This window comes from Musca autumnalis, unplaced genomic scaffold, assembly GCF_047663935.1.
Source record: "Musca autumnalis isolate F117 unplaced genomic scaffold, ASM4766393v1 scaffold_1, whole genome shotgun sequence".
Classification (NCBI taxonomy): domain Eukaryota; kingdom Metazoa; phylum Arthropoda; class Insecta; order Diptera; family Muscidae; genus Musca; species Musca autumnalis.
This window is the reverse complement of record NW_027411644.1, coordinates 1624615-1696703: the sequence shown is the minus strand read 5'-3', so window position 1 is coordinate 1696703 and position 72089 is coordinate 1624615. Positions and strand designations below refer to the sequence as shown.

The 72089-nt window shown below is 35.9% G+C and overlaps 1 protein-coding gene across 1 annotated transcript; it reads right to left on the bottom strand.

The window, feature by feature from the left end:
* Positions 1-38358: 38358 nt before the first annotated feature.
* On the bottom strand, positions 38359-61298 carry p (WD40 repeat domain-containing protein pink). Its single transcript, XM_073990934.1, has 4 exons — positions 61037-61298; positions 60621-60977; positions 40572-40718; positions 38359-40487 (listed from the first exon to the last, which is right to left on the bottom strand). The coding sequence occupies exons 1-4, from the start codon at positions 61115-61117 to the stop codon at positions 38529-38531; spliced, it is 2544 nt and encodes an 847-aa protein (XP_073847035.1). The 5' UTR covers positions 61118-61298; the 3' UTR covers positions 38359-38528.
* Positions 61299-72089: the final 10791 nt, after the last annotated feature.

Sequence of the window (72089 nt, the reverse complement as noted above, 5' to 3'; positions counted from 1 at the left end):
CTCTGAGTATATATTAAATAGGAGTGGAGATAAAATACATCCTTGTCTGACTCCTCTCGATATTGAAATCTCATCTGTCAGACTTCCATTGACATTTATCTGTGCAGTTTGCTGCCAGTATAAGTTTCTAATGCACCGGATTTCTTTATCATCAATTCCGATAGACACAAGTATTTCCATTAACTTATCGTGTTGCAATGTGTCAAATGCTTTCTCATAATCTATGAAGCACAAGAAAATGTCCTTTTGAACATCTAGGCATTTTTTTTTTAGGAATCGCTATAAACGTTGATTTTAGCCAGTCTTGTGGGTAAAAGCCTGTATTGTATATGTGGTTCATCAAACTTGTCAAGAGATCAATGTTATTTTCGTCAATCATTTTTAGCAATTCAGCGGGAATTTCGTCTGGTCCCGTTGCTTTCCTATTTTTCAGTGATGTTATAGCACTTTCAACCTCCATCTTCGTAATACTTGATCCAGTCAACGGCTCTGGTGTTTGGTCATTAAAACATGTTCTGTTATTATCAGTAAATAGATGTTGGATATACTCCTTCCAAATTACTTTCTTCTCTGATTCTTCAAACACTGCTTCATTTTTGTTGTTGTAAAGAATTGGCGAAATTGTTCTGCGATATATTCCTGCTGCGATATATTCCCTTTCAGTTTTTTGTGCAAATTAAAATCGTCGTGCAAGCTTTGCAATTTTTCTATTTCCTGGCATTAGTTATTTAAATGTTTATTTTTTGCAGCTCGAATCTGTATTTGAATTTCTCGGTTCAATTCCCAATACTTTTCATAGTTCGAGTTTTTATATTGCCTTCTTTCGTTTAATAATTCCTGAATTTCAGTTGTCATCCAGTCTTTTGTTTTTGGTTTTACGAAATTTCCCAGCGTATTTTTTCCGATGTTATGTATAGTATTTTTGATTTTATCCCATATATTTTCCACATTTTCCCTATGGATGTCACTTAGTTCCGAATTAATAAGACTTTTTACATGTACTTTAGTGGCTGGATCGTCAAGTTTGCCAATGTCAAGTTTTCGATGTTGTTTTTTCTTCAGCGGAGCCCTAATTTTGATGTATATATTGGCCATAAGGAGATTGTGGTCAGATGGTACGTCTGCTCCTGGATATGTAGATACTTTCGATACTGAAGTGGAGTAACGTTTGTTAACCAGAATGAAATCGATTTGGTTTCTTATTATGTTTCCAATGCTATCCTGGGGGATTTCCAGGTGTAGAGTCTTCTAGCTGGTAGACAGAACATCGTGTTTGTTATCTTCATCTGGTATTCTTGGCAGAACTGTATGAGTCTGTCACCTTTCTCATTTCTTTCTCCCAATCCATATTGTCCAGTAACTCCTGTTACTGCCTCTTTTCCTACTTTAGCGTTAAAGTCGCCTTGGATGATGGTTATTTCATGTTGTTTTGTCAGGTGTAGTAATTCTTCGATTTCACTGTAGAACGCCTCTATTTCTTCATTGTTTTTTTTTTCGACGTTGGAGCATAAACTTGATTAACATTGATGTTGAGAGGTTTCGCTTCAATTTTTATTATCATTGTTCTATCGGATTTTGGTACAAATCCTAAAACATTTTTAGCTATGCGGTCTGTTACAATTATTCCAACCCCATTCCTATGCGTTTTGTTGAGATTGCCAGAGTAAAACATTTTCGAGTTTTGCGATATAAATTCTCCGCAATCTGGCCACCACGTTTCGCTTATACCAAGTATATCAATGTGAAGTCGTTTAGAGTATTAGCTTAGGTAGGTTTAGGATGCGTGACTGCCGTGCCGGCAGCCACTCCACTCGGAGACCTTGAGGTCCATTGTGATCATCCAGACTATTGTTGTTGTTGGTGATTGATGGTGCGGTTGTTGGTGATTGATGGTATGGTTGTTGTGATGTAGTTAAGTTTCTGTGTTGTGATGATTAGATGTATCCGGTTATTGTGTTTGAATATATGGTGATTGTGTGCATGATGATGATGATGTTTATAGAGGAAAATTGAGGAAAATATAGATATATATATGTATATACATGTAAATATAGATATACTACATACGGATGCAAATTAAGTCTGCACTGACCTGCCCCAGAGCCACTTAAGGCTCTTGCAGAAAGCTACCAGAATTTTTGGGTTGACAGAAGAGAAGTAGGAAAGAGATTCAATCACATGTACACCAAAAAATAAATGCCTTTTGACAGTTAGTCTAGGACATTTACATAGAAGGTGCTCAATTGTCTCCGTTTCCTCCTCATCCTCACATAGCCTACAGTACTCAATGCTGTTGCCATCCCACTTGCATGTCATAGATCTAATGCCACAGTGGCCAGTTATGACTCCTGTGGCGGTCCTGATCTCCGACTTGCAAAGTGAGAGAAGGGACGCAGTTCTACGCCTCGAGATTGCCGGCCAGATTGACTTTGATACCTTACAGCCAGGTACGTCCTGAAATATCCTTTCGGTTTTCTCTGCGTAGAACTGGCCAAGCTTGCGAGGAAGTAACAAAGCGGTGGTTTAACGTAGTCCTCCACCACGAGGTTAGAGGACTGGGAGCCACGTCTTGCTAGTTCGTCAACAATCTCGTTTCCCTCAACATTACAGTGCCCTGGTACCCAGCATAGCCTAACGCGTAAATTACATGTTTTTAATAAGGACCTACAGTTTTGAACAATCCTAGATTTAATAGTATACGACCTTAGCGCCTTAAGGGCGGCCTGACTATCTACGTAGATCGTAACTGCCCTACCTGTTTCGTCCGTCAGTCCTACTATTAATTCTAAGGCCTTCAATACTGCAAAGACCTCCGCTTGAAAAACACTGCAATTCGTATTAAGCTTATAAGAGCGTGTAACGTTCAGCTCCTCGCAGTACACCCCCGCACCAGTACCTTCGACCATCTTAGAGCCATCAGTAAAGATGGAGAGGCTATCGGGTAGTGGCCTGCCATGCTACCATTCACTTCTGTCTGGGATATAGACCTCCGCTGCGTCAAAGTCCAGCGAAGGCGAGATGTAGTCTGTTACAGACCCCCGTCACGTAATTCGATCTGACTGCTAAGATGTAAAATACTAGCATGTCCAGACCCTGAAGAACGCCATAGATTAAGCTCCTTGAGCCTCAAGGCACTACGGGATGCTAGATACTGAACAGAAACATCCAGAGGCTGGATGTTCAGTATTGCACTCAGTGCTGCTTGAGGGGTGCTCTTCATTGCTCCCGTAATAAGTACTGAAGCAGATCTTTGCACACTAGCTAATCTAGATAGATTTGACTTACTATTCAGGGCCTGCCACCAAACAAGACACCCATAGGTCAAAATGGGGCATACCACTGTCGAGAACAACCAATGTACGACATTTGGTCTCAGACCCCAACTCTTACCTATCCAGTTCTTGCAAGAATAGAGTGCAATTAGACCCCTTTTAGCGCGCTCCTGTGTGTTCCTTTTCCATCTAAGCTGATGGTCAAGAATAACACCCAGGTATTTCGCCTCTGTAGAGAGAGTCAACTGCACTCCATCCAGTGGTGGTGGTACGAAATCGCTGATATTCCTTTTCCTAGTAAAGAGCACCAGCTCTGTCTTAGCCGGATTCACACCCAGACCATTGTTGTGAGCCCAGCGTGAGAGTTTAGCAAGTGCCCTTTGCATTAAATCAGATAATGTGGTTAAGAATTTCCCGCTAATCAGGATTACCACATCATCCGCATAGGCAACTACCTTTGTTCCTAGATTTTCGAATTCCATGAGTATCCCATTTATCACCAGTAGCCAGAGCAAGGGGGATAAGACTCCCCCTTGAGGTGTGCCCCTGGTGACAGATCTCCTAATGGAGCTCTCCCCAATATTAGAATTGATAAGTCTGCTTCTAAGCATGCTATCAATCCATTCTATCAAGATAGAGGGGACACCCAGAGATTCTAGAGCGAGATGAATGGATTCGAGCTTCACGTTATTAAAAGCACCCTCTATGTCCAGAAAGGCAGCCAGGGTGAAGTTCGAATCCCCCATATTCTTCTCTATATAACCTACGACACAATGTAGCGCTGTTTCTGTTGATTTACCTTTAATATAAGCATGTTGCGAATTGCTTATAAGGTCACTGCTGAAGAAAGTTCTAATTTCTAAGTCCAACAACCTTTCCAAAGTCTTTAAGAGAAAGGAGGAAAGACTAATCGGCCTATAGTCTTTAGGCAGCGAGTGACTTGGTTTCCCAGCTTTGGGAATATAGGTCACTGTCACCTCTTTAAAAATCTTCTGAAGGATGGTTATCAGCACAGCCGGTGCATTCTGAAGCATCGCTGGAATGACACCATCAGGTCCAGGCGACTTATATGGCTGAAAAGTACTTATCGCCCATGAGATTTTGGGATAGCTTATTAATCTGTTGACAAGAGCCACCTCCTCGGGCGTGCGGTTCCTGCTTTCATACACACCCGGTGCACTCGAGCTGGCATCCTCACTCCCAGGGAAGTGTGTTCCTCTCAGCAGATCTAAAGTCTCCAGAGCGGAGTTAGTCCAGGTACCGTCATCCCGTTTGATGCTCCCGAAGGGTTTTGGGTCCTTCGAGATCACCTTACGGAATCTTGCCGCTGCATTAACCCCTTCTATCGACTCACTGAAGCTTTTCCACGAGTCCCTTTTAGCTTTCCTGATTTCACTCTTATACCGATTGAAACTCTCTTTATAGAGGTTCCAGTCGGTATCAGACTTTGTTCTGTTAGCTTTATTATATGCTTTCCTACAACTTTTCCTAAGCTTAGCCAGCTCCTTATTCCACCAAACTGGTTCTCCTACCAGGATAAGTTAATGGGCAGGACTTCTCATAGCAACACAGGAGGACACGCGTGAGATCTTCAACTTGGCCATCTATTTCCTCCGTTGTACGTGGTTCGGGGAACTCGCACAACCTCGGGGAAACAAGGGAGTTGTAGATTTCCCAGCTTGTTCTCCTTGGATTCCTATGAGGTGGTTGCCTTTTACCTCCATAATGCACTCGAAAGTGTATCGCCCTGTGATCTGAAAAAGAACACTCATTCGATACTCTCCAGTCCATTATGGAAGTATCTTCCATATTTGTAAGAGTGATGTCTAAGACCTCCTCCCTTACCCTATTATGAAAGGTGGCAGTGTCACCCCTGTTGCATACTCTCAGATTATTAACTAAAATAAAATCGAATATGGACTCACCCCTCGTATTGGTATCTCTGCTTCCCCAGTGAAAGTGGTGAGCATTTGCATCACAGCCCATCACCAATCTGCAACTGCCCGCCGTCTCCTCCACAAGTTTGCGCACCAATTTGCTAGGTGGGTCGGGTGCCTCATACGGCATATAGACTGAGGCCAAGACTAAAGCCCTACCGGTAACCTCGTCTAGTCTCACCACAGTCGTATCACCATCACTATAATTGTAGAGTTGAATAAGATTTAAACTTTTTCTAGCTACAATACAAGTTCTTACTTTATCTCCATTATTCGCGTGAAATAGTGAAAAGTGCTTATTGTTTAGCCCAGAAACCCTATTTTTATATAAATAGGGTTCCTGGACCACAGCAGAGTCTGTGAGGGAGAGCAGGAGTTCAGCAGCTGCGGCCTTACAGTGGTGCAGATTAATCTGCAACACCTTGAGACCATGATGCTGAACAACCTTACTGTGACCCCGAGAACCGGAACCGAAGTCCACCGGAACCGAAGTACAGCACTCCCCCACAGTCTCTGATGTACTCAGCACTCTCACTCTCTATGGTGAAACGCATCACCATGCCGTCTCTCTCCCTGAAGCGCTTCAAAAGCCTCGAGCCGTCTACCGAAAGACCTCTGTTTTGCTTCCGCAACATCTTAACCACTCCCTCTGCTTCAGAGTCTGGAGGCGGCACCCACGTAGTGGCCACGATCCTCCTGGGAATCTCCTCAACAGGGACAGCAGCTAGCTTACAGCCTTCCCAGAGGTTACCAGAATCCCCTATTAGTTGGACGAGGAAGTCTCTTGACTCCTCATCCTGACAATAGAGAATTCTGATTCCCCTTTGGATGACTGCTCTGCCGAAGCCGGTCTTACTGGCGTCAACCTCATCAGAGGTGATAGCCTCTCTCAACAGGCGTTCCACTGCAATCCAGTGCGAATCGCTGATCCTCCAATCCAGATCAGCCTTGTCAATTATCGCCACCCGGAGATTCTCCGGGGCGATCACGCCTTCCCGGTTGACTGACATCGGGGCCTTGTCCTTGGAAGACCGTGGGTATGACTTACCTGGGTCGGCTTTTCTAGCCTTCCCAGGTTGAGCCCCCTCAGACCTCCCCTGACCGGTCGTCCCCTGTGAGAGAGTTCCCATGTGGTTGCTCGGACGACGATCCACCACCCTCTTAGCAACAGGGTGCGGATCCTCAGCAGATCGGACCCTCTTGACGCATTCCTGCGCAGATGTCTTCGAGTATCCGCTCTGTTTTGAGGTCGACGGTCCGTCATCCGCTACAACCCCACTGACCACTCCCACTGCCAGCACCTCTCTTTACATCAGAGAGTATTAGCTAGTTTTCCAGCTTCGTAAAGACTGCGTACATTCCATGTACCGATGTTAAGTTTTGATAATATGTATAAGTTTCAAAAATTACTTCCTTATATCAAAAACTATATCCCAACCGCTATTTAGTATTTTTCATATACATATGTTCGAATTTCCAAAATTTCCTCTCTCTCCACTCCACATTGGGCCCAATGGCAGGTTTCTGAGGCAAAAAGTATAGTTTTGAAGTCATATATTTGTATAAATTAGTAACGGGATTAGATTCTTAACACTTTGAGCCACTTAGAAACAAAATCATTTCAACCTGGCAACGCTTCGTGGTCACATACCGAGCTGTCAAAGATATTGCATGTTACTTTGTAAAATTTTATAAAAATTTATCCAACGAAGAACAAATTTGTTTCGCTCGGCAATTAAAAACCGCTGATTTAATAAACAGTTTTTTTAATGGATAAAACGTGTAAAGGTATATAAATTAATATTCTGATTAAGAAATAAAAGAAGTTAGATTTGGTAAGGAATATTTGAAGTAGACTTGTGGTGTATTTTTTGTGTAGTTCGTATTGTAGTTTAAATAGTTTTTGGAATAAAACTCGCGGTATTGCGACGTATTGTCGAAACTATATATATCTGATAGAAGGTAATAGTGAGTACTATATGTGTAAAAAAATTTCATGTCCGTATGGATCCGAATACTTATAGAAAATTACTTACAGATAGCGTGACACTTAAAAATGTGGATATTTTAATTTATTAGATTGGGTTGGGACTGGACGATGCTCAATATGACACAAGTCGCCAAATTTTATAGTAATCTTATCCGAGTTACACCAAGCATTGAAATCTTCAATATTCTAGATCTTTAAATTTAATAACTGGTACTACAAACACCTACTAAATTTCAAGATCTTAACCTGTAATTATAATGTTTTCAAATAACGGACGCGATCGCGGTTTTCTACTTCCAAAACATAAATTAATGATAGAGGTCACAATTACTATTGTTTTGTATACCAATGCGTCTAATAATCTCTGAGATTTCGCGTTTGGCTAAAACTTGTTGTGGGGGAGGTCCCCCACCCCCTCCATTTTTCGGTATAAAAAGTACCTTACGATCTATTCTCAGACCTTATGAATCTACAAACAAAATTTTATCAAATTCGGTCCAGCCATTTCAGAAGATTTATATTTCGAACATCATTGTATACCTGAAAAGGTTTCTATATATATGTAGATATATATCTGAACCGATCAGAGCCAAATTTTCAGGACCTGATTCTAACCTGAACAGGATTTACCATATCAAATTTTAAGGCGATCGGATGCAAATTGTGACCTTTGTGGGGCTTAAATATAAAATCGGATTAAATCGGATGAAACATATACATGAAAACTATATTTATATCTGAACCGATTCTTACCAAATTTTGCAGAAGTACTTTTATGCCCATTAAAAACATTGGAACGAAATTTGGTAGCTCTAGCTGCTTCCAGTGACTTGTTGCCTCAAAAACCTGTCATTGGGCCCAATGTGCACTCTAAACGCCAACTGCTGCACTAATACCGAATTTCACAATTTCAGCTCTACCCCTATACACATTAACAATTTTAACCAAATTCTGTGGCATTTAGTAATTTGCGTAAACTTATTGTACGTATATCCACAACCACATCCATATCTCAAACCTACACACCGACAACGGCTATAATACCAAATTTCCGAATTCCATCTCTATTCATAATACCATTAATACTTTTCGTGTGAAAGCACGAATTTCAATAACTATCCCCAACAGCAATTGCGAATTTAAAGATACCACCTCTATCCGTTCACCCAAATCTAAAATGTACCCAAATTTAGTAGTACTTCGTACTTTTCGTAAAAATATGTACGAACTTCCAAAATTGTCTCATTCCAAATATCAGGATTCCAGCTCTCTTCGTTCACCCAAATCCAAATTATACCATATTTTGTACCATTTATTACTTTTCGTACCCATAAGTACGAATTTCCAAAATTTTCTCAATCCTACACTCCAACAGTAACCTTAACTCAAAATTTCAGGATTCCAGCTGTATCCGTTCATCCAAATATTAATTGTATAAAATTTAGTACCATTTAGTACTTTCCGTAACTATAATTACGAATTTCCATAACTACCACAATCCTACACTTCATAAGTAATCTTAATTCCAAACTTCAGGATTCCAGCTCTATCTGTTCCCCAAATCCAAATTGTAAGTATGAATTTCGAAAACTACCCCATATCGCAATCCTATGCTCCGTCAGTAATCTTAATTTCAAATTTCAGGTTTCTAGCTCTATCCGTTCCCCCAAATCCAAATTGTACCAAATTTAGTACCACTTAGTACTTTTCGTAAACATAAGTACTAAAACTACCCCATATATCAATAGTGTACTTCAACAGTTATCTTAATTCCAAATATCAAGTTTCCAGCTCTATCCGTTCACCTAAATCCAAGTTGTACAAAAGTTAGTACCATTTAGAACTTGTTGCACACATAAGTACGAATTTCGAAAACTACCCCCATATCTCAATCCTATACTCGGTACGTAATATTAATTCCAAATTTCAGGTTTCCAGCTCTATCCTTTCACCCAAATCCAAATTGTACTAAATTTAGTGCCATTTAGTACACATGAGCACGAGTTTCACAAACCATTTCCTTTTATAAACACCACTTCCCAACCTTGATTTCCATACCAAATTCCAAGTTTCTAGCTAAATCCTTTCAAAATATACAATTGGTACTAAATTTAGTACTTTTCGGACACTTAGAGGTTGAATTTCCAAAAACCCTTTGGTACATCTTTCTAACTCTCCATCAGTTACCCTCATTCCAAAATTTCAGAATTCTAGCTCTTCCCGTTTGACTAATACAAAGGGTACCATATTTAGTACCTTTTAGTACTTTTCGTACCCTTCTAGGTCGAATTTCCAAAAACCCAGCCTTATCTCACCCCTACACACCGACTGCAACCCACAGTCAAAATTTCAGCTTTCTAGCTTCAGCGGTTTCGTCTGGGCGATGATTTACATGTCACTCACTCACTTATCACTAAGCTCTTTTATATATATATAGATATCTTTGCTGATATCACCTGAATTCTACTTTTGGATCACCTTACTAAATGAAACTTATTTATAATTAAGGTTTTTTTTGTTCTACAGCAATGTGTCTTTATTGATAAAACGTGCAGGACATGCATGTTCAATACATCATTGACTGATAACTAAGAGCACAACTTTTATTTAAGCCTTTGACAAGATATTCCAATCGAGTCCGGCGATTCGGAACGTCTTCGATAAGGTCTTTCCGCAAAAGGTTTTGTTGTAAAGCATACGGTATTGGTTTGGATAATAGATATTCCTCTAACGGTAATGGTAACATCTCTTTTACTGTTGCTGGTCCTTTATGGAATTTTTCTATAGATGATCGTTGACCAAAGCATTCGTTTATGTTATTAAGACGAAACTCTCTCAGGGCCATAAAATCGGAACTGAGTCCTTGTGTAATATCCGGAGTAATCGATGATACGTTGTCGTCAATAGTTTTTTCACACGCACTGGAGTTGCTTATGTTTGACTGATTGCTATTAAAAGTCGGTCTAACCATCACAGAATTAGCGGACTGATTCTCTATTAAGCGTTCATAGTTACATCGTTGGTCTGTAAATTGTAATCCCTTCTTGTGCGGGTACGGACATGTTTGGACTTTCATGGCAACAGGTTGTAACGATACATAGTTACTTGAATCAATATCTGTAGATTGAGTTGTAACCGAATTCCGCCTATCAAAGTTTTTTAAATTTGTTCGAGAATGGCCAAAACCCCGGCATGTTGAGTTCTTTCTTAACTTTTGCTTTACAAATGCCTTGTTATGAGATGTGCGACAGTCGAATTCAGTATTCACAAACATAGTTTTTTGCAAAGCCGTTTTTGTAGCCACCGACATTTGATCTGATTGGTGGTAGAATATTTACTAAAAATACAAACTCTTTAAACCCCACTTCCTATAGCATTTAGCCATTGTAAATGTAATATCTATGCATTATTATAACAACGCAATTTGTTAATAATTCGTCACTATAGCAACATTACAGGTGTCCGCACTACATGTCAGGTGTTCAATTGTACGATTATTTTGTGTTTACCGACAAAAATCGGTAAAATTGAAAAGCAAAATACTATAGCTTAGCAACTACATTATTCTGATCGCTAACTTACCGAAAAAATCGTTAAAACAAAATTATATACATTTTATTTTTACCGATTTTTAAATTGGTACCGATTGGTTATAAAATTGCACTGCTCATGTAGAGTTCTTTCAAAGACATGGAACAAATAAGACTAAACAAGATGCATGATACAAAAACTGTTTATGATAAAATGTAAGTCCCGGTCCACACTAGAGTGATTTCATTGAAAAAATTGCATGAAATTATGCGTCTCTAGATCGACTTCCATAGTAGAGTAAAATCATAAAATTGCTGTAGTGGGGAATTCGATTTAAGAACGCCTAATTTCATGAAATTTTCAAATGAAATTCACGCTAGTGTGGACCAGGACTAAAGAAACTTTACCCTTAACAGAAACAAAGCAGGTTGCTAGTAATTTAAAATCGCATTCAAGGAGGAAATTTTCATGTGATAGTAATAGAAACGAAATTTATGAATACAAGAATATATTCCAGAATAATTCCATGTCTATTGGATCGTTTGAATCGGTTAAATACAGTGAGTCACAGTTAAAAGTATCCACTTGATTTTCTTTATTTAAAAATTCGATTGCTAGTAGTTAATTAACCCTTTGTGACCCAATGTTGCCTGTGGGCAATTTTGCATGTTTGTGCATACGTATTTCCCACACCGTTTGAGATACATAGTTTAAAATTCATTATAATTTTAGAGTACAATTCTAAATTTTTCTTTGCATATACATATATCTATTATATAAAACTCAAATGACGTTCGTACGTGAATCAAAAACTCGACTAATTTACAACCGATTTGTTTCGCGTTTGTCTTAAAATGTTCGTATTTATCCAAGGAAGGATCTGACGTATTTTATTTTAGAGATATCGAGAAGAATCCGCTCAAATTTGCAAAAATATATTTTAAAGAAAGCTAATTGTTTCCTCACATTTCGTTGCAGGCTTTTGCTGCCGACTTGCTTATTTCCACCTTTTTAAATTTTTTAGCGCGAAAAATCCGCTAAAATTTGCGAAAATATATTTTGAAGAAAGTTAGTTGTTTCCTCACATTTTTTTGGAGGCTTTTGTTGTCGACTTGCTTATTTCCACCTTTTTCAAATTTTTAGCGAAAAGTGACGGTAAGTCAAAAAAATTTATCATTGATGAAGCCAAAGTTTGCACTGTTATAATTGCATCAAACGAAGTGTTTTTAATCAACTCTCAAAAATGTGGCTAAAAAGTTAATTTTCGCGGAAGCTATGACCGCGTAAATGAATAAAAACACGTAAATGGTAAAAACGCGTTGAAGCAAACGAGTTTTTTTTTTTACGTTGTTATTCGATTGACGGTTAAACCGTTTAAATAACGGATATCTGTCCAAAGTAAAATTAGAAGAATAAAAATGAAGATTACAAATCTAATGGATCACATTTCAAAATTTCCATTGCATCCCCCTTACGCATAATTTGATATGTATATTGACCATGTTGCCCAGACAGCATCAGAGTAATCCACTGCCATAGGCCAAAATTTAGTGCGATATTTTTTTTCGAAAAACCCTATTTTTGGGGTACAGTATTTACAATATCCGTTTGATTGTGCTGGGACCACAAGATATTTTAGTTTTTTGACGGTCCGGATCATATAAATCATAAATCGTGAAAATCCATCCACTAGAACGGCGAAAACAGCAACTGCAAAAATCGAAAAATGTGCACAAAATGTTTTTGGAAATATCGCGGATTTAGTCGCTTTTTCTGTGGATCATTTCCTTTCCAATGAAAAAACTGACACATCACTCGCGTTTTTGCGAAAACAGCGGTTTAAAAAATTTAGTGGCATGGGCGCTGTACAGTGTTGCCGAATTTGACGATTTATCGTCATTTTGACGATTTCTTGGCCTAAAATTGAAAAATGACGATTTGACGATTTTATGGTCCTTAATGACGATTTTTCACGTAATCCCGAATTGCATGAAATAAAACATGATAACTATATTTTGACCAGAATTTCACGAAAGTCTTTAAGGAAAGCAATATTCCAAACTCGGTTTCATGAGCTATTTCAATGTTTTTAAACAATTTCGAGACGGAATGGCTTTATTTAGGCACATAAATATCTGGAATAGAGGTATTTTCATAGTTTTTGCCTCATCTTGGATTTACATCAGCTGAACATTTTCATGTAGGATTGTTAATGAATGAAAATCTTCCTTTAAAATTTTTCGAGATATAATACTTCCGACCCATGTCCTCTTTAATGAGAGTTTTTGTCGATTTTCGACTGCCCATCAACCAAATGTACGTGTACCGACAAACATGGACGGTTACACTGTCAAGCAAGCGAGGTTTGAGGGAACAATTTCTTGATACTTTGAACGCGTTTTTTTCGAAATGGCATTTTTGAAGTCGGTGCCAACGATAGCTCAAAACCGAATTGACCGATCTTTACATGTTTTGGTGAGCTTATTTAATAAATAAAAGGCTGCACTTAAGCGAGACAGTTTAAAAAAAAATTTTCAGATTTTTTGACAAAAAAAAAACAGTCAATTTTTTTGTTAAAATCAAAATGTTGACTTTGACAGTTAAATATTTTTTTTATAAAAAAGTTTGTTTAAAATTCTGTTTTGCCTTAATAGCCTAGACAGACGGCAGTCTTAATTTGCATTAACAGCCTTAATTCAAATTAATTTGAACATTATCCCCATTCTTAATGCACAAAATCAAAGGAAATTTAAACTGAATTTAGCAATTTCAATATGGCAATGCTGTTGAAAATCAATTGTCTTTTGTCAAATTTCCATGTTTAAGAAAATTAAAAGGGAAAGCAAATCAGCAATTTTCGCGTTTCTTCAAAATAAGTAGTGGTCTTTCGCGAGTAGAATAGCAGCTAATCGTTTTTCACGCCTTCTAGCAAATCTCTTTTTCAAATTTTTATTTTCACAAAAAATGTCATTACCCACCATACCAATTCTATCGAAAATTATATCTTCCTCAAATGTTTTTTAAAGTTTTGCAATATTTTTACAATATTAAAAAGACTCAAAAATATCGCGAATAAATTAAATTTATTTTTGCTTCATCGTGGTGAAAAGATCAAAGGTAGAAAGTGTATTTGTTTCGCATATTTTGGCGAACTTTTGTAAAGCTTTATGAAATGGTCTGCTGGGTACAAACAAACAACACAAACAGCTGTTTCATAAATGCAGATACTATCGTCTGTCAGGGTGAAAAATTAATTCAAATTAGGACATTTTTAATGCAAATTAACTCTGCCGTCTGTCTAGGGTATAAGGTAAGGTTAATAGGTTCTTAAAATGCTTACAGACATGTGCGATAATCGACCCATTCGTTTTCGAGTGATCGTTGGCATCGCAAAACGCTTTTATAACAAGTAAGAACGGCGTTAAGTTCGGCCGGGCCGAACTTGTTATACCCTCCACCACAAGTTGTATTGAAGTAAAATGGAATAATTAGTTTCCTTTCGTGTATGAAGAAGACTTAATACTAAATTTCAGCAATTTCGGTAAAACAATGTGAGGCACCATTCTATGGGGGCTATTTCAAAACGTCGATCTATACCGACAAATTTCTGACGGAAAGTTTTTAGGCTCAAAGAAGACTAAATGCCAAATTTCCTATATTTCGGTAAGAGAATGTGGCAAAAACTTAAAAAATACCGAAAATCAAGAAGTACGCTTCTATGGGGATATAGGAAGACGTGTGGACCTATGCTGATAATACTCTTCTGGAATATTTTATAACTCTTGGAAGACGAAATAGCTAATTTCAGCCATTTCGGTTGGATATTGACGTCAAAATCTTCAGTATTACGAAAATCGGGAGGTACCGTTCTATGGGGCTATATCGAAACGTGGACATATATCGACGAATTTTAGTCAGAAATGGGGCAATATGAAAGCGTAGACCTGTACAGACATATTTCTGACGAACTGTTTTATATCACATTGAAGACTAAATACTAAATTTCAGCCATTTTGGTGGAATATTGAAGACACAACCTTCAAAACACGAAAAATCGGGAGGTACCTTTCCATGGGGGCTATATGAAGGCGTGGGCCTATACCGACAAATTTAAAGGGGAAGTTTGAGTATTTCAGCCATTTCGGTGGAATATTGAGGCCACAACGTTCAAAATACAGAAAATCGGGAGGTACCGTTCTATGGGGGCTATATGAAGGCATGGACTGATACCGACAAAGTTCTGGGGGAAAGTTTTATACCACCAATGTAGACTAAGTACCAAATTTCAGCGATTTCGGTAATAAAGCTAAAACCTTCAATATACCGAAAATCGGGAGGTACCGTTCTATGGGAGCTATAGTTCTGGGGGAAAGTTTTATACCCCTAAAGAAGACTACGTACCAAGCTAAAACCATAAAAAAATAGAGAATATCGGGAGGTACCGTTCTATGGGGGCTATATGAAGGCATGGACCGATACCGACAAAGTTCTGGGGGGAAGTTTTATACCACCAACGTAGACTAAGAACCAAATTTCAGCCATTTCGGTGTGATAATGAATCTAAAACCTTCAAAATACCGAAAATCGGGAGGTACCGTTCTATGGGGGCTATATGAAGGTGTAAACCGATACCGACAAAATTCTAGGGGAAAGTTTTATACCCCTAAAGAAGACTACGTACCAAATTTCAGCCATTTTGGTAGGATAATGAAGCCAAAACCTTCAAAATACCGAAAATCGGGAGGTACCGTTCTATGGGGGCTATATGAAGGTGTGGACCGATACCGACAAAATTTTGGGGGAACGTTTTATATCCCTAAAGAAGACTACGTACCAATTTCAGCCATTTTGGGATAATGAAGCTAAAACCCTAAAAATACCGAAAATCGGGAGGTACCGTTCTATGGGGGATATATGAAGGTGTGGACCGATACCGACAAAATTCTGGGGGAAAGTTTTATACCCCTAAAAAAGACTACGTACCAAATTTCAGTCATTTTGGTATGATAATGAAGCTAAAACCTTAAAAATACCGAAAATCGGGCGGTACCGTTCTATGGGGGCTATATGAAGGTGTGGACCGATATATCCCGTTTTCAATACCAACCATCCTGCAAGTAATAAAAACTTCTGAACCAAATTTTGACTCTCTATCTTTAAAATTGCGACCTGTATCTTGATTTCAACAGACAGACGGACGGACTGACGGACGGACAGACGGACATGGTCAAATCGACATAGAATTTTACGCTGATCAATAATATATATACTTTATAGGGTCTCCGACGAATATTTCGATGTGTTACAAACGGAATGACAAATTTTATTATACCCTCCATATGGTGGAGGGTATAAAAAGGGTTTCGCAGATAGCCATTTACCACAAGACTTTGCAATATTTTTCAACAACAAAAATACCAAAAGTAGTATAAGATGCGGTCTTTCTTTCTTGATGAACGAACTTTAAAAAAAAATGGTATTTTCTTTGAAAACAATTCAAGAAAATGAGTTTTTGTGGTCTGCCCAACTAGGGACAACCCTTTAAATGAGATTGGGTTATATTTATTGCTGTGGGTTGTATATTTTATGTTGTCGGTCTCATTGACAAACCTATCGGCTAAAAAATTGCATTAAACGGTAACCAAACCTAGTTTTGGATCATGATGACGATTTTTTGACGATTTTCCAAATTTTGTTTTTTTGACGAATTCCGACCAAAAACTGTCGGCAACGCTGGCGCTGTATCCGATTTATCCCAAAAATAGTGTTTGATGCTACATCCACGGTTCTTGATGGATTTTTATCGAAATTGATTTTAGTATTTTTTCTTGGATGATAGTGACATCGGATGCGCATAAAATGTGTATGCACTTTGTGCAAATTATAAGCGTTATACAGTTTTTTTTTTGCACACTAAACTGTAGACGGTGCTACATCTTAGCGGCCAAAGTAAATTCTGGCAAATGTGTACAAATTAAAAGGGAAGAATCCGGTGTATTGGAAAACCACATGCGCATCAAGCTATTTTGAGGATTTCGCGATTCACACGCATTTCAAAATGAACATTACCCAATACAGTTTTATTTCAAGATCAAACCGCATTTAAATGAACCCAAAATATATCTGAACTCGATCTTCCTTTAGATGTTAGCGTGTATTCAAGAAGTGAATATAATAAAAAATGTGATTTTTTGCGTAAAATTTTATAAAATAGAAGAATAACTCCGACCTATTTTTACTACATTTTCTTCAACTAACTCACAAAATAAATTTTAATAAATATTTTCTCTTACAAAAATTTTATAAATTTCCTCAATATATTTTTTTGTTTTTGCTATAATATGCAAACCACTAAACGGATTTGTATAGTTTTCATTTGAATCTTTGCGATGTTTAGATGTACATATTTTTATATATTTTTCGGATGCATAAACAGCTTGAATTTTATTAAAACAAGTTGCAAACTACCAATTGTTTTGAATTATTTCCTAATATTTGGGAAAGCAAATACATTCCGATGTTAATTTTGTAACCGTTAGTAACGACAAAACATCTTTTATGCCGTTGTACTCATATTCCGGTACCACGAGCCTGAAAATTCAAAATTACCGCAATCAATGCTATATAGGTGATCAAGAATACCCACAGCGCAGTGATTGATGCTCGACTCCAAAAATACCGCTTTCGGGTGGTGTCGTTCTATCGGTGCTATGCCGAAACATTTTCGGCAAGAAATGTTTGTACCTCGACCGAAGACCAAGATAAAAATTGCACACGCTTTTATTGTACAATGTGCCTAACACCAACAAAATATCGAAAATATGTAGGTATTGTTTTACGGACACTATGGGTCTATACCAACAATTTTCTAAACATAGTGGTAAACATCTAATTTCCGAAACTTAAAAATACCGAAAATATGGTATTGTTCTATGGGGTCTATTTTAAAACAACGACCGATAAAATCATCTTCAATAACAAAATCACCTCTTCTTCTTTATCTGCCAATTTGAATTCGGATGTTCCCGATTATACAATTACAATTTCGTGGTACTATAATTAACTTAACTAATTGTTAAAGTTATTTAAATACATTTTTATTCAATTATCGAAAGCCGTCGGTTTCTGGCAGCTTTCAAAAGACTTCATTCCTCTTGCAGATCCAGCCAAAGTCTTAGGAACTGTATAATTTTATTAAAAATTTCATTAAAAATGTTGAGAGCTTTGTCTACTTTTCTACAGACGGGCGGGCGGACTGAGGCACATCGAATTGGCCTTTTTTTGCACACCAACACGCTATGAATGTCCAATTTCAAATTAAGTTTTTAAGTGTGAAGGTATTGGGACTATATATTAATTATATTGAAATCGGTCGAGATTTGTAAATTGTGTGCAGAATTTGGACTAAAAAATGTTCGAAAAAATATTTTGAAAACCGTTCAGATTTAAGGTCACCCTTTTGTTAAAAAATATCACATGAGTAGAGATAAGGAAAAATAATAAAATATTGAACCTCTGATTCATTATTTAAGGAAGTGTCTTTGAAGTCAGTAGAAGTCATCATTATAGTATGCGTGTACTTTTAGTTGGGGAAAATCAAGGCTAATATTATTAAATATCATATGTCTGAGAGGCTTCTAGGTGGGATGGGCGAAGGGGAAACAGTTACCTATATTTACTTAAGACATGTCCTTTTCCTCATTTTTATTATTATTGGATTATAAATTGTCAATGCAAGTGGGAGTTATCCTAATAGTAATTTAAGGTGTCACAACAGCTTGATATATGCCCTTAGAAAAACGTGACGATATGACATTTCCAAATGTGGGTGACATTAGGTGTAGTTAGGTTTTAGCAGGAGTCTTACTACCTGTACCATACAGAAATACCATAACATAAGCTCCATACGCGGCACTGAATGTGTAGAGAAAGCCTTCAAAAGTATTTTAAAGAATAATTTCAATATAAGTATAGCATTCCATTATATGTTATCTTGATCGGGGTAGCGAAGCGCACCGGGTTCAGCTAGTATATATATATATAATTGTTCCACAAACATCCCAGATGGGACAAGGGAGACTTCTCTCATATCAATGAGTGCACGCCGATTCATATTGGGACCTACTTTTTATTGCCGAGTCCGAACGGCGTGTCTTACGACACCACTTGTAGAGAAGTTTTTCATGGCTGAAATACTCAGGAAATGTCGCCAGCATTACTGAGGGGGGATTTTGCCACCGTTGAAAATTTGATGTTGCTTGGCCTGGGATTCGAACCGCAGACCTTCTGAGTGCAAGGCGGACGTGCTAACCATTGCACCACGGTGCCCCCCCACCGTCTTTGCATCAATAGTTATAAATAATCACATCGAAAAAATAGTTTTTGAAAGTCGTAATGTTGGCAGAGTAGAACTGAATTTTTAGGTAAGTTATGAAATCTGTAGGCCTATTCTGTAACTTTTTAACAACTTTACTCATTGTTTATTTTACAACAATTTCATTTGTTTGTTTTGTAGTTGTTACAAAAACAAAAGAAATTTTAACAACTTTTGAATCGATAAAAGTTACAGAATTCCTATACTGGGTACCTATTCAGTAACATTTTAACAACTTCACTCATTGTTTATTTTACAATAATTTCATTTGTTTGTTTTGTAGTTGTTACAAAAACAAAAGAAATTTTAACAACTTTTTAATCGATAAAAGTTACAGAATAGGCCCACTGGTAATATTTTCCAAAGACTCCACAATAATGATTTGTTTGTCTCAAAAATTATCTCATCTGTTATAGAAAATTAAAAAAAAAAACATAAATAAATGTTTCATATGCATAAAAAATTGTGAAAAAAATATCTTGGATCACAGACAGAGCGAATAAATTTTTTTTAGATTGCATTTCGACATTTAAATCCGGGTTTTGCCTTGCGATTTTCCATAATTATTGCAGTGACGTGAATTTCTGAGTCCTTCTCAAATATTTGATACGTGTTCATTTTCACACGTATAAATGAGAAATGTCCCACAATAAGCTTAGACAGGCTTAAATTCTCATTTATTTTAAGAAAGGATCACTAAGATTAGCTGTTTCATCCAAAATTTTCCATTACTGTTAATTTCTTGAACAATATTGCTTAGTTTTGCAGAAAATTTAGTATATTTTTTAATCAATTCAATTTTTAAAATATTTTCAACTGTTTGTTTTGTTTTATTGAAGATTCAATCGTATGATTGCTTAAGTCTGTAGTGCGATTCTCTAACTCATTTTTTGAGTTACCGACAAAAATCGGTGAAATTAAAACGCAAAATTATGAATTAAAAGTTCATAGAAGAGTTGACAACACTCATGCTATCGGTAGAACTTTACGACTGCTTTTTATTCGTCGCTAACTTACCGAAAAACATTGTTAATTACCGAAATTATAAGCATTGTAATTTTACCGACATTTGTCGGTAACTCAAAAAATGAGTTAGAGAATCGCACTACTGGAGTATTCCACAATTGGCTTAACTTCATCACTAACCTCTTTGCAGAGAGTAATGTTTACAGAACGCACTGACAGCTTGCAAATAACGCAACCAAAAGTTCCCGAAAAAACTTCACTGAAATACATAATCAACGGCATTGACGACATATTTGTTTGTATCCACCAAAAGACTTATATGCCATTTAGATATGACACCATTAGCCGGATTTAGCGCATTATCAGGTTTTATTTGCTAAATCCAGCCAAAATCTACCAGATTTCCCATACAAAAATAAATCCTCCTATTGAGTGGATTTGTTTTAAATCTGGCATAAATCCTCGTATACAACTCTGTTTTTTGCAACATGTTGCTAGAAAATACAAAAAGTTGCAAGCTGCCACAAGAAACAAGGTAGATGCATCAGTGAGTTGCTACACTAAAAATAATTTAAAATGTAAAAATTTGTAAACAAGGCGGAAAAATTAAATTTGCTTTGATGTACAAAGTTGATTTTAATCAACCAAGACTAATATTTATGATGTCTAAACGATAAAATAATTCGTTTATTTATTTTAGATGGGCAAACTGCGATAAAATAATTCTTTATTTGCTCTTTAGTTAGCATTAGTAGCATAATGTGCTAACATTTTCAGTAATACATTTGTAATTTGACGTATGTTTTTTGAGACGAATTCAATTTACAAAAAATTTTTTTGACGTTTCACATTCGTTCAGATGAGCTGATGCATCTACCTTGGTAATTGTGCTATGAACAAAAATCAGCTGACTGCCATTTAAATCCTCCAAAATGTATATCTAAATGCAATGAGATTTGTACTGGATTTATTAAATCCAGTCGAGGATTTATGGCTAGTCTAAATGAGCTATTAGCTCTGTAATATGCAGTTTCTTAACATAAAAATCAATTTTGATACTAATGAATTGGTGTGAGCCTCGAAAGTCAATCCAGTATCTACAAAAACTCCAAGGCATTTTATAGATTCAACGAACTTAATTTGTGTGTTGTTATATCTAACAACAATATCAGACCTAGCAGCTATATCAAACGCCATAGATTTAGTTTTATTAACATTAATTGTCAATCTATTTAAGGACATCCAACTAGTCATACTTAAATTAGCATGATCAGTAACATGACTGCCTTCCCTGATGGGAGTATCACACTTATACAACATCTGAATGTCATCAGCGAATTTTTTGATGAACAATTGAAGATTTTGATTGCAGATTAAAGATGGATTGCATGATTTTCTACACACTTATCAAGCTAACACTTACTGAAAGAGTTCATTTAGCTTGGCAATCACACCTTGTTTACTAAGATTATTCAAATTCATTATTGGTGAGTATTTTAGGTTATCATCATTTAATTAAATTTCTAAAGTTTACATCACAACAAGAAAACTAGCAGTCGCTATTATAACTCATTGGTACCAAAGACAATAAAGCTAGAAAGACCAGACAAAATGCATGATACAACAAATATTTGTGGAACAAAGTATAGAAACACTACACCTACCAAAAACAATACAGGTTACTTTTAAATTAAAATCGCAATCAAGGGGTAAAATTTCAAGTAATAGTATCAGAAACGAAATTTATGGGTTCAATGATCTCTTCCAGTTGAATTCCTTGTACAATAGGATTGTAAATAACCTCTAAATTGAGCATAAAATTGCAGCTCTATTACAAATCATAACATTACAGTCATATGGTTAACTAACATTATGTTAAATATAAATGTGCTAGCAAATGCCGCTACTTCGTATGCGACTATGGAAACAATATTTCACCATGGAAAATTTATCTTACCCTATCACAACAATAACGCACATTCAAAATTCAAGGTTCTAGCTTTAGCGGTTTCCCCAAGAACCCGAATAGTTTCGAAATATGTTCGGTATTGAAAATGACTCACTGAGTATAGCGAAAAATATGGGCTAAAAATTAATATCCAAAAGACTAAGTTCATGGTGATTACTAGAAAGAATTCGCAGACGGACACATCTTTAAAAATACATAACTCTACTATTGAAAGAGTAAAATGTTTTAAATACTTAGGCGTTTTAATTAATGAGGAATGGGACAACAGCAAAGAAATTAAATGCAGAATAGAGATGGCAAAGGACGCGTTTTCCAAATATAAAAAAGTGTTAACAAGCCATAACATAAACATTGAAACGAAGACAAGATTCGTTAAAAATTATATTTGGTCAGTATTGCTATATGCAGTTGAAATTTGGACCATTAAAGCTGTAGACATTAAAAGACTCGAGGCATTTGAGATATGGGTTTACAGAAGAATACTAAAAATACCCTGGACAGCTCACATATCGAACGAAGAGGTTCTCAGAAGAATGAACCGCACCCGAGAACTTACAACGCATATTAAAAAGCAAAAGAGTGCATACCTAGGACACATTATGAGGAATCCCAAATATAAACAACTCCAATTAATTCTCCTAGCAAATATAGAAGGTAGAAATTCCAGAGGTAGAAAAGAAACAACCTGGCTCAAGAACATACAGCAATGGACCGGATATCATAACGCAGACCACCTTATCAACACATCACGACATAGAGAACTCTTTAGTCAAATCATAAATAACATTTAATGAAAATAGAAACTATGTAATTGTATGATCGCTAATATTCGAAAATCGAATAAGCAAATAAAGAAGAAGAAGATTGAAAATGACCATAGAAATCCACGGTTTCTATATCCACATAGGGTATTTTAAAAATATATTATATCTATATTGTCCAACTTTTCGTTACCCTGAGGTATAAAGTTCCAATACCACCTCCATAACTCGGCCCATTTCAAAAACCGCCTTATCTAAACAAAAAGGATCTATATCATCTAACAGATGTGGCCCACAGACATCCAGGGATACAGCTATTTCTCGGCGGGATGTATACATTCAGCAACTCTATCTCGGCAGCTCCACACCTGACTGCTACCCCCATACATTCCATGTACGGGTCATTAGAGACAGGCTCAAGCGAGATAGGTCTGTATTGGACAGACAGGTGCAATAGGAAAGCCAATCCCCCACCTCCACTTCAATCCGGTACGAAAGAACCCGCTGCCGTGAAATAGCTGTATTCCTGATTATAGGCCTGACATTAGCCCGCTCTTGCAAGGTCATAATCGTCTGGTCCTGGGGGATTTTAATGCGCATCATGAGATGTGGCATTCGGCCCTCGGAAACGACCAGAGAGGTACAGCGCTGGCTGTAAAACAAAAAGGATCTATATCATCTAACAGATGTGGCCCACAGACATCCAGGGATACAGCTATTTCTCGGCGAGATGTATACATTCAGCAACTCTATCTCGGCAGCTCCACACCTGACTGCTACCCCCATACATTCCATGTACGGGTCATTAGAGACAGGCTCAAGCGAGATAGGTCTGTATTGGACAGACAGGTGCAATAGGAAAGCCAATCCCCCACCTCCACTTCAATCCGGTACGAAAGAACCCGCTGCCGTGAAATAGCTGTATTCCTGATTATAGGCCTGACATTAGCCCGCTCTTGCAAGGTCATAATCGTCTGGTCCTGGGGGATTTTAATGCGCATCATGAGATGTGACTGTGCTGGCTGAGCAGATTGATAGCTCTACGTTTTGCACGGTCAATGAGGACGCCCCTACCAGAATTAGAGGAGAGTGTCACAGTTCGCCTGACATAACCATCGTGTCACCTGGTCTGACAAATGACGTTACCTGGCAACCCGTTATTTCCCTTGGATCAGACCATCTCCCCATAATTGTCTCCATTAGCAGAACACCCGACTTCATCACCTCTGAACGCCGCACGTTCGTCAATCATAAAAAAGCTGATTGGCCGAGTTTCAGAGAGTTCACCAATCACCGCTTCAGAGAATTGCCCAATCCTTCTGATGTTCGGGTAGCGGAAAGGACGTTCCGGGACATCAGCACTGCTGCAGCCGCTCGCCATATCCCTGCTGGTCGAATACCCGAAGTAAGACCAAATTTCCCAGCAGAGGCGACGGGATTAGCAAATGAGCGTGATGAGCTTCGTCGTGTCAACCCCAATGACCCCAGAGTCAGGGAGCTGACACTGGAAGTTAACAGGCTGGTCGGCGAGCATAAGCGGAACAAATTGTTAAATCATCTGAAGAGCTGCAACATTGGAGCCGGTATAGGTGAATTGTGGGCAACGGTTAAGTCACTCTCGAACCCTGGAAGAAGGGAAGATAGGACCTCAGTCACGTTTGGCGACGTTACGTTGACTGACCCGAAGAGGTGCGCAAGTAATTTCAATCGACAGTTTGTCGAGCATCCTGTGAGTGACAGGGCGAAGAGAAGAGTATTACGTCGCATCAGATCTCTTCCTGCCGAGGATGAACCACCACAATTTACAATGGATGATGTAGCCATTGCCATCAGGAACGCTAAATCATCCAATGCATTGGGCCCTGATGGAATCTCCATGGTAATGTTGAAGCAGCTGGATGAGCCGGGAGTCGAGTATCTCACCAAAGTCTTCAACTTGTCGCTAGCCACCCTCGTTGTTCCCGAAGTCTGGAAAATGGGCATGGTGGTCCCACTACGGAAGCCAGGCAAGGATGCCAGCAAAAGTGAATCGTACAGACCGATTTCGCTTTTGTCGCCCGTAGCAAAGACACTTGAGGCCTTGCTGATCCCCAGTATCAGAAATAGCTATCAAGTTGCCGATCATCAACATGGATTCCGTAAGCAGCACAGCACGACAACAGCGCTGCACGCCATTACCACATATATCTGTAAATGACTCAACTAGAGACGGCCGTGCGATAGAACAGTGATGGTGGCGCTTGACTTATCAAAAGCCTTTGATACAGTCAGGCACTCCACGCTGTTTGAGGACATTGAGTAGACAACCCTCCGGCCAAGCTTGAAACGTTGGATAGTCAACTATATGTGTGGACGCCAGTCGTACGTGGAATTCAGGAATAAGAAGTCCAAACCCCGTAGAGTGAAACAGGGAGTTCCCCAAGGTGGGGTGATATCTCCGGAACTGTTTAATCTCTACCTCTCCTGTATTCCACCCCCTCCAGACGGCATTGAGATCGTGACGTATGCGAATGATTGCACGATCCTGGCGTCGGGTACCTATCCTGATGAAATCTAAAATTTAACCGATCTTACCACCTTTTACCATTCGAGGAATATGCAGATTTCCCCCACAAAATCTACAGCCACTCTGTTCACCACATGGACAGCGCAGTTTGGACGTGAGTTGAATGTCGTGGTCGACGGTAGCAGAATTCCGACCACAAACTGCCCCAAAATTTTAGGGGTTACATTCGACACTACATTCACGTCGTGCGCACACGCCACAGCTATCTGCGACAAGTTGAAAAGTAGGAACAAGGTCCTCAAGTCCCTGGCCGGCAGCACTTGGGGTGCAGATAAAGAAACCTTGTTGGCCACGTATAACGCGATAGTGGTGTAAGCTATAGTGTGGTAAGCTATGCGGCTCCAGTCTGGTCCCCGAGATTGTGTGATAGGAATTGGAAAAAGATTCAAACCTGTCAGAATGCTGCCCTGAGAACTGCAACAGGGTGTCTCCTCAAGTCTTCAGTGGACCATCTACATAATGAGATGCTTTCGTTGCAGTACTTGCTTGGGTGTTACCGTGAGAGCCAGAGCTAGGCCCGACACATTCAGGCACATCATGAAGGATATCCCCGCTCTAGAGAGGAAGGTCCAACAATAAAGGAGATAACCCCTCGATCAACAGGCATATCAAACAGGTTTAAGTAGTATTCACACGGATGCAGTTACTAAGGCCATAAGCAAATATAGTGTGAATAAAGATCTCGGAGTATATCCTCCATCTATCGCAGCTGAGGAGCGTCAGCTGCCACGACAAACCAGAGTAGTTTTGGTTCAACTACGCTCGGGATATTGCAGTCGCCTAAATTCTTATTTGGCGGAAATCGATCGCTCAGTGCAAGACATCTACCCAGTATGCGGCATGGGTCCGCACGACACAAAGCACCTTTTGAAATGACCCGCCAATCCTACTAATCTAACTCCAGTGGACCTGTGGCTACATCCTATCGAAGCAGCCATTTTCCTGGAACTGGAGATAGACCCAGAGCCAGATTTGAACAGAAGAACAAACATTATAATAAACACTGTTACAACAACAACAATAATATGAGTTTGGCAGTAATTCGATTTAATTTGAATTCGAATAGACTTGGAGAAAAGATACCACAACTTATTTTTCTAATAGATGCCAGTTTCTCCGATATCCTCAAAATGTTTGCTAGAGAATGGATTTTTAAATTAACTGAAAAATCAATTCAAAAGACATTCCATGTATATCAGAGCTGAGTGAAATCGAGAGATGGCCAAGATGCCGATGTAGAAATGCTTGAAGGTGTGGTTAAGAAGTTGCAGTGCAGAAAGGAAGTTCTACGTGAAAAATTGAAAAAAATGAGAGCAGCAAAAAATGTTGATGGCGGTGGCGATATCAATACAAAATGGTGTAGGCATGAAAAGGCCGGTAGAAGAAAATGGCGATCGAAAAAATGCTAACAATGCGGCAAGTAGGGGCGCAGAAGCAAATGCAGATGTGAAGAATAGGCGGTTCAACGACGAGGTTGTGTTGTACACAACGGATTATAGGGGTAAGTGTATGGTTTTGGTAGATACTAGTGAGGTGGACAATGTAAAGAATAAGCGCGTACGAAACGGCTTATACTTTATTGAAAAAATTAAAGATATTAAATCCAAAGAATTGGAGAAGATGGTGCGGGTTGAGGCCATTGGTGTAACCTTGTATAAGGTTACCTTTGAAGATGTCACCTCAACCAACGATGATGGATGTTTTGAAGGTATTTCAGTTTAATATCCAGTCTTTTAAACGAAATCGAAATTTTATAGAATTCTATTTAAACAAATATGCGTATGATGTTGTCTTTCTGTCCGAAATTTTTTCAGAGGACAGAAGACAAAACAACAAATTGATACATTTTAATTTAATACAAAAATTTAGGTCTGATGGTTATGGAGGAGTTGCCATTGGACTAAGGAAACATATCAAGTTCAGCAGAATTGTGTATGATACTAATTATGACATTGTAATTATCAAAACAACCAATTTACAACGAAATTTCACCTTTGTGTCAGTGTACTTTCCACCATCCATACCTTTTCAAGGATGAAGTTTCTAGGCTAGAAAACTTTGAGAATGTTATAGTTTGCGGAGACTTCAATGCCAGAAATCAAGTCTGGGGAGACCACATGACTTCAAGAAAAGCAAAGGAAATTGAAATAATTGCAATGGAAACAGGATTAACGTGTATTAATAATGGCATAGAAACATTTAGAAGGAGTTTGGACTAGCAAGGCTCAGTTCCCGATTTATCGTTTGTGGGCAGTGGGATTACTGCAAAATGGAATGTGATTGAAGGAAATTTTGGAGGAAGTCACCATCTTTCAATATCCATGGAAATTGAGATTGGCAGAAAGAGAAGGATCAATTTTCTTCACAAAAAAAGTTGATGAAGGCTCTACGAGACTTGGCTTGATTTAAATGCAATTGAGGAGGCGATAAAGGAAGAGGTTGAAGCGGCCACCATTGATTTAAAAGCTGGCTGGGTGCCGAAATATTGGTGGAAAGAGGAGTTGACGGTGGCTCATAGAAGACAACTAGCTGCGGTGAAAAAAGCCAGAAAATATCCCAGCTATGTAAACCTGGAAAGAGCAAGAATAGAAGTTGAATCATGGAAAAAGATGGTGGAAACAGCTAAGGCTGAAAGTTTCCAACGGAAAATAGAGGAAATAAACAGGAATTCAAACACGAGAGAGGCATGGAAGTTTTTTAAACAATGTCCGCAAAAGATAATCAGGAGTAATAAGCAACTGGAACAATGAGAACAACATGGCATATTTGCAGTATCTGAAAGATCAGGTTCCGAGTGATGGGGTCGTCAATAGTGAGGAGATTGAAGATGTGGAAAGTGAAGAAGTGATTACTTTTGATTTCGATCACTTTGAGAGAGTCCTTGATAGGAAAAAGAAAGGCTCTGCCGGAGGTGAAGACAAGATTACATATGAAATGCTTAAAGCGCTTCCAGGAATGTCTAAAAGGGCAATTCTTACAGCATTGTAAAATGCCTTTATTGACAACAGCATTAAGGATAGTTGGAAAGTAATTAAAATCGTTCCAATACCGAAACCAAACAAAGACTTGAACGTGATTTCTAACCACAGACCGATCTCTTTAATCTCTGTCTTCATCAAATGCATTAATCTCATGTTGAAGGACATGATTAATGATTTCTTGGACAAAAACAACATCATTTCCATGAGAAATTTTGCTTATCGCAAACATCTATCCACATCCACATGTTTGAATGAGTTTTTACATAGAGTTGCTTTACTAAAAGCAAACAACTATAAAGTTTTGGTACTGTCTCTTGACATAAACAACGCCTACAATTGCGTAAGAGTTGACATCATGGCAAAAATATTGAATGATTATGGTTTCAATACACAGATATCCAAGTGGATTATCAACTTTATGTCTAAGAGAATTCTAAGATTAGGATCTAGTGAAGTAGAGATAACAAATGGTATCCCGCAGGGCAGTTGTCTGTCTCCTATTCTGTTCAATTTATATACAACAAAGCTTCATTCATTGGAGGACAACAAAACGATGATATTCCAATATGCGGATGATTTCCGGATAATAGTAAATGATCAAGACTTTGATGAAGCTAAGGAGCACTTGCAAAGAAAAAAAATGCGCATTCCAAAGAATGTGTGGAACCTTAAACCTATCTTTTAATCCGATTAAATCTAATTCAGTATACTTCGCTAAAAACAGCATAAAGCAAATATCATTAAGCATTAATGGCTATCAAATAGAACAAGTTAAAAAACAGACATTTTTGGGAAGGATTATCACAAATTCCATGACGGTCAAGGACCATTATGAATATATCAGTGAGGAAGTTAAGAATAGGATAAACCTTTTGAAAGGAGGCTTACATCCAAAAACATCCCTGAATACATTCAAGAGCTTTGTAAGGTCGAAGGTGGAATATAGCGGAACCACAACGGCCAATTCACCAGAATATGTAAATAAAAAGGTAGAGAGACTGCAAAACGAGATGTTAAGGATCCCAACCACTCCAGGTATATCCTTGCGGGAGAGTTGCCACCCAAATACAGAGACCAAATGCTGACGGCGAAAGAAATCATGAAAATTGCGGTGAATAATGAAAGATTGTACGACATTATAGCGGACAATCCATGTGTAAAATCAAGTTACAGTGTTACTTATGAATTTGCGTATATTTTTGAGAAGATTAAATTTATCCCCTATTCCAGGTCCGAGAATATGAGGATCAGAACGAATCTCTTACCATGTACAAAGAAAGATATGTCTACTGAGATGATCATGGCTGCCTTCAATTACGAACTACATTACTATAGACAGCATAATTTCGTTGTTTTTGCGACAGATGCGTCAGTTGGGGAGTTTGCCACGGGATGTGGAGTGCTCAGCTATACAAAGGATCAACGATTTCTCTACAATGTGAATATTAAATCTTCGTCTACATTCGGCGAGCTGTATGCATTCAAAATGACGCTTGATATTACAGTCGAGGATGGGTATGACAAGTGCGTCATATTTACAGACAGCCTTGCGGCCTGTAAGGCTTTAGGCTCTGTGGAGAATGACAATTTTTTAGTTGCTGAGTGTCATAACATTTTGAGAGAATCGTGTCTGAAGAGATGTCATGTGGTCTGGACCCCAGGTCATAGTGGCATTAAATTCAACGAAGACGTTGATTACCTGGCAAGGCAAGCGGTAGAGGTTGGAGCCCCGATAGATTTTAGTCTCTCTCCTGCTGAGGCGCTTAATCAAATTGAAATGAGGATAAAGAGCTGTTGGAATAATGAATTTGTGCAACTTTCCCAAGATAAGGGACGCTATTTTTATGATATCATTAACAACGTATATGAACAACCATGGTTCCGGAAGATAAATCTAGGACCTGCAGACGCCAAGCTTCTCAACAGGCTGCAAATTGGCCACACCTACAACAAGTTATATCTACAACGCATTGGTGCCTGTGAAAGTAACGCATGTGAGGTATGTGCTGTGCCAGAGAGTGCTGAGCACTTGATCTTTAACTGTACAAAACACGCTACCCTGAGAAACAAATATCCCCAACTATTTTCACAGCACTGTAGTTTAAACACACTTCTTAAAACCAAAAATGCGGAACTTATAAGAGACATCATTGATTTCATCAGAAAAGCAAAACTAAACCTGTGATTCATCATGGTACAATAATTTGGAAGGTAGGTCAGCTTCGAACAAATTGTGAAAAACAAGGCCTGGGTGTATTTGCATTATTCTGTCAGAATTACCATAACTGAATATGCAACAGGTTGCACTGTTTATTTGATATTTTGGATCATTAACTAAAAACGCGAAAAATGAATGGGAGGCTAAGTTTTCTTTACAGAGTCAGTTTCACAATATTGTAATAAAGATAAACATTAACCCCCTGTTTTTGTAAAAAAAAATATGTTCTCACACGAATTGTCAAATTTTGTAGATCGATTTACTCGCCTTAGCGCAAATGTGGAACGCTGATTTTTTTAATGAGGAATTCTTAACTATATATAGAACGTGTCTACGAAGAATTAGATCTGTATGTCATCTAGGGGCTGAGCTATGGATGCCCAAATTATTACGAATATAGACGAACGAACAAAAAATAGTTACAAAAACAGGGGGTAAATGTTGAATTAACAATTTTCATTTCGACTGAATTTTAATATGTATAAAATATTTTGTCATATTTTTCAAAACCATACACATACATACACACTGATTTGAAAGAATAAGCAAACCAATAGAAAAAATTGTAATCAGCTGTTTGCTATGCCCTACCTTGTAATGATTCTACCATGTGATTCATCATACCCTTTCCTATCCTGTGATACCCATTCTGTGATATTTACACCCTAGTACTTTAACCTAAAACCTACACTCTATAACATGTATCCTTATATCTACATCTCAAAATCTACACATAACCAGTAAGGAAAGGATCAAAGTCGGGCGGGCCGACTATATGATACCCTACACCACTGTGAATATGTAAAATATAAATCGGAGCTATATCCAGATCTAAACCGATTTTGATATAATTTGGCACATTTATTTCCAGACCGAATTCAGTCACACATTCCAAATATCATTGAAATCCGACTTATATAGCGTGTTTGGAGCAGCAAATACGCGAAATCGGCCGAAAATATATATGGGTGCTATATCCAAATCTGAACCGATTTCGATATAATTTGGCACATTTATTTCTAGACTGAATTCAGTCACACATTCCAAATTTCATCGAAATCGGAAATATATAGCGTGTTTGGTACAGAAAATACGTGAAATCGGCCGAAAATATATATGGGAGCTATGTCCAAATCTGAACCGATTTCGATATAATTTGGCACACTTATTTCTATACCAAATTCAGTCAAACATTCCAAATTTCATTAAAATCGGACGTATATAGCGTGATTGGTACATCACATACGAGAAATCGGGCGAACATATATATGGGAGCTATATCCAAATCTGAACCGATTTCGATATAATTTGGCACATTTATTTTTAGACCAAATTCAGTCACACATTCTAAATTTCATCGAAATCGGACATATATAGCGTGTGTGTTACAGAAAATACGTGAAATCGGCCGAAAATATATATGGGGGCTATACCAAAACTTGGACCGATATAGCCCATCTTCGAACTTGATCTTCCGACGGCTAAAAAAATGGTATTCCCCAATTTTCAGCGAAATCGGTCAACAAATGCGACCTGTACGTTGCGAACGGACGGACGGACGGACGGACGGACGGACGGACGGACGGACGGACATGCATAAATCGACTCAGAAAGTGATTCTATGTATATCCCTAGAAGGAACTTTGGGTCTATCTCGCTTCCTTTTGTATGTTACATACAAATGCACTAACACATAATACCCCTTACCACATAGTGGTGTAGGGTATAAAAAGCATGCCTTGAAACCTATACTATAAAACCTACAACTTAAAACCTATACCTAAAAATCTATACCTTGAAACCTACACCTAAAAACCTACACCTCATTACTTACCCTTATACCTACACCCTTAAACATGCATCGTAGTATTTTGTACTACAACACACACTGTGATATTTGTATTTAATTTTTCCAACCTGACGAGGAACTATACTTATAATAATTTCCGATCCCTCTTCCTCAGCAGCCAACTGTAAGAACGACAGAATTACATGGACTGGTGTCCTTTCGCTTTTGGATGAGTGTTTTGACTGCTTATGCTATTCTCAATGTTAACTGCGCACTAATTTGTCTGCAACTTATTCTACTGTCTGGAGTACAAATTGGGACCTGGTCACACTTGGTAATCTCTCACTCAACCATGATTTCGTGAGTTTTACAAAAAAAGTATATTTTTACTTTATGTTTATACATGTTCACAACTGTGATGTCGTAACTAAAGTACATTTGTACTTTTCTTTTTATGTTTATCGCTGCTAGTTGTTATAACAGTGAATGGATTGCCGCACACCAGTGGATCGTCAAATACTATTTGGAATACAACCGTATACTGGAAAATAACCTGGCTATTGCATCTAAGGATCGCCAATTTTAATTGTTGTCTCTTCGTGACATATAGAAAGGGGCGCTCGAGTTCAAAAAAAATTGGCTTTTGGTAGTGGATTACTGAGATGCTGCCTGGGCTACATAGTCATTATACATATCAAATTATCCGTAATCGCGAGTACTTTAATTCTATTATTGGTTTTCGAAATATCAGAATGCGCGTCCAAGTTAAATCAAAAACGCAAAAAACACCTAAAATCCGGCTTCAAAATGTCAGCATCCATAAAAGGTGGATGTAGTGGAATTTTGAGAAGTGATACATTAGAAGTGTAATCTTCATTTTCTATTCTTATCCTTTTACTTTGAACAGATGTCCGTCATTTGAATGGTTTAACCAGAAATCGAATTGCAACGATTAGCTTAAACGTGGTTTTACCTATTTTTATTCATTTAAGCGGTCATAACTTCAACGCAAATTAACTTTTTTATCCAAATTTTTGAGCTTTCTTAAAAAACACTTAGTTTGATCCAGCAATAGTCATAGTTACTGGTAAACTACAATAGTTCGCGTATTATAATAGTACAAACCTTAGCTTCGTGGAAATTAATTTTTTTTGTACTTTACTCATATATAGATCATCTTCGCATATGACTTTGTTTGAACTAACCAAAACGTAGTTTGATCAAAGTCGTTGTATTTCATCTTACGAATAAAAAATATACTTTTGCAAATTTATGTCCATAAATATTTATTGTTTGACTCTCTTATAACATTTTAATATGTATATAGCATAATCTATATGAATTTAAATAAATGAATGCACTGTAAGTACAAATACTATAACAACAAATCGTCACATAAATTAAAAATGAGATCAGCCATGTCCACCATTAAATGCTGTAAGTGTATCCATAGAAATGGATTAAGTAATTCATTTACAAACGCATTCTCGTTCAAATATAACCACAAAACACTATCACAGTATTAGTAGTGGACTATGGAGGATTCGTTTTATTGATTAACTTAATTTAATACGTTATTAAATCAAATATTTATCATCTATGTGCAGAATAATGAAGGAATTTTGGATTCGAATTGTTTATCTTGCCACATATTATTTTATAATAATACTAACTTATGAAATAAATATCTTAGTTATTACCAACAGAAAATCCCATGATGCACAACTATACAAGTAGGAAAAACTGCACTGCTCAAAATAATAGATACACTTTGTACATTTCTCTTGAAAGTTCAATATAAAATTTATATTTATTTAAAGAAATTGAGAATATGATTTTTCTTATGTCATAAAAATATAGCAATCATCAACAAATGTATGTTTCATTTAAATTTTGTAAGAATTGCTCGGGGTTGTTTAATGCCCTACCATCTGCGCTTAAAACGTTTAGTTTTTCTTTTAAGAGAAGCTCGTTTCTTATGTTCAAGTAAATGAAATTCTAATTTAATTGATTTTATATTTTGTTTTCCTTCTTCACATTGCAGAACTGGGATTTAACTTTTAAACTTGAAATTTTTTATTACACTAATGTTATGAAATTTGTTTGTCTTAATTATTTCCATTTACTTTAAATAAATTTTGTGAGTAGTGTAAGTAAAATAATAGCGGTATTCACTCATCGTTGTAAAGTGGCATTGTAGATCTTGTACATGTTGTTAATATTGTAGATCTACAAGTGTTTACAATACCACAACAACAAAATACATGAAAGTTTAATTTACCACAGGGTTGTTAATTTACTCGACCTAAAAGTCTTGTAAACATTCCATTGTACTTTTACAAGGGTTAGAACAGCTGATTGTTGTGCCGTCACTTTGTTGTGAGTTTTATTTTATGTCGGAGTTTTGTTTTTTGGTGGAAAAATGGGAAAAATAAAAAGAATAAAAGATAATAAAATAATGGCGGCCAAGAAAAAAATATTTTTTTATGAAAAAAGTGTAATAAAACTGAAACTAAAAGATAGACTTACGACGACGTTAAGATGCTTTGATTTGTTTACGATATTCACAAAAAAGACATTCACACTTCGTTGTAAAAAAACCCTGGTACATATAGTACATTAACAAGAGTTGTAAATCTACTACAATGAGTGAATACCGCTATTGTGAAATATTGTTGAAAAGAATACAACGGGCGAGTAGCTGACATTTTCGAATCTTACCCCACTTTTCTAACACAATTTGTAATACAGGGCCTTACTTTTTGACTTATCCCAGGTGACATTTGGAAGCATACTTTCATCGTTTTTACCCATAAATATTTACCATAATGTTCGAATTCAGGAGGGAAATAATATTAAATGCAATAAATATCAACAAAAATAGGAATCCAAATGCGAAATGATAAAATATTTGAACAAATTTAGGAGGAAAATGTTGAGTCCTTTATGGACTCCTTTTCCCTTGGAAATTAGCATAAATCGGACAGGAAACATTTTAAATGAAAGATTTTTAATTCATTAAAGGGAAATAGACCTACGGAATGTTTATGTTCCATAATACGGATGCATGTACATGATGAAACAAGGTACCTTCAATAGCGTGCACGTACCTTTCTGGGCTCGAGTACGATTAACGTCATATTTTAGAGAAAAAAGAACGAAAGGACCGACGTAACCAGGGAGAGGCTATAAGAGTACAAATTAGGATACTTTTGTGTTCAAAAACAACTTTTAACAAATAAATACTGCTTCAGAATATTACAGCCAGTTCTCCAACAAGGATCCCTTGTTTCACCCATGTACATTCTTTCGTATGATGGAAAATATGTATTCTTTGGGCATATTTCTACTTTGAAATAACCATTGAACATTTTCCAGCTAAAATTTTTCAAATAATTTTAATTATTAGGCAAAAAATAGGAAAATTAAAGGAACTTTTTAAGTATGTAACGAATTTAAAAATTGTATGTTGATGTCCATTCAAAATAATTTGTGTAAGGGTTTAACGAGTATATCGCTAGTTTTTTTATTTCTAATTATCGCTAGACCTCGTATTTTGCATACTTCTAAAAAATCAAAAAGATAAATTCTGATATTTTTTCTCGATTATTACATATTCTTTATTCAAATATAGGTATTTTTTGAAAAAAAAAATGCAGGATGCTTTCAAGGGAGTTTTTAGTATTTAATTTTTCTAAGGTTATATTACGAAAATGAATAAATGTTGTAAAGATTGTTATAGTTATTTTCCAAAATATTTTAATAATTATTGCCAAAAAAAAATTCTTATGAAATTGATTTGTTTTTATTTGCTGTGCTGCTTCAATAGGATCAACCATGACTATTTTTCTCGTATTTCAATACATAATATTGAATTGTCGTATCAAAAAACAAATGCTCTTTTTAACCCATGAAATCCGTCCTCGGAATGATGAAGTTTTATGGATCTAAGGTATCTATCTAGTAGGTATAACATTTTCCATCATATAACAATATGCAAAATCTGAAGTCTACTAATGACATATTTACAGTACATTTTGTATGTTTTTATTAAGCAAACACATTTTTATTTCCAAAAAATTCTTTAAAAATGCACATACATACATAATACCAATTAGTCGTTACGACACGTCAACTTCCAATTTCGGATACGACTACGCCAACCGTAATAAGGGTGAATGATATTTTTCATTGACATTTGTAGTACTCCCAAGGTCCACGTGTGTCCGTTTAAAGTAAGGGGGCCACTTTTCTAGTAAAAACCTTAAGACTCTGGCACGTAGAGGAATATAGCTTTTGTTACCTTCAGGGTTTAAAATTCTAACGCCATATTCGAACAAATATATACATATATAATAATAATTAAATATGGAATGAATTATTTTAGAATAAGCAATAATCATTTTATCAATTAAATAATGAAATATCTATTATAATAAGTTGATTTGCTACTGCCTTCAGTTGAAACATTAAACTTAATTCATTTTAAATGAAGCTTACGTTGATTGTTGATTGATATACTTTTATGACATTGAGGTATAATAAAAAGCATATTCTCAATTTCTTTAAATAAATATAACCGTTCAATTGAACTTTCAAGAACAATGTACAAAGTGCATCTATTATTTTGAGCAGGTGTGTACATTCAATTTTAATTTTACATAGCTTCAAAAATGTATGTAGTTTTAGGTGACTAGACGTCTACTGTAGTGGAATTCTGTAACAAATTTTTTTGAGTTACCGACAAAAATCGTTAAAATTAATAGGCAAAATAAAGAATGAAAAGTATCAATAAAAGTTGGCAAAACTGTTGCTATCGGTAGGACTTAGCGATCAGCTTTGTTTTGATTGTTAACTTACCGAAAATTTTAGTTAATTACCGAAATTATAAGCATTTTCATTTTACCAACTTTTGTCGATAAGTCAAAAAATGAGTTACAGAATTCCACTACTGAATTGCCATTGTTGGTTAGGGTTATGACTTTTTACAACCTCATATCCCTGTATCATAGCGTGATGAGTTTCTACATAAGATTACATAAAATCTTAATTATAAAAAAAGCTTCCAGACAAAAAACTTTTAAAGCTTTTATTTTTCAGAACTTTTGATAATTTTTTCAAATTTTTCACTACAAGCAGACATTTAACTGAAAAAAAATTTTTTTTTTTTCATTGAGAATTTTTTTTTTTTCATTTCATGGTATTTTGTCATAAAAAATTTTTCAAATTGGTTTGTGCGGAACCTTTTTTATAATAAAATGATTTTTTGTTATTTTAGGCATTAGTAGGCAAAAGTTCATTCATTCTCACTACAGGAAATCATTTTTGAGAAAAAATGTCAAAAAGTCATAACCCTATTGTTGGTGTTGCATAATCATGGTGATGTTTTCTATAGACAACGTCAGATGAAAATGTTGATTTGTCCCGAAATAAAATATAAACTACCTATAAGATAATACTGAACAAATACATATAATTAATTACATACATATATGTAAGTATATATTTAATTCTAGTTAATATTATAATTTCAATTATTCATACAATTCGCCCAAAGCAAATCCATAATTGTTTTGCCTTGATATGGCCCAATTACGGTTTGCAATCGAACGTTTTTAGAAACCTAAAAATAGGTAAATGCAGAAATAAAATTATTAAAGCTTTTAGTGTTTACTGATCGCCTGTTTTTGTTTACATACATATGTTTATATATAGGAGGATTTAAGTATTGAAATATCTTAAGGGTTATGAAAAAATGTGTGCAATAGTTCTTTTATATGTATACTAGCGGACCCGGCGAACTTCGTCTCGCTATTAAGGAATAAAATTTCATACAAAAACGCAATTTTCGATTTTTCCAATTTTCCGACTTTTCCAGAGAGATTTTCCAAAATTTTCTTCCGTAAAGACCTTCTCCTCGAAAATACGAATAACTGACAAAAAATTTTACAGAAATCGGCCTAGCCGTTCTCATTTTATGAATTACTATACATTTTTTACACCATTTTTATATATATAGATTTGGTATATACTATTATATTTTATAAATGCTATATGTTTTGGCTATAAAAGTGAGCACACTTTGGAGGAGGGCGCTTTAGAACAATACCGATTTGTTGTTATTTGCTAAACGGGACACTGATGGTGGCTGGTACGCTGAAACTACATGCCTTGTTAACCTTTCAATAGACAACGGGAATAAAACTCACGATCTATGGCGTCACTGGGTATAGAATTGGACCATTTGAAAATTAGCGACAGAATTTCATCGGCCTGCAAGTACTCCAAGGCAATGCCCAAAAAACAATTCCATGTGTAGAAAAAATGTCGATTGACGTTTTCAACATTCGTGACGCACTCGCAATTAATGCATGTTAATCTACCACGATGCAAGTCCACAAAGTGTTCAAAACATTTTGCCCATGCATTCAATGAGAAACTTTTTCCCATGTCTATGAGCAAGTCCGGCTGTCCATAGTTGAGAATAATTGGCAACACCTTATCCATATTATATTCGGCCAAATACAGTTTGGCCAGAATGTCAAATAGTGCTGGAACACGCGTCAATACATCGAAACATTTGACTTGCTCATTGCGTGACCAGTAGTAGCGCAACAGCACTGAACCCAGTTCATGGAACAAGCAAGAATTGTCGAATCTCAACGGGAACATACAATTGTCACACCGTACGATGTCATCCGAGGAGTTCAACAAAACGAATCCTTGCGTTATATAGTCTCTAGAGTCGTCGTCCATTTCCCATATGAGCTCAGGATTCAAATAATGAAAGTACATCTCGTAACAGTGCCGTTGAGCCTGCTCCGGGTCATCACCATGCTCGACCATCACTTTTGACAATTTTTCTAGCAATGAGATTAGTTCTGGTGCCGAATATTCATCGAAAAGTGAACGATAACGTTCGACAAAATTTGTGTTACTAAATTTAGAGCTTTTACAAATCAAATATAGATTGTAGATAGTTTTCTCCTCTGCAGTAATGTGTTGTCCTGTCCCAGCGGCTTTAACTCTATTTCGGCATGATTGGGATGTGCTTGGCGATGAAGAAGAGGGTGTTTTCCTAGTACGACATACAATTTCTTCGTCGTTTTCGTATATGGCCTTGATGTCTTTGAACGGAAGCGAACGTTCGTTTGCCGGAATCAGGTCCCTAACCAGTTTCTGCTGATCTTCGGCAAATATATTAAACTTGTACTTGATTATATTCTTGCCAAATTTGCCCGTCACAGTCAACAGAGCATCTTTAAAATGTTTCTCTCCCTTCTGACTCTTGAGGTTATCACAGAAAGCATTCTCTAATACGTAAACACCTTGAGGCGAACTTTCCTCTGTACTTCTTTGACATTGTATTGCCGAAGCCCCAAGACTGCAACTTCGGTCAGCAGTTCCAGAACTCCCACCGGAGCTATTATTGTCACCGCTACTCTCGCACTGAGATATTGCATCAAAAATAACTGACAAATCATTGAGCAGCTCATACTGATGACGATCCATGAGAAACTCCTTGATCTGGTTTAACAATCTCAATTCATAGTCTTCTCTTGCCTTATCCGCAAAATACTTGACGTTCCGACGCATTAGCCAAGCACAATCGAGAAGTTTATTCTGTCGTACAAGAGAAGATGCCTGCGACTGTAACGTGTGTAATTGAACCGAATACATTGACCCAGTTTGAGTAAAGACCACAATTTCACCATTACCAACAACTCTACAGTCCACGATTCGTTCGAACTGGTTACACCATAGAGCAACACTAGAGTTCCGCATATCAAAAACATACAGTCCAAGCTCTGTGAAAGCCACCAAGAAATCCTGCTTGAGTCTTTGAATCTTACCAAACTGTAGATTCTGCGGCTGGTAATCAAGCATTTCATCGTTGCCCTCATTATCGCCGCATATATTATCATTTTCATTGTCTGAATCTTTATGTATTTTGCTTGGTGGACATGCCAGCGCAAACTTAAACTGGTGTGTCTGTAGAACGTCACCTTCGAAGTCTACTTCCCAGAAACGAGATCCAGGTCGAGCGCAGTATATTCGGGAGGGATGCTGTGCTTCGTTTGAAGAAATAAAAAAACAGGCGCCATAAGCTCCATCTCTGGGTTTGTTTCCGATCTACGAATGATATATTGTACAAACATATACATTATTTGTGAATGTCTTAATTCGCATGTGCGTATGTCTAACGTTCTAACATACCTGCTTATATTCCTCATACTCGGTGTTACACAATATGCACTTGGTACAGTTAGACACCAGTAGAAGTGATTCGAAGTCATCAATTTGAACAATGGGAGATTCCAGAAACAGTATCGGGTGGATGGACATGTTTATAAGAGTAGTGCCCTTTAAAAAAATTAAAAATGCAAGAATAATGTACACAAATATGATATGGCATAAAGAAGCAAATCTTGGTTGTACCGATGATATCGTTGAAAATGCTACATTAATTTGGATATTTTTTTATAATAGTTGTGTCTTTTTACTTTTTCAGTAATAATTATTCAGTAACTTCTTTTCAGCGAGTAAGAGAGACTTTACTTTGATACGAAAATAGAGAAAAAAGTAAAAAGACAGAATTTAGTAAACTTTAGCAAAATAACACTTGATAACCAAAACAAAAACGTTGGTGCCAATGCATGAAAGAAAAACTAACTACAAAGCAATGAAAAAGTTCTTCAATTTTAAGCAAAATAAAAATAAATAATATATTAATAAAATAATCAATAAATATAGCTGAATTGTAATATTTATAGTATTTTTCCACAAAAATTAGATAAACATTGAGCAGCTGACCATTAGCAGATGATTAAAAAAAGCTGATCGAACTTGCTAAATGTTGCTGGGAAAAATTTCAGTAACTTTTATCAATTTCTCAGCAAACAACTGTCAAAATTGTTCTCTCACTTCGCTCTCTTTTACTGAACTTTTGTGTAAAACTACAGCATTTAGTAACACTTCGTAATAATTATTACAAATTATCACGTAAAAAGACACACCTAATATGTTGATAATATACATACATATCGCTCATTTACTCAAAGAGTGGCATAACTCAAAAAATACGTTTTCTGATTTAGCAATATCTATTTTTTCTACGACTTCTATTTTATCTTGTGTGAAATTTTCATACTGATATCTCTAAAACTCGTCGAGTTACAGCTCATTTACTACGAGTTTCGCATAATTCAACACAAAAGTTTTTGGAGTTTATGAAGCACTAAAACACTTCAAATCATGCTTGATCTTGCACAGAAATATAGCACTGATATCTGGCTAGCTGTTTGCAAAAAAAGTCCAAGTAGTTATTCTAGTTTTTGTGCAACAATATTTTTGAGGGGGGAAAGTCAAATTTCATTCGCCAACTTAAAACGTGTTTTTCTCGAAAGTGGATTTTTTGAAATGTGTTGATGTAAAGGAGGCAACTTATTATCAATACAATTATTTCTTTTTTTTAATTTTTTTGTAAAATATATTTGTTAAATACATATTTTCTTTTTATAGAGAAGCTGTGAAATTATATTGGGCTTTGCCACTGAATTACCCATTTGGCTTCGAATGCAAAGTAATGAATAGACATCGGATTTTGCATATTTTTTATTAATAAAGATACGAAAATTCTGATTGGACCAAAATTCGTTTTGAAGAAAACTGAATGCAATTATTCCGCCACAGCAATAAATCTGGACCAAAATACTTAGAAAATTTCCTATAACCCAGCCTTCTTATTACATATAAGTTGCTCAATCAGAAATGTCAAAATCAACGTATCCAAATATGTTGATAGTTTCTGCTCGGCCAAAATTGTCTGACAGAAAAACAAATGAGCTAGAAATTAAAACTAAGAAAATATGGAATATTACATAAAATCTTTCGTATTTTACTAAAAACATATAACATATAAAAACATTTTCCGCACGGAAAATAATTTTAAAAAGTGAAATTTTTTAAAATCAATATTTGTTAAAAGTTGAAAACTACTAGATTCGCTTCATTACACACTGGTCCCAACCTGCGACAAAAATCGAAAAATCGATATCAGCAAATCTCTGCGACAATTCAACAAAATGTCTCTAAACATATCATATTTTAATATTCCAGCACTGTTTTTGTAATTTATAACGGTATTTAACAAAACAAAACAGAAGAAGTTGACATTTGCGTATGATCTCTTAAAAACTTTAAAAACATCAGTAATGTTGTGACTTCTTACAAGGCAAATAACTCAAATAACTTTAAAGGAAAAAATTATTTTTTTCGAAATGGAAGTTCTAGTATAAGGTTTTCTAATTACTTTTACATAAAAATTTGTACACATTATTCGCATAAAATTAGCTGGAAATCATATTTTTATAATACTTTTTTGTGGATTTTTTTTCAAGTCCTAAAAATTGAAGTTGAGTTTTACTAACTTCGCCATCCTTCACCACTCTCCAAATTGTTTGAAGAATGTTCGAAATAGTGTCAAGTTTACAAAAAATTTGGTTCCAGCTGCATATATTTGCATTTCCGTGTGTGACATTAAAAATACTGACGATGCCTCTGGTCGTTTGAGTGAATATGCCGAATTACTGTATTCTCAGTTTCTTCTCTGTTTTGTGTGTTAATTGGTTGTTTTGGGTTTTTTTTAAAGATTTTTGTTTTGGGATCTACTTATGAGTGTATTTTTTTACATTTGTATATTTATGATATATGTATGATGCTACATATAATATGTAAAAGAAGTAAAAATATAAGTTTCGGTCGCACAGAACTATATTACATCCCCTACCATGAAATACTCTGACGTCAAATGGAATAATTTGTTTCTTTTTCTGTCCACGATACCAGTCGGAGACGTTTTTTGACCATTAAGAACTCCAAATAGCAAATTACAACCAATTCGAACCGAAAATGTAGATAAAAACCTCAAAATAACTGAAATAGGGAGGTACCGTAATATGAGGGCTATACCGAAAACTGGACCTAAGACCACAATTTTTGTCGCAGAAGGTTCTTGATCATTGAGAACTCCAAATGGCAAATTACAAACAATCTGGGCCGAAAATGTTGATAAAATCTTTAAAATACCAGAAATCGGGAGGTATCGTAATATAAGAGCTATATCGAAACGTGGACTTAAGACCACAAATTTTGGCGCTGAAGGTTTTTGACCATTGGGAACACCAAATACCAAATTACAGCCAATTAGGGCCGAAATGTAGATAGAAGCTTCAAAATACCAGAAATCAGGTGGTACCGCTACATGGGGGCTATGGAAAAAACTGGACCCATATTGATGATTTTTTGGCTAAGGTATTTTTTACTTATTTTTAGCATATACAGACAAAATCAGATTGATCCGACGATTATAAATATTTTTGTCGCACCTTCCCATACAAGTTGGACCACTGTGCATTATGGCGTATTCTAGTCGAATCGACAAAAATATTCCATTTTTGGACTTAAATATTATTATTTATTGCTTTTACGCCTAATATGGAAATAAAAAATTGTGAAATTGTGGAAAGGGAACGAATTCCGCACAGAATTTTTATTCATGATTGCACTGATAACCATATTTTAATACCCTAATGGTATTATGTCTTACTGAATTAGTTTCAATCCCACGGCAGCGGGTTCTTTCGTACCGGATTGACCCGGAACAACACAAAACCAATGTTCCGGCCAGCGGCTGCCACCTCAGTGTGTACATGTTCGTAGTTGTTTCGTTTTTCTGTGTTGGGAGCAGCATATCCCGGAATGCCTGCTCCGAATTCTATTGGTCCGAGCCGGGACGGAAGAAAACCAATATATCTGTGCTCAGTTTGTCACATTCGCATCTTCACCCACATCCAATCTTCGGTGAGATGCAATAGATGTCAGGAGTGGGTGCATCTAAGGGGTTGCTCTGGACTCGTCCACGTGAGGGACTACGACAGGGACTATGTTGCTGCATGCTGTGTGAACACAGTTCCCAGTGAGTCGTCGTCGGATTACGAGACTCCCTCGTCGTCTGACTACGAAACTCCCCCGCAGTCCCCTCGACAACAACCACACACGCAGCCTTTAACACCAGCCGTTGTTGTCCCAATCCCCGAAAATGCAGCCTTTTTGCAATTGAATTGCAATGGACTCCGAGGTAAGATCGAGGAGATAGTAGATTTTATGAGTCGGAAGAACATCAAGGTCGCGGCGGTGCAGGAAACCAAGCTGAACAACAACCACAGCTTAGAGCATTGCGATGGTTACAATGTTCTGAGGAAAGATCGCACCAGAAGTGGAGGTGGGGGATTGGCTTTCCTATTGCACCAGTCTGTCCAATACAGACCTATCTCGCTTGAGCCTGTCTCTAATGACCCATACATGGAATGTATGGGGGTAGCAGTCAGGTGTGGAGCTGCCGAGATAGAGTTGCTGAATGTATACATCCCGCCGAGAAATAGCTGTATCCATGATTATAGGCCTGACATTAGCCCGCTCTTGCAAGGTCATAATCGTCTGGTCCTGGGGGATTTTAATGCGCATCATGAGATGTGGCATTCGGCCCTCGGAAACGACCAGAGAGGTACAGCGCTGGCTGAGCAGATTGATAGCTCTACGTTTTGCACGGTCAATGAGGACGCCCCTACCAGAATTAGAGGAGAGTGTCACAGTTCGCCTGACATAACCATCGTGTCACCTGGTCTGACAAATGACGTTACCTGGCAACCCGTCATTTCCCTTGGATCAGACCATCTCCCCATAATTGTCTCCATTAGCAGAACACCCGACTTCATCACCTCTGAACGCCGCACGTTCGTCAATCATAAAAAAGCTGATTGGCCGAGTTTCAGAGAGTTCACCAATCACCGCTTCAGAGAATTGCCCAATCCTTCTGATGTTCGGGTAGCGGAAAGGACGTTCCGGGACATCATCACTGCTGCAGCCGCTCGCCATATCCCTGCTGGTCGAATACCCGAAGTAAGACCAAATTTCCCAGCAGAGGCGACGGGATTAGCAAACGAGCGTGATGAGCTTCGTCGTATCAACCCCAATGACCCCAGAGTCAGGGAGCTGACACTGGAAGTTAACAGGCTGGTCGGCGAGCATAAGCGGAACAAATGGTTAAATCATCTGAAGAGCTGCAACATTGGAGCCGGTATAGGTGAATTGTGGGCAACGGTTAAGTCACTCTCGAACAATGGAAGAAGGGAAGATAGGACCTCAGTCACGTTTGGCGACGTTCCGTTGACTGACCCGAAGAGGTGCGCAAGTAATTTCAATCGACAGTTTGTCGAGCATCCCGAGAGTGACAGGGCGAAGAGAAGAGTATTACGTCGCATCAGATCTCTTCCTGCCGAGGATGAACCACCACAATTTACAATGGATGATGTTGCCAATGCCATCAGGAACGCTAAATCATCCAAAGCGTTGGGCCCTGATGGAATCTCCATGGTAATGTTGAAGCAGCTGGATGAGCCGGGAGTCGAGTATCTCACCAAAGTCTTCAACTTGTCGCTAGCCACCCTCGTTGTTCCCGAAGTCTGGAAAATGGGCAGGGTGGTCCCACTACGGAAGCCAGGCAAGGATGCCAGCAAAAGTGAATCGTACAGACCGATTTCGCTTTTGTCGCCCCTAGCAAAGACACTTGAGGCCTTGATCCTCCCCAGTATCAGAAATAGCTATCAAGTTGCCGATCATCAACATGGATTCCGTAAGCAGCACAGCACGACAACAGCGCTGCACGCCGTTACCACATATATCTGTAAAGGACTCAACCAGAGACGGCCGTGCGATAGAACAGTGATGGTGGCTCTTGACTTATCAAAAGCCTTTGATACAGTCAGGCACTCCACGCTGTTTGAGGACATTGAGCAGACAACCCTCCGGCCAAGCTTGAAACGTTGGATAGTCAACTATATGTGTGGACGCCAGTCGTACGTGGAATTCAGGAATAAGAAGTCCAAACCCCGTAGAGTGAAACAGGGAGTTCCCCAAGGTGGGGTGATATCTCCGGAACTGTTTAACCTCCACCTCTCCTGTATTCCACCCCCTCCAGACGGCATTGAGATCGTGACGTATGCGGATGATTGCACGATCTTGGCGTCGGGCACCTATCCTGATGACATCTGTGAGAGACTTAACAACTATTTAACTGATCTTACCACCTTTTTCCATTCGAGGAATATGCAGATTTCCCCCACAAAATCTACAGCCACTCTGTTCACCACATGGACAGCGCAGTTTGGACGTGAGTTGAATGTCGTGGTCGACGGTAGCAGAATTCCGACCACAAACTGCCCTAAAATTTTAGGGGTCACATTCGACACTACATTCACGTCGTGCGCACACGCCACAGCTATCTGCGACAAGTTGAAAAGTAGGAACAAGGTCCTCAAGTCCCTGGCCGGCAGCACTTGGGGTGCAGATAAAGAAACCTTGTTGACCACATATAACGCGATAGGTCGGTCTGTGGTAAGCTATGCGGCTCCAGTATGGTCCCCGAGATTGTGTGATTCGAACTGGAAAAAGATTCAAACTTGCCAAAATGTAGCCCTGAGAACAGCGACAGGGTGCCTCCTCAAATCTTCAGTGGACCATCTACATGAGGATGCAAAAATTCTTCCTGTAAAGCAACACAATGAGATGCTTTCGTTGCAGTACCTGCTTGGATGTTATCGTGTGAGCCATCCCAATCACCATCTTGTGGGTAGGCCCGGCCCATTCAGGGAGATCAGGAAGGATATCCATGCTCTAGAGGGAGAGGTCCAACGATACAGGAGAGAACCCCTAGATCAACAAGCATATCAAGCAGGATTGAATAGCATTCACACGGACGCAGTTGCCAAGGCCTTAAGCAATTATAGTGTGAATAAAGTACTTGGAGTACATCCTCCATCTATCGCAGCTGAGGAGCGTCAGCTGCCACGACAAACTAGAGTAGTTTTGGCCCAACTACGCTCGGGATATTGCAGTCGCCTAAATTCTTATTGGGCGGAAATCGATCGCACCGTGCAAGACATCTGCCCAGTATGCGGCATGGACCCGCACGACACACAACACCTTTTTAACTGCCCCGCCAAACCTACCCATCTAACTCCAGTGGATCTATGGCTACATCCCATCGAAGCAGCCACTTTTCTTGAACTGGAGATAGACCCAGAGCCAGATTGAACAGAGGAACGAACAAATAAACATAACAAAAACACTGTTACAACAACAACAACTGAATTAGTTTGCAACGTGCAAAAGGGAACGAAATAGATCCATAGTTCCTTTTGATGATCTGCATAGAGTCGCACTTATCCGTCTGGCCATGTAGTTTTGAAAACAGAGTACAGGTCACATTTATTGACCAATTTGCATAAAAATTGGAGATTTTTTGGCCCTAGGGCGATGCCTATATATTTTGGTAAGAATCGATTCAGATTTGGATATTGCGCCCATATATACAGTATAATCTCGATAATCCGTACACTACAGGTTTCGGCGTTGTCCAAATTATCAAATTGTCCGGATTAACGAATAGTAAGGAAAATAAATATGATTAAATCACTCGTGGTTATTATATAATAATACTTTTTTAAATTGTAATTGCTAATACCGAACACTTAACCCCCCGTTTACACATGCAAGTGACAGTTCGAAAAATACCAATACACTCACACATATTCACTGCCACACCAACTAACAACCTCACTGCCGACAACATATCATTGTCAGTAATCAATGTAAGTGCTTTGAAAGTAACTTCAATTTTTTCCGAACGTTTACACATGCAAGTGTCAGTTCGAAAAAATTGAAGTTTCGACTATAATATGTATACACAACTGCCTGCAAGTTACTTGCATGTGTAATCATTGGGTAAATGAAATATAGAAGTAAAAAGTGATGTACGTGTAAAAAATAGTAAGATTTCTCAACTCGACAATCCGGACATTTTTATCGCAATTGTTCCTTTCCTTACTTTTTACCAATTTACTATGCAAAAGACTCAATTTTCCCAATTCACAGAAAAAGCCAATCAGATTGTGAAAGTAGAGCTAGAAATATGACGTTTTTAAAGTTTACATTAGGATGTAAGCAAAATACGGGACAGGTGTGAAATTTCATTTTTTGGAAATTAAGATCTTTGAAATCTTTGCCTTGTAGGTGTATAGTGCCTTTGGCAACTTTAATGACAATATTACGGCGAATATTTTTCTTAATATATTTATTTATATCTTATACAACAAGACTAATGTGTTATAAAAGGTGTTATATCCTTGTACTCGATAATTTTTACTAAATGTTGTTGAAACAATTTTTTCAGCAACTTCTCCATTAAACAACTGTACAAATTCGAAGCATTTGTAATAATTAGTACAAATTATCGAGTACACGGACAGGTGTAAGTTAATTAATTGTGTATGCAAAATGGTTATGACTTTTCGACTGTGTTATCAAAATTGTTTTCCTGTAGCAGGAATGAATGAACTATATTTTTTAGCATTTCAAATGCTTTTCTAGCTGAAATATGTGAGTGTTTTTGCCATGTTAAAGACAATTCCAAGGTTTTTGACTTATTTGGGTGTTCTTCATTTTGCTTATTATTCATCGTGGATAGGTATAACAATAATCCATTACATTTCGCCGAGGAGTGAACATCCGCATTAAGCGGTTGTATGCGTACAATATGGATCGATATTATAAAATTATGTATTTTTAGTGCATTAAACTAAAACCATGTCATCAATATTAAAGCGGCAGTTAGAGCATTTTTCCAAAGAAGCTTTTTGACCACAAAGAACAAAAATTGTCAATTTATGTCTGTATATACTGAACTAGCAAACTGCCCGCTACTTCGTATGCGGAAAAGGAATAATATACAAATAAACAATATTTAATATGGTGAACACTGACAATTTTGATGTACTAATACCTTTTTGAACTGACATTTAATTTTATTCAAGTACTGTTTTGTTCGAATTTCAAAAAATATCTTATCCCGCCAATACACTTTAACAGCGGCCTACATTTTAAATTCCAGTCAATGTTTTATTAGAACGGTTCGACAATTTTATCCAAATTTTTATCCCCATTTTCCAACCGAATTTTAGAATTTGTGGTATCAAAATGTAGAAAACCTTTATTCAAAAAATGTTACCCTATGTTATAGTTAATTTTTGAGGCATTTTATTTTAGGCCTTTTTATTCTCAGGGTGTAAAAATCTTCTTGTAAAACATTAGCCGCATAGATCTACCTTTTCAAATTAACTTACTATTACGTTCAGAATAGACAACAACAATAGGAACAAATTTTGTTGAAACGATACGTTTGACTTTTTGATTTCAGTACATTATTTAGAAACCGAATTCCTGTTAACATGAAAACAATAGTACGCTATTCAGTACAATTTTTTCAGTTTTAGCTCTACTTGTTCACCTAATGCCAATGGTATTACACGTACAAATCTTTCATAAATTTAAAGGTGGATTTTAATAAACATTCTGATCAAAATCTTAACAGTACGACCACCTCTAACAATGAACCTGACAAATAAATAATAAATCGGAATTCCACTTCTATTTCTTAGCCCAATACCAAATTTATTGCAATTTTCTACTTTTCACACACATTATTAATATAATTCCAGTTTCTTTGCTACATCCAACGTCAAATTTAATACCATTTAGTACATTTGTATTTCTTAATAAATCAGCCACCCCTCTGCCTAATTTCGTAATTTATATGCATTTCAAAAAATCCTTATGTAAACATCAACACAAACCCTCATACAACAATTCGAAATTCCACCTATATCTCTTCATGCAACACCAAAGTGGTACCATATTTAGTATGTACTTATAATATGTATTAGTTTCAAAAATTACTTCTTTATATCCAAAACTATATCCCAACAGCGATTATTTTTTTTTTTCATATACATAAGTTTGAATTTCCAAAACTTCCTCTCTATCTCCACTCTAAACGCCTACTGCGAATTTCACAATTTCAGCTGTACCCCTTTACACATTAACAATTTTAACCAAATTCGGTGCCATTTAGTAAATTCCGTACACTTATTGTACGTATTTCCACAACCACATTCATATCTCAACCCTACACACCAACAGGGGCTTTAATTCCAAATTTCCGAATTCCATCTTTATCCATAATACCATTAATACATTTCGTATGAAAGCACGAATTTCAATAACTATCTACAACAGTAATTTCGAATTTCAGGATTCCATCTCTATCCGTTCACCCAAATCTAAAATGTGCCAAATTTAGTACCATGTAGTACTTTTCGTAACAATAAGTACGAACTTCCAAAACTCTCTCAGTCCTACACTCCAAAGTAATCTAAGTTCCAAATCGATATTATACCATATGTAGTACTATTTAGTACTTTTCGCACACATAGGTACGAATTTCCAAAACCACCTCAAACCTACACTCCGACAGTAATCTTAATTTCAAATATCAGGATTCCAGCTCTATCCTTTCAACCAGATCCAAATTGAACCAAATTTAGTAACATTTATTACTTTCCGTACCCATAAGTACGAATTTCCAAAACCACCCGAAACCTACACTCCGTTCACTCAACTTCACATTGTACAAATTTTAGTACTTTTCGTACCCATAATTACGAATTTCCAAAACTTCCTCAATCCAACACTCCAACACAAACTTTAACTCAAAATTTCAGGATTGCAGCTGTATCCGTTCATCCAAATCTAAATTGTACAAAATTTAGTACCATTTAGTACTTTCCGTACCCATTAGCACCAATTTACAAAACTACCTCAATCCTGCACTGCATAAGTAATCTTAGTTATAAATTTCAGGATTCCAGCTCTATCTGTTCACCCAAATCCAATTGTACCAAATTTAGTTCTTCCCGTAACCATAACTACGAATTTCCATAACTACCACAATCCTACACTCCATAAGTAATCTTAATTCCAATATTCAGGATTCCAGCTCTTTCTGTTCACCCAAATCCAAATTGTTCCAAACATAGTACCATTTGTACTTTACGTAACCATAAGTACGAATTTCGAAAACTACCCCATATCCCAATCCTATACTCCGTCCGTAATCTTAAGTCCAAATTTCAGGTTTCTAGCTCCACCCGTTCACCCAAATATAAATTGTACCAAATTTAGTACCATTTAGTACTTTTCGTAAACATAAGTACTAAAACTACCACATATATCAATCGTACACTTCAACAGTTCTCTTAATTCCAAATTTCAAGTTTCCAGCTCTATCCGTTCATCCAAATCCATGTACAAAATTTAGTACCATTTAGAAATTGTCGTACATATAAGTACGAATTTCGAAAACTACTCCATATCTCAATCCTATACTCCGTCAGTATTCTTAACCCATTTCGTACTTGGTGTTCGATTTTTCGTCTAGCTCCTTTGTTTTTCTGCTAGACAATTTTGGCCGAGTAGAAACTATCACCATATTTGGACACGTAGATTTTGACATTTCTGATTGAGTTTTTGAAATTTTTCCATTACCTACATTTGTATAGGACAGCATCTATGTTGTAATAGGAATGCTGGGTTATTTGACATTTTCTCACCTTGTGAAAACTGATTTGTCTTATTAGTCAAGATTTATTGCTGCGGCGGAATATCTGGAGAGTCTCAATAACATAATATTCTGCAAAAAAACGACGTTAAACGACAAATAACTTAATTTAGAACGCTTTTTGATGATTTTTCCAAATTTAGTTGACGATTTTCGTCAAAAAAAAAACACTTGCATATTTAGCATATTTTTGCATACTTTTTGCATGTTTTTGAGTCTAATCGTATAAGAAATAAAAAACATGCTAAAATCCGATGTCTAGTAATGAAATAAATAAAAAATAATATGTTTTTTCCGCAATAGAGAACACCACAAACCGCTTCAATAAAAGCTGTGTTTCATAGACGGTTATTAGACATCAATAAATTTAATAACAACAAAAACTGAAAGTACTTTATGATACATACATAACATTTTAAAGTAGTATTGTGTACAAAATGTTTTTTAGTTCTAAAATTATTTTTATTTTATTTTTCTATATTTTCCTATATTTTCCATTACGCCAACTAATTATTTTAACATGGGGTGAGATAGGCAGTGGACAATTGTTCATCTGAAGTTAAGGGGTCGATCATCGATAACAATTATCGTTGAGTGGCGTTGCCAGTTGTCAAAATTGATCCACGTATGGCAACTCTCAACTGAAGTTGCGAATCTCAGTTGACGAAGCGGCTGTTTTTCAGCAACCACCAATTTTCAGTTGCAGTGAACATTTTCGAAGAAACAAGAAGTAAAATAGAAGGAAAAATAAACATTTTGTTAACAATTATTGATTCTTGGCATCATTAATTAATTTTGTGTATCAATATGGTGAAAATAACGACAAAGCAGCAGTTCGAAATATTAATTGATAAACTGAGTGAAAATCCAAACTTAGCCCGAGGAGTTCGGGAGTTTTGGTGAAACCAAAGCCGCAGCGGATGAAGCGTGGAGGTCCATTTCGGACAGTTTAAACAGCCATGAACCTCCAACACGAACACCTGAAGAGTGGCAGAGTCTGGATTCACTTTAAAGCAAAGTTGAAAAGGAAAATGCCTCAAAATAAAATAAACTTCAACGACACTGGTGGTGGTCCATCACAATAAGTGAATTTATCGCCTTTGGAGCGGACAGCAGCAAATCTTTTGCAAATGAATTTGGTGACAAATACAGTAGGTTCAGTTTAAGTACAAATGACGAACATCCTCCATCTATATAGCCAACTACACCAGGGAATTTCGTTTTTGAATAAAAATGGTTTTTATTTTGCCTTTTTTCCTCCTCTGTCAACTTCGAAACGATCCAATTTTGGCACAATTTGTCCGCTATCAAGTGGACAACTTCCTTCAATACTCTCGACAATGTAGATTGAGCCATGCAATTGTTGAAATCATTGCCATGGGACTTTTGGAAACTTCCGTCCTCCAAGAATTGCAACGCTGCGCACACTTCTAAAAGTGGGGGTATTCCTGTTGATCTGTAACTTTCTTTGAAGTCATCCTTTAACGTTTCCACAACGTAAACTACGGCATCCTTTGGCAATCCAAAATACGCCTTAAACCTGAAATAATCTACTGATCATACAGATCTTTCCACATGATCATCAGCTTACAGTGCAGATGGCAATTCCAATGGATTCGACTTGTCCCTCAAATTTCTTCTAATAGATGCAATGTCCTGTACATTTTCTTCATCATCAAAAAATAATTCCACCGAACTTATCATTTTTTGGGACAGCAAATAAAACTTGACGATCCGAAGATTCAATGGGCAGGTTATATTCCAATCTTGGGTTGTTTTCTAAATTTCCCCAAAAATTAACCCTAAAATTAAAATATTGTCCAGAATACACAAAAGAGTTATCCAAAGCGCAATTATTTTTAAAATGTTTTTTTTTTTTTTTTTTTTTGGCGAATAGAGGTCACAAGTTTGAAAAAACACTGATCGATAACATGTTTATCGACCACCCAGTTGAGTTGACATTAATGGTACAACATTTCGTCTCAGTCGCGCAGACAACTGACAACGCAACTCAAGTTTAGTGGCAATACAAGATAGACCCATAAGTTTCCTTGTTGTTTCACTTTTGGTATGACAAGTCTATCAAAACTTTCTTTTATAATTATATGTTGCATTTATATCGAACTATTTACGAAAGTGTATATGAGAATTATTTGCGTCGACAACACACTATTGAACATTCAACGTTTTCAACTGGTTGATCTCTAGATGACTTTTCAACTAATTTATAGCTGGTTGTAAAATAATTTCTTTTTAACTGACTATTTTTAAACTGGTTGATAGCTAGTTGAAAAGTAGTGCAGAGATAATCAGTTGTCCATTTTTTTAGTATTCAATCTGGTTGATCTATAGATGACTTTTCAACCAATTTGTAGTTAGTTGTAGAATAATACATTTATAACTAACTTTTTTTCAACCGGTTGAGAAAAGTCCCGCAGGGATGCAATAGAAAAATAAGTTGCCTATCGCTAGATTAGCGAGACCTTGAGATATTTGAAAAAAGTTTCACAAATATTAATGCCCTGTTTCACTAAGACGCACAGAGGGGAAATGTGTTTTAAAATTTAATCAAAAGCCCTAGAAAGCTCATTTATAGTCGGATTGATATAAAATTGTGCACAAAGCATATCTTCTGTACAAGGATTAATCCTATAGAAAATAATGAAAATCGGTCCAGATTTGGATGCAGCTTCCATATATATTCGCATCTGATGTGAGATAAAAATGCACCAAAATCACTGAAATTTGACACATGCAACCTGAACTAGCCTAAAAAAACATTGAGCCAATTTTCAAACAAATCGGTACAGATGTATATATAGTCCCATATGCATATATTTTATTCCAAATTTTATTTTTTGAAACTTACTTAAATAAAATTTTTCTCAATTCACATGAGATAAGCCGTGAATGTTTCTGAATAATGCAAACATATTTGATAGGTGTTGGTTTAGTCTGATAAATAAGAGTGCCGGTTGTACGGAGGAACAAAATTTAGTGTGAGTAAACCTTGCAATTCCATATAAAAATATTTCATATTTTAGTTGAGAAAAATTAGATTTTTTCGAAATGGCGCAAATATGCGCAATTTTTTATGATTGAATCTGATATTTGAGACTCAAGCGCATAAAACATTAGAAGAAACTATGGTCGGGAAACGACGGGGAAATAGACTTTTTCACTATTGAAATTGTAGTAATCTTAAAAATTATCATAAAAAATGTTCATAAAGAGGATATGTATCACCATTATTAAAGAGCAAAGATGTAAAATCAATCTGAAAATTTTAAATGCTAATCTTATTCGGAGACTGTACAAAAACAATAAATCTTGAAAAATATAAATTTTCGCGAAAATAATGTCATTTTAATGTTCACCTAATTTCTTAGTTTTCGAAAAATTACTTTTTGTTTTCAGTATGGCTGAGTTCAATCGACTGCTGCATTGGATTGGTTAATCTTACAAAGTCGAGGATGGTTATAGCAAATGTAGAAAAGAGTCTAGTTGCCGTTTATCAACATTTTTTTTCATAAAAAACGATTTTCATATTTTGAGTTTTGAGCAACTTTAGGCATATGTTTCCCCTCTGTGAGACGATTCAAATTCGTTCGAACTTTTTTTTTTTTTTTTTGAAAAACACATGGTGTAAGAAGTAAGGTGTCAAAGATGTCAATATTATAAGTCCCAATTTACATTAGGCGAGTTTACTTGCGGCAATTGTCAGTTTGTTGGTGAGAGAGGGTGCTGAGAGGCAAAGGGTTACCATATGCCTCACCTCTCTCTCCTACAAAATGACAATTGCCGCAAGTAAACTCGCCCAATGTAAATTGGGACTAAGATAGGAAAAGTCAATTGTGAAAAATTAACTGTAGGTGGAGTTAACCTCTGTTGCTACGACATCATAGCAACATTCTGTTAAACGAAAACTGTTATTCATTGGAATATTGACAAGAAAAACATTAAAACTCAAATTTGACGGCGTTGACTTTTGTTTTTTTATTAAATAAAAAATAAAAAATAGTGAAGAAACAAATTTTAGCCACAAAACACAACGTTTATGTTTTCTGTCGCGAGAAATGGGAATCAAAAACGATTGGCATTGCTGTTATCAATTCCAGTAAGTTGTTTTGCCATCTGTAACCAAAATGTGGAACTATTAGCATATGTTTTTGGAAAATGCATTTGTTCGGGTCTTTATTGCTATACGTCTTTGAAGGTGTTTGCATGAATTAGAACAACTGACAATTTTACAATAACAACATGATTTTATGGGAACTAAATGTCAATGGCAACATTTGAATACTAGGGTCTTTCCAAAATAGTTAAGAAAAATGTACAGGAAACAAATGAAAAAGATTTAAAATTTGATTTTAATTTGCATCGACATTACTCTATACATAATGTGATACATTCTACACTTCACATCATGGTAGAACAAGAAAAGGTAGCAGCAATACCCAGCTGACTGAACTGGGCTGTAATGCTAGTGTCAAATTCCATACGACATTTTATATATTTATTTTTATGTTCGATGTATATTAGGGATATATATTTTTTGAAGAACAAATTTATTCATCAGAAAAAAACTATTTCCCGTAAAGACCCCTTCATATCATTAACATGTAACCTCCTCTAGGTCCGAAAGACATGCCGCACACTAAAACACCGCTTATAGAGGCGGTACAATATTTGTTAATATGTGTGGTATTTTGTTAAACTTGAAAAGAATAAAGCCCTAATAAACATGTGCCTTTTTGTTTTCAAAAGCAAACGATTGAAACAGCTTCTCTTTTTTTCAATGAATTACCAGGGACCCCAAACATGTTTGCAAGAATTCTACTTTCTGCGAGAAATTATGCATTTAGTGGAATGATATGGAAGTATTCAAATTGAAAATCTAACGAGTTTTCATTATTGTTTTTCAAAATATTCAATCAAATGTGAAAAAATTTTAGTTTTTTAAATTCCAATAATTTATAGACATTGTTTACATGTACCGATGACACTAACATGACAAACAAAAACAAATTTCTACATATTGAGACTACAAAAACCCTAGTAGGGTTTTGTCCAGTCGGATCCAGTTCGGATTTATGGCCTCATCTAAACCGGGCTAAAATTACAGTTTTTTTGGATTTATCGGGACTTTATCTCAGAAACGATTAGGAATTTGGCTTTTCTGCCTTTGGCAATATTGTAGCCCTAAACTAGTATAACTTATTTTTGAACATACCACATATGGTTAGTATCAGCTAAACTATTGGGAGTTGAACCATGTAACCTTTTGCAAAAATCTTCCAAATAAAGTTCTAAGCAATTCTTAAGAACATTCAGAAACTCTAAAATGTTTACTTCATGTTGTTTCGATGGTATTTTGCATCTTATCTTTTACAACACGTATTTCAAACACAGTTCACACCAACAGTTTGTTCTCGCATTTCGGATTTCACCACATTATTGACATACATATTTATTAAATATGCTGAAAACAACATGATAGAGGCATTTTACAATAATGACTGTTCTGAAGTATTATGTACTACATTCCAACGAATATTTTTTCAAAAGAAAACGTTAAGAAAAAGTTAACAGTTTTGGAGATAGGGTGCGAAATGTATCTATGTATGTATATATTTTAAAATTTAAGGCAATAAATGTAGTTTTTTGAGTTCATCATTTCTCCTGTATGACACTAACTTACGATGACACTAACTTATACAAACAAAAACAAATTTCTATGTGGTTGTTGTATTTGTTGTAGTATTTACTTTACCTGGTTTGTTCTACCATGACTTCACATATTTCATGGTACAATAATACATGTAGCATTATCAAGCCAGCTGATTGTAACATAAGGTGTCAATTGCATTGAATTGATGTCAAATTTTGACATCTTATGTTACCAAAAATTTCCGATGCGGCTACCTGTGTATTTGTACCATGACATATTTATTATGTGGCACTGAATATAACGGAGTGGAAATCTATTTATTAAATTTTGGGATATTCGGGGTAGATCCTAATATATTCTGACAATTCAGTTTATAAAAAAAGTTCAAAACCGTATGATTGTCACTTACACCTTATATTAGGTTTATCCTTGTACTTTCTCAGTAAATATTACTCAGTAACTTCTTTTTAGAGAGTTAAGCATTTTATACTCTTTCAAAGGAAAAAATTAAAAAAGTAAAAAGACAACATTCAGTACAAATTTTCAATTTGATAAATATTGACGATAATGATATTTGAATATTTTAAACTTTTGACAATTGCTAAAGCTACAAAATGTTAGTCCCAATTTACATTAGGCGAGTTTACTTGCGGCAATTGTCAGTTTGATGGAGAGAGAGGTGAGGCATATGGTAACCCTTTGCCTCTCAGCCCCCTCTCTCACCTAAAAATTGACAATTGCCGCAAGTAAACTCGCCTAATGTAAATTGGGACTTACTGAACAAAATTCCTTCAGTAAAAATTATAAGTTCTCAGTAATAAAAATTTCAAAACAAGTCTCTCAATTCATTCTCATTTACTGAACATTTGTGTAAAAAATAACATTCAGTAATAATTTGTAATAACACTGTGCGACAGCAAAAAAAAATGACGAGGAAAATCGAGTAGATTATGAAAGTAGAGCTAAAAATATAAGACACGTGTATCGTTTACGTCGGAAAGTAACCAAAATAGGTGGGGCAAGTTCCGCCCATTTATAATTTTTTGCGAAATATTCGAGTTAAGATATTTTTGAATCCTTGCATTTCAGGTATATAGTGTCTTTGGCAACTTTACAGAAGAAGAGTACGTGGGCAATATTTTTGTTAAAAATTTTAACCCTCATACGGTTCATCAAAGGGGTCTTTTTTGTCCTTTTTTCAAAAATCTTTCAAAAACTCCTTAAAAATGTGATTGTATCAAATCCAAATATTCTACAGAATTGTTCGCCATAAAATTTTACTATAGGTCTCAGAATACACCAAATATGTAACTCTTGTCTAATCGCCAGGAATCTCTAAAAATTAAAAACACGTTTTAGGGTTAAAGTCGGACTTCATCTGAGTTTATTCAAAATTGTCCCACAAAACATAATTTTAGAGAGATGATGTCAGAGACAAAAATATTCTTTGTCAAATTTCACTATGGGTCACCAAAGAAATGAAATGTATATTTACATTCTATAGCATGAAAATATCAGTATAAATTTTGCTGAAAAAACATGAAAATATTTCCCAATTTTTTTGATGAACATTTTTTCCTTCTTTTTTCTAGTTGATACATGGAAGTAATATAAAAATTGGTTATAGCTGAAAAGTGTTAAAGGATGAAAAATTCTACACAAAATTTCACTATGAGTTTCAAAATAAACCATATATCTATGTATACTATTTCCTTAAAAAAATTAGATTACAAATTTATATATATTAGGATGAAATTATATCTTTTAATTTTGGACTGTTAATTTTACATAATTCCATACTGGATCAAAATCTAGCAAAATCCTTTACTTTTTGGGAATATTATTAAAGAAAGAAATGTTCCAAATGAAATTTCATTATGGGTCTCTGAATAAAAGAAATCTGTAATCATATCATATAACATTCTTAGCAGCACTTGTTTTTGATATATATGTTTTAGGACCATATTTCCAAATTTTCATACAGATTGTCGTTTTGATTGGATACTTAAATATCGTATTGATGGTTTTTCGTTATGAATTCATACAGAAGATGTTGTGCGTTCCATTCATAATGCTTTGTGATGCATATATATTTGGAATATAAAAAACCCACATTGGACCTGCCCAAATTGCGTATTTTAATACTTTCAACTTAAATTCCGTAGTTTGGATAAGCCATTGGTTGCTTATATTGTAAGTGAAAATACATTAGAGGTCTACGGCTATGGTCAAGTGAAAATATAGGTGTCATATGGGCTCTCACATGCACAATTTGGGGTGGTCCAAAAAACTACAATTGTAGTTCAATATGGGTTTTTTATATTCCAAATATATATGCACCACAAAGCATTATGAATGGAACGCACATGACATCATCTCTCTAAAATTATGTTTTGTGGGACAATTTTGAATAAACTCAGATGAAGTCCGACTTTAACCCTAAAACGTGTTTTTCATTTTTAGAGATTCCTGGCGATTAGACAAGAGTTACATATTTGGTGTATTCTAAGACCTATAGTAAAACTTTATGGCGAAATATTTTGTAGAATATTTGCATTTGATACAATCACATTTTTAAGGAGTTTTTGAAAAATTTTGTGAAAAAAAGGACAAAAAATACCCCTTTGATGAACCGCATGAGGGTTAAAATTTTTAACAAAAATATTGCCCACATACTCTTCTGTAAAGTTGCAGTGGTGCAATGGTACGTACATCCGCTTTGCACGCTAAAAGCCCGGGTCCGATTCCCAGGCAAGGTAATTTCTACGCCAAAATACCACTTAGTGACTTAGTGTTCTATAAACGGTGTCGGAAGACAAGCCGTTCGGACTCGGTAAATAAGAGACAGGTTAATTAAAAAGAAATAAATAAAAAATCTAACCGAGGTGTCTAATGAATCGAAAAACCCTCATATGAATAATTGATGGAACACTGGCATATTCCAAACAACCCCGATTTGTTAAAAAAACCAACCCCAACCGACAACAATGGTTTTTATAAATACCTTTGTAATATTACTTACGATAAATGTAGACAACAGCACCAGGTTAACTTGACCTTTGGAGTCCCCATAGTAGAATTGTTTCTCATCCTGGGTCCAATTTAAGCATGTAACTTGTACTGATGCATCGCTACACAGATTAGTAAAAATCACCTGCGGTACTGATTGTGCTGATAAATTCACGACGTACACACACACCACTGAACGCTGCGTAGAGAACCCAACATATTTTTCGTTGGCCGATATCGACAGATGATTCACGGCTCCATGTTTACTTGGAATGAGATGCAAAAATTTTCCTTGACGATTAAACAAGTACAAGGAACCCGAAGAAGCTCCTAGGACAATATAGTTATCCGATATATCAAAGCAAGTATACTGTAAAGGGTAATGCAAACTGTTAGATAGATTCGATTCAATTACCTTTATTACCTTACCTTTATTCGATTGCTGTGCTTTAAGGGCTGATGTATTGCAAGGGAATAGTCGACGAAATTATTTAAACAGTACAAATTCATCTTGGATGATGCTAGAGCACTGAATCATCACTTAAAGAAGTCCTTTACCACGATTGTTTCTAGTAGTCAATTCTATTTGAACCTTTCATCTTTGTCTATTTTCACAATTTCCAATCGCTCAAACATCCACATTTGTGTCTTCTTCTTCTTAAGTCGATGTTTAGACATTCAAAGTTAATGGGAAAGAAAATTGAGTTTATGGGTGAAGGAGTAGAGAGGAATAAACACACAGCCCTGTACTCACAAATTCTGTTTTGCTTCTTTATTCTTTGAACGTTTTCAGACGATAAGGTTTGACTGCTCAAAAACGTGGTTTCCGTTTTGACTCTCATTCGTAATTTTCACATCTAGTGTTGCGTTTTTGAAGTCATTTTATACAAGCGTACTTTTTGAACAAAAAGAAGTACGGTTTTACATAAATGTACCAAAAAGGTTTATGTGTGTATTGTATTTGAAAATTAAAAAAGTAATTCTTGTGAATCCCATAAAATTGGGTAAAATGTATGCGTTGTTAAAATTGTTGCTTCATGCGCGCATGACATGTAAAAAATAATGTAATAATTCTTACCACCTGAAGGTAAGATGATACCTGCGTTACCAGCGTAAATTTTTCAAGAAAGATTTTTATGAAATAGGGAAATACCTTTGTTATTAACAGGTATATAGAAGTCATGTTTTGAAGAACACCTTTATTTGTAAAAAATATGATGAAACAGGTAAATAATTGGTTTGTTCCAGAACTGCAAGAATCTACTAATTTTTACTATTTTTTCCGATAACATAAAGGAAAAAATGTTATCGTAGTAAAAAATAGTACCTTCTTGCAGGTTCTGGAACAGAGCAAATATCTTACATGCTAGTGTTGTATGTATGGTACTTTATGTACGTTTTCGTTCACTTACATCCACATTTTGTTTCAACACTGACACAATTTACGAATGAGAACCAAAACGGACAACGCATTTTTGAGCAGGTAAACCTTATCGTGTGAAAACGTTCTTTGTAGATTTTTATTTTGCATTTTCTTTCATTTTATTTTCTTCACCGGCAAATAAACAGCAACGCATATATTTGAATTAGCCCTGTTCCTTTACGTGCAAGAATCTTCAAGTTTTGCCACTTTTTACTCGAAAAGCGTTCCTTTACTTCTGACACCACACAATTCATATGAGAGCAGTTCACAACTTTTGCTACTTTTGCCGGTTTTACCATTTTCAAAAGTAAAGGAACAGACCAAAAAACTTTTGTGATGAAAAATAAATTGAAAAAAAATTATCTGTAAAAATTAATAGTTAACATACACATATGTATGTACATATTTAATTTTTAATGAACTATAAGATTATGTTTACATTTACGAAATCCACTCGATTTCAACTGTCAACTCCTTTGACCGTGTTTAGACATTCAAATTGGAAAGAAAAATTTTCTTCTAAATTTCTTTTAAAATTTCCTTGTTGTTTAGACACGGAAATCATGTTTGTGTCAATTTTATAATTTTTCTTATTCTTCTTCACACTCATTTTCTCATTGCGCATTTCAAAAACAAAGCCAAGGCAAAATTGTAATGAAAAGTAAAAATGGACGTGTGTGATAAACAATTAATTATGAAAGGAACCCTTCAATTACATTTTAATTTTGATATTTGCACTTATTTCAAATTGTTTTTGCTTAAAAAATAGATTTTCCTCCAAATGGTTTTTTTCTTCAATTGTCTCCGCTGTTGTTTGTTTCTCGACAGAGAAAATAAAATGAAAGAAAATGCAAAAACAAATCTGCAGCCATCTTCAGGTTGTATACGAAGAAAAACGAAACAAAACAGAATTTGCCAGTACAGAGGTGTGTGTACCCCCTCTTATTCCTCTCTACTCCCTCGCCCATAAACTCAATTTTCTTTCCCATCAACTTTCCCTGTATAAACAGGGACTTTGCGTATACGTCAAATGAAAACTCATCTGAAATCGAGTGGATTTCATTTGACGTTTGAGCAATGGAATTGACAGTTGAAATCGAGTGGATTTCGTAAATGTAAACATAGTGTAATAGTACGTTTAGACTTATAAATCGACTCGATTTCTAATGTCAATTCCATAGTATATACATCAAATAGATCGTAGTTCCAAATCCACTGGATTTTATTTGACGTATATTGTATGGGATTGACAGTTTAAATCATAGTATAAGTTCATAGTCTAATGCCAAGTTTACACTTGCGCTCCAAAATCCACTGGATTTCACGAAATCCTGAAATACACCTCGGTGTTTACACTTATTTTTTGTTGATTTCAAACATACCACAATGATCAAGGTAGATGCATATGCGCAGCTGATTGAACATGAATTTTCAAAACAAGTTGTTGTAAAGTCCCGGGCCACACTACAGTAATTTCACTGAAATTTTTATATGAAATTATGCGTCTCTAGATCGACTACCATAGTAGAGTAAAATCATAAAATTGCTTTAGTAGGGAATTCGATTTAAGAACACCTAATTTCATGAAATTTTTTAATGAAATTCACGCTAGTGTGGACCGGGACAAATTGAATTAAACATCAAAAATATACGACAATATAGAACTTTACAACTTTATTTGGAAAATTATCTATATATCATATCGATTGTGTATATAGTACCAAAATATAAAAAAAATAATGATTTTATCGTTGAGACATCATAATAATAAATTTTGATAGATAAAAGTTGTGATCAGAACCTGCAAAATATTAGTACTTGCAGTAGTTTTCCCGTTTAGTACTAAAAATGCGTTCCCGTACTCCTTAATCTAACAAGACTTGCACTTCTCTTTAAACAAAAATAGCGCCGAATAACACCGTCTTCTCCAGTTTTCTGCCATACAATTTTGGCCTAGCAGAAACTAGCAGCAAGCATGTTCATATGTTCATTGGTATCTAATATTATAGCTGTTACGTTGATCTTGACATTTCTACTGGAGTTTTTGCAATTTCCGTCATTTTTTTCCGTTCCCTTATTTTTTAGGAAATTTGTATGGGGGAGAAATTTTTGACAATTCGATCTATTTTCTAAAATTACCATTAAAGTACGGGAACACAATGAAAAATAGCATTGTAACAAAGTAATTTAATATTTGTTCACGTTGTTTACAAATTTTGATACTAAATTTTTTTGTTGCAGCAATTCGCACATCTACCTTGTTTATTGTGATACGTGAAAAGTGATGCAACTTTTGGTATTTTTTTAGGCAAAAGCAAGGTTGTATATCATGTGTACTGTGATTTCGATGAAATCACGAAATGAGATGATTTAATTTTTGTATGCGAAATCATGATAAATTTTGCTTGATTCCGCACGAAATCGCGAAACGCCTCCGAAATCACGAAACGACGCCGAATGTAAACCAAGCATAACAGGCGTTTAAGTTAATTTCTATAAGCATTATCGCCTTAGTCCCGGTCCACACTAGAGTGATTTCATTGAAAAAAATGCATGAAATTATGCGTCTCTAGATCGACTTCCATAGTAGAGTAAAATCATAAAATTGCTGTAGTGGGGAATTCGATTTAAGAACGCCTAATTTCATGAAATTTTCAAATGAAATTCACGCTAGTGTGGACCAGGACTTAGTATGGCCTTTGAATGATCAAACGAGAAAATGCGTGTGAAGAATCAGAAATTTGACGCAAACATTATTTGCGTGTGTAAACTGAAAATTTTAACTAGACGTTTACACCGGACAGGTTGTCTTCAAATACAAGGGATGTTTACACTATCTATCAATGTCATATGAGCTGTCACTTCTTTCATCTATTCCACTTCCTTTAGTCCGTGTTTAGACACACAAATTACTCGGGAAAGTAAATTCAGTTTTTAGGCAATAGGGGGTAGGAAAGAGTTTTGAGGAGCTCTTTCCTCTCCGTCTCTCCCAAAAAACTCAATTTATTTTCCCGTGAAATTTGTGTGTCTAAACACAGACTTAAATTAAATTAGGTTTGTCAAAGTCCATACCACTTTTAGTTTTTGCGTTTACACCAGCATAAAATTTCGTATGACCAGAAAATATAAGGTCTGTACGATAACTTCGCAAGTAAAAAGTACTTGCAAGTACTCAGCAAGTTCTCAGTAACTTCTCTACACTTATTTTACTCTCTTGAAGCTAAAAATTTGCAGAATGTTATCGAACAACAATCATGGTACAATTACTTAGGTAGAAACATCGGCGAATTGCTACAACAAAGCAACTTTTTTTGTAACGTAAACTGTCAAAATTTTCGCCAAATGGTTTCTTGTTGTCTCTTTTTATCGCTTGTGTTTGTACAGTGACGTGAACACATGCTATCTCTTACTTACCGAATCATATGGTTTTTGCATGGTACAATTACTTAGGTAGATGCCTCAGCCCAGCTGATCGAATCTAAAACGTCAAAAAACTAGGAATTCGCTATGAAAAATCAAAACAAACAACCATATGATTCGGTAAGTAAGAGATAGCATGTGTTCACTTCACTGTACAAACACAAGTGATAAAAAGAGACAACAAGAAACCATTTGGCGAAAATTTTGACAGTTTACGTTACAAAAAAAGTTGCTTTGTTGTAGCAATTCGCCGATGTTTCTACCTAAGTAATTGTACCATGGGTTTTTGTTTTGATTTTTACGGCGAATTTCTAGTTTTTTTGACGTTTTAGATTCGATCAGCTGGGCTGAGGCATCTACCTAAGTAATTATACCATGACAACAATTTGCAAAAACTTGCAAGAAGTCATGATGTGACAGACAAGAAGTTTGGGGGATAAGATTTAATTTAACAATCGAAGATTGTTTACGTAAATTGTTTGATTATCCATTGCTACAAAAATAATTCTCTTTCCATATCATAAATTAACGGCTGGCCGTCGTCCTATTCCATCGATGCGCCGCTTTTTGCTGGGATTTGATACCTTAGAAATAAAACAATCATTGGAAACTGCAAAATAAGTTATTTTACAAAATAAGTCGTTTTCCATAATTTATTTAGTTATCCCTTCTCTTTTTTATCTTCTAATTGTTTTAATAACCAAATGTTTGTTTATGTTTTTACAAATTTCTACAAACTTTTGGGTTATTGTACAGACCTATAAATAACGCAACTAACACAATTTATATTGTTAAAAACTTTCATCGCACTGACATTTTCGTTTTCTTTACCTACATATTTCCTTCATTTTTTGGTAAAATTGCTTTCTTCCAACAATTAATTTCTCAACTGCATACGAAAAAACATGGCCGAATAGAGCGCTCCCTAAATGAAAAATGTACATATGAGTTGCCACATCATTTTGATTGATGAAAATTTTCATAGTGGTCACACTATGTGTACAACATTCACAGGTAACAAATTTGACATCTTATATGACATTCATAGATAGTGTAAACACCCCTTTACTAACACATAAGGCCTGTTCGATAACTTCGCAAGTAAAAAGTATTTGCAAGTTCTTGTAACTACTTGCAAGTACTTCCCAGTTCTCTTTTATTGAACAAGTTTGTTATCGAACAGAATTTTGTAAAAGTTTGTACAAATTTGTACAAACTGATACATACATTTGTCGTTTGTCTCCCAGCTGTCCATCATTTTTTCACAGACAGTAGGGAAGACAATTTTTTGACATTTTTGTAAAAATAAGTGAGATAACAATTGAAATGTGTTGAAAACAAAAGAACATGAACAAAAACAAAATATGTGAACGGAAAACATAAAGAAATCGACGATTTTCATTCAAAATTTTACAACTGTTTTTGAAGTTGCCGGGACGCCTACGTCACACAAGCATGTTGTGGGATTTTGACAATCAATACATGAAGTCAACTGTCCTGTTATTTGTAAACACAGGGTAAAAGAAATCGAGAAGAAAGTTTGCCATTCCAGTTTGAACGTCTAAACACGGACTAATTTATTCATTCATTCAGGATACCATGGCACAATTATGGCTAATGGGTACTTTACACGATATGTTTTTTACATATGAGTTGTCAATTTGCATATACAGTTTGTATGCAAAAAACATATCGTGTAAAGTACCCATAAAGGCCTGTTCGATAACTTCGCAAGCAAAAAGTATTTGCAAGTTCTTGAAACTACTTGCAAGTACTTCTCATTTCTCTTTAACTGAACAAGTTTGTTATCGAACAGCATTTTGTAAAAGTTTGTGCAAACTTTTGAGTTATCGTACAGACCTTATATTACACCATATGCTTTTTCTCATGTATGACATCAGCTGGTCTGTATATTAGAATACCGAAAGGGACGACATACATGTGAAAAATCATATGGTGTAATATAGCCATTACTTTTGAAAATGGTGAAACCGACAAAAGTAGCAAAAGTTGTAAACTGCTCCCATATGAATTGTATGGTGTCTGAAGTAAAGGAACGCTTTTCGTGTAAAAAGTGAAGATTCTTGCACGTAAAGGAACAGAGCTATTGTGAAAAATATTAAATTACTTTGTTACAATGCTATTTTTCATTGCGAAAATAGCGAATTGTCAAAAATTGCTTCCCATACAAATTTCTTAAAAAAATATGGAAACGGAAAAATGACGGAAATTGCAAAAACTCCAGCAGAAATGTCAAAATCAACGTATCAGCTATCGTATTTAGATGCCAATGAATATGCTGCTAGTTTCTACTAGGCCAAAATTGTATGGCAGAAAACAGGAGAAGAGGGTGTTATTAGGCGCTATTTTTGTTTAAAGAGAAGTGGAAGTCTTGCTAGATTTCGGAGTTCGGAAACGCATTTTTAGCACTAAACGGGAAAAGTACTGCAAGTAGTAATAATTTGCAGGTTCTGAACGCAACTTTTATCTATCAACATTTATTATTATGTGGTCTGTTCCAAAACTGCAAGAATGTACTAATTTTTGCTTTTTTTTCGATAACATAAAGGAAATATTGTTATCGTAGTAAAAAAATAAAATAAAAAAAAGGATCTGGAACAGAGCAATGATGTCTCAACGATAAAATCATTTTTTATTTTTTCATTTGTTAGTACTACACACAATTAATATGATATATAGATAATTTTCGAAATAAAGTTGTAAAGTTCTATATTGTGGTGTATTTTTAATGACTAATTCAATTTACAACAACTTGTTTTCAAAATTCATGTCCGATCAGCTGCACATATGCATCTACCTTGATTATAGTAATATGTTTGAAATCAACAAAAAAATAAGTGTAAACACCGGGGTGTATTTCAGGATTTTGTGAAATCCAGTGGATTTTGGAGCGCATGAACAATAAAGGATGTGAATGTAGATGCCATTAAGATAGAAGTTAGTCGAGATTTTTGCTTTATCCAGCGGTAGGGATTAAAAAAAGGGCTTGTTTGTAGGGATCTTTAAGCAAGTGCTTATAAAATGTATCCAACGGAATGCATTTTCCACAAGTCCGTGTGTACTGCATCAATGTAGTGAAATCATAACTCGACATGCACAACTTCCAAAATTGTTTGCTGGGTAAATTCAAGTTTCTTCGATTAACCCTGCGTTTACACATGACAGGACAGTTGAGTTCATGTATTGATTGTCAAAAACCCAAAACTTGTCTGTGTGACGTAGGCGTCCAGACAACTGCGAAAACAGTTGTAAAATTATGAATGAAAATCACCGATTTCTTTTTGTTTTCCGTTCACATATTTTGTTTTGTACATATTCTTTTGTTTTCAGCACATTTGAATTATCATCTCACTTCTTTTTCACAAAAATGTCAAAAATTTTTCAACCCGGCTGTCTTTGAAAAACTGATGGACAGCTGAGAGACAAACGACGAATGTATGCATGTGTTAGTAAATCAGAGTTGTATTTGAAGACAAACTGTCTGGTGTAAACGCCTAGTAAAACATATTTTCTTTTATGCACAAGAATCTTAGACCATGTTTATATTATAGCCTTTTGCAGGGTTAAACTTCTTTATGAGGATTTACTTGACGTATACGTAAAGGAATTGACATTTGAAACCCAGTGGGTTTGTTAAATCCGGTTATATATAAACGTACTATTAGGCCATGTTAATATTATAGCCTTTTGCAGGGTTAACCTTCTTAAAGTGGATTTATTTGATATATACACAAAGGAACCCAGTGGGTTTGTTAAATCCGGTTATATATAAACGTACTATTAAACGCATTTAACATGAGCTCTGTTTCTTTACGTGCAAGAGTCTTCAAGTTTTACCACTTTTTTCGTACACCATACCATTCACATGGGAGCAGTTTACAACTTGTACTTTTTCTGCCGGTTTTACCATTTTCAAAAGTAAAGGAACAGACGAATGTTTTATAAAACATGAATCATTTAATTTGTCAATTCTATACTTCTTCTTCTTTATTTGCCATTCCGTATTCGGGTTTTAGCGATCATACAATTACATAATGATAATTTGGTATATTTAACAAATCAGTTTATTAATTTATATATAGGTTTCTGTTTTTAGCGGCATTTAGAAGAGTTCTTTCATTATGGTGTCCAGTCCAGTCTTGAATGTTTTTGAGCCATGATGTTTCCCGTCGCCCTCTTGGTCTTCTCCCATCGATTTTTGTTTGGATAATAGTTTGCAGAAGCTTATATTTTTCATGCCTCATAATGTGACCAAGATATGCGGTTTTTATACAATATCTGTCAAATAAATGACGTGAAATCCTAAAACACCTGTTTTTAGTGCAAGTGTAAAATGCGTTTTAATATAGATTATTTCTATGGAATGGGTTCATTTAAGCTGAAAACACATCCGAAGTTTCTGTTAAGTTTGACGTCATTTCTGATACAAGAATGAAGAGCAACAAAGATAGTCTTTTTTCTTTATTATTTTCTCAGAAATCAGAAATTTTATCATAAAGATGGGCGTCTTTACTGAAACGAATGGTAGAACAATAAAAGATAACAGCAATACCCTGCTGACTGAACTGTAGGCCTATTCTGTAACTTTTTAACAATCGACAAGTTTGTCGACACTAAAAATAGTTTGCAGTAACGATTGTGCTATTCTGTAAAAATGTAGACAAATTGTCTATAAACATTCAAAAGCTTTCAATATTGAATGTATTCATAAACAAAAGAAGCTAAGTTATGCTAAGTTTACATTTACGAAATCCACTCGATTTCAACTGTCAATTCCATAGCTCAAACTTCAAATGAAATCTCATCTGGATTTCATTTGACGTTTAACCTATGGATTTGACAGTTGAAATCGAGTGGATTTCGTAAATGTGAACCAAGCATTAGTCCCAATTTACATTAGGCGAGTTTACTTGCGGCAATTGTCAGTTTGTGGGTGAGAGAGGGTGTTGAGAGGCAAAGGGTTACCATATACCTCACCTCTCTCTCCATCAAACTGACAATTGCAGCAAGTAAACTCGCCTAATGTAAATTGGGACTTACATAATAGGCCCACTGGGCTATAATGTTAGTATATTCATGGTAGAACAAAGAAGGTAAAGTAAATACTACAACAAATACAACTCAACAACAACCACAATGGAATTTGTTTTTGTTTGTAACGTTACTGTCACCGGTACATGTAAACAAAACAAGGAAATGTCTATAAATTATTGGAATTTATAAAACTAATATTTTTCAAGTCCGAACTACGTGCCGCACACTAAACTACCACTTACAGAGGCGGTACAACATCTGTTAATATGTGTGGTGCAAACAAAATGAGAAATTCATGCTTATCCAAGCCTAAATTTATGTACAAGCATAAAGAAATGCAATATCGCATTTTAATTAGGTAGTACTTGGCCATTAGGTTTTTACATGAAATCAAGCGTGAAGCAAGCAACAAAGTTCATTGTATTTTAACATTTTTTAACAAAGAACTGAAACAGCTTCAACTTTTTCAATGAATTTCCAGCGATCCCAAAGATTTTTGCAAGAATTCTACCTTCTGCGGGAAATAATCCGTTTAGTGGAATGATATGGAAACATTCAAATTGAAAATGAAACGAATTTTCATTGATGTTTTTCGACATATTTAATGAAGTGTGAAAAAATATTAGTTTTTTTTTAATTCCAATAATTTATAGAAATTGTCTTCTTTTGTTTACATTACCGGTGACACTAACACTACAAACAAAAACAATTTTCTATGGTCCCGGTCCACATTAGCATGATTTTCATTAAAAAAATTTCATGAAACTAGGTGTTCTTAAATCGAATTCCCCACTACAGCAATTTTATGATTTTACTCCAAGCCGATAGCCTGTGTTGCTAGTGCTTTGTTAGTATAATTTTATTATAATTTGTTATTATAATAAATATTTTAAATAAATAAAAAATAAATAATTTTACTCTACCATGGAGGTCGATTTAGAGACGCATAATTTCAAGCAATTTTTTCAATGAAATCACTCTGGTGTAAACCGGAACATGTGGCGTAATTTCTAATAGAAGAATAAAGAAAAATCCTTCATCAGAAATGACGTAAATTTTATTAAAACGTTGGATGTCTTTACAGTCAGGGTGCCACCGTGGTGCAATGGTATTCCCCGGCCAGGCAACATCAAACACTTTCCAACGGTGGCAAAATACCCCTCAGTAATGTTGGCGACATTTCCTGAGTATTTCAGCCTTGTGAAACTTCTCTATATGTGGTGTCTTAGACGCACCGTTCGGACTCGGCGATAAACAATTGATATGAGATACGTGTGCCTTGTCCCTTCTGGGATGTTTGTGGAACAATTATTAGCTTTGTTCCTTTACTTTTTTAATGGTAAGAGTGGTAAAAGAGAAAAGTGTCAAAATTGCTCTCTCATGAACATTTTTACCAGAAAAGTAAAGGAACGGAAAAATGGTACATCTGGCAGCAATGTCAAAAAGAAACATAAAAAATCAATTTTCGTCTTTTATTTCACAGTTTTTAATTTAGTTTTGTCAGCGTTCGACTTCTGTTTTTCGTCCACTTTCTTTTCAATTGTGAAATAATCGTCAAACAAAAAAAGTTATGTCAGAAATGAA

Bases quoted from the DNA above. Each gene is read 5' to 3' on its own strand.
- p (XM_073990934.1), bottom strand. From the start codon at position 61,117: ATGAATTTGTACTGTTTAAATAATTTCGTCGACTATTCCCTTGCAATA. The intron at 60,978-61,036 runs GTAAGGTAATAA...TACCCTTTACAG, and splicing joins AGCACAGCAATCGAATAAAG to TATACTTGCTTTGATATATC. The intron at 40,719-60,620 runs GTAAGTAATATT...ATTTTTTTAAAG, and splicing joins TGCTGTTGTCTACATTTATC to GGCACTACTCTTATAAACAT.